This window comes from Nyctereutes procyonoides, unplaced genomic scaffold, assembly GCF_905146905.1.
Source record: "Nyctereutes procyonoides isolate TBG_1078 unplaced genomic scaffold, NYPRO_anot_genome, whole genome shotgun sequence".
Taxonomy (NCBI): domain Eukaryota; kingdom Metazoa; phylum Chordata; class Mammalia; order Carnivora; family Canidae; genus Nyctereutes; species Nyctereutes procyonoides.
Window position 1 is genome coordinate 54519120 of NW_026575131.1, and position 69998 is coordinate 54589117.

Sequence of the window (69998 nt, forward strand, 5' to 3'; positions counted from 1 at the left end):
TCAGAGGCCTTCCGTGAATTTCCTGTTTAAAATTCCAATGCCCTCCGCCACACACACACACTGCTTGGCCCTTCTTGAAGCCCTCCCTGCCCTCACGGTCTTCCTAGCACTTTGTACCCCCTAAAGCCCTGGAGATCCGTTTGCTCATTGTCTGCCTCCCCACTAGACCGGGAGCTCAGGAGCTTGACCAGGGCAGAGGTTTCTGCTGTGTCGTTCACTCGGTGGCGTTCCTAGGGGCTAGGACAGCACCCGGCCCTCGCTGGGGCTCAGGGAATATCCCGAATCAGTACGCTGAGGGAACAAAGCAGGCGCACCCAGTCCCCTTTCAGAGACCTGGCACCTGAGGTCCTGGTGGAAATGTGCTCCACCCAAGGGCACATACTGGTGGGTGGCAAGATCGGGGTGTGTCACCTGCCCAGGTCCCCCTTCCCCGCTGTCGGCTGATCCCCTCTCTCCACCTTTGTCCCCTACCCCGAGAGTCACGTATCAACTTTGGTTTCTGCGTGTGTCTCCTGGAGCACCTTTCTGTTGCCTGCAGCCAAGAGCCTGGGATGATGGAAGAGGCACCATCATGCCGGGCACGGTGCCTGGTTCCACTGGCCGCCAGGTCTCATTTAGTTGCCACCCAAGTATGAAAACCTTTGCAAACTGAAAACCACACCCAAGGGGGACGCCTGGGTGGTTCAGTGGTTGCATGTCTGCCTTCGGCTCAGGGTGTGATCCCAGGGTCCTGGGATCGAGTCCTACAACGGGCTCCCGCGGGGAGCCTGCTTCTCCCTCTGCCTGTGTCTCTGCCTCTCTCTGTGTGTCTTTCATGAATAAATAAATTAAATATTAAAAAAAAAGAAAGAAAACCACACCCGAAGGGCTCCTAGCCCCAGTTTTGGGGGCACGGAATGATGAAGCCTAGTGTGGGAAAGGAATAAATGGTCCTGGTAACACCCAGGACCAACTGTTCCATCCTTGCTCCCCCCCCCGTTCTTAGATGAGGCTCCCTGCCACCCCGGACAGTGCAAAGCTAACAGTCTTGGGTTCGAATCCTGCCTTGAGGGTCAGTGGGGGGCCCATGGGCATCTTCCTCTCCCTCTCCACGCCTCCGTGTTCTATAGAGATGAGGGATCCTAAGCGCTGTCCTGGGCATATGGCACAGAACGCCCCACTGTGCACAGAGCCTGGCATACAGAAGACGCTCCCACGAGGCAGCAAAGTGAGGACACCCGCTGGCTCCCCGAGGCTGCACCCCCCCTCCAGACCCTCCCCACCTTCCCTGCCTCGCTCCATATTCCCCCTGGCCGTCCCGTGCCCGGTTTCTGTTTAGTTTAATAATCTCCCGAAAGTTTAATTGTTGTTTTATTCATCCGTGACCTTTTTCTCTCATCTGGAGACGTATTATTGCTAATCTACAAATTTCAAGAACCAGATTTATTTGCAAAACCAATTACCTGCCTATGCAAATGACCTCTTTCAGCGCCCGCCTCCCAGGCCAGCTGGCTGGTGGGGGGAGAGGGGGGAGCCGCTGCCCGCCCCCTTAGAGCCGCTGCTCAAACACTTGGATGCAAACTTATCTATAATTCCTCCGAGCGGGACAGCCCTCTCGGCCCAGGAGTTAATTAGAATCGCAGTAATCAAGGGAGGCCCTGACCCCACATCTCTCAGCTCTGACCTCCTGGAGGGGCCTCTTGGAGTGGCCGGAGCCTCTGATTGCCTTCCTACCTGGCCCTTCAGATGGGAACGATGCCTGTTCACTCGTTCGTTCGTTCAATCATCCATTCACTAATTCAAAATCACTTGTGAGTGTGTACTGTGTGCCAGGCTGTGTACTGTGTTCTAAGCCCTGGAGGCCAACGTGGGGAACTAAGAGGCCAGCCAGAAAGAAGGAAGCTTCCATCTTTGAGAAGCTGACCATGGAGAGAAAGCAAACAAGGCAAATAAGGCAAAAGTGGAGCCTGGACCAGGGTTTGGCAAAAAAGTGCTGATTTTTGAAACGCCCAACTTGGTCCTGCCTCAGGGCCTTTGCATTTGCTGTTTCCCCCTGCCTGGAGTGCTTTCCCCAACGTCTTGGCCGAGCTGATGCCTCTTTGCACTGTCTCAGCTCATGTGTCACCTCCTCAGGGAAGCCTTCCCTGATTACCCCAGCTACCAGGCATCTTCACCAAACCATTGTGTTCCCCTTTTCCTGCCTTATAATTCATCCTGCTTCTTGAAATTAGAGTAGGCGTTGGTGTGTTATTCTCGGTCTCCCGCTCCTTAAATATCAGCTCCTCGAGGAGAGAGGAGCTGTGATTGTTTTGTTTACGGCTGTATCCTCAGCACCTGGGCACTCAAGAATTCTTTGTTGGATGGATGGACGGACGGACGGATGGATGGATGGATGGACGGATGGATGGGTGGATGGATAAATGGTGCAGGGGCCAGGAGGCCATGCTAGTCACCGTGCAGGGGACACGATAGCTTCTCGCTGTGGTCACCTCGCCCTTGGTGCTTCCCCACTGCCTCCAGAGCGGCTGAAATGTTACCATTTCACAGTGAGCACGTGGAGGCTGTGGATCAACAGCTGAGGGGGTCTCCCTCCGTGGTCCTCGGGGCCCCAGCAGGTGTCCAACAGGAGGAAGGGACAGAGGGGTCACTGGTCAGAGCCCAGGCTGGAGGCAGGGCCTTAGTTCTCAGTCTGATGGTCTCAGCGTGGGGAAGGGATGGTTGGCCAGGCCCAGGTCTCCTCCCCGCTGGCTTCCCTCCCACGTCTCTGACCCCCTCATGTCCTGTGTCTCCCTGTCCCTTCCTTGGACTGATTCCTGCCCATCCCCCTGGAGACTCCAGCGGGACCCAGTCTGGGCGCGGCAACTTCCCCTCAAACCCACTCCTTGTCCAGGGGCCTCGCCTCCCGTCCACGGCCCACTTCACGAGCCCTGCCCACGAGCCGAGGGGCATCTGTCTCTTCTTTCGTGTGCTGTTCCCTCTGCGGGTGACACGGTTCCCCTTTGGAGGAACCAGCCCTGGAGGCCTGCCCGACCTAACGATGCCCCCTCCCCGTGTCAGGTACCCCAAGCACATCTCACAAAACCGGCACAGTTTCAACGATGGCGCCGTTTGTCCAATTGTTGGCTTAACCTTTATCTTCCCCACACTAGCTGCTAAGCTCCAGGGGAGCGGGGGCCTCAGCTGTCCCAGCAGCTTGAGCACCCAGCACAGAAAGGGGCACTCAGCAGGGGCTTAATAAGTGTTCGTTGAGTGTTTGACCAGGGTGGGTGGGAGGGAGGATGGGGGGACGAGAGGGGGCAGGATAGTGGGGGGCTGGGTGGAAGACGGATGGATGGAAGGGGAGGGGAGGAGGGGGAGGTGGGTGGGGGATGAGGGAACCGGTGGCGGGGTGACAGGTAACGGAGCCTCTGGTTGCTGAGCTGGGCTGCCCCTGGCAATGGGCTCCAGCCAAGCCCCCATCCCTGGCCCCGCCAGCCCACCACTCTGAGGCTCTGAGGGCTCCGCAGGCCGTGCGTGGGGTGGGCAGAGATGGTGCTGCAGCCCTCTGGCTCCTTCCGCAGGGCTCAGACGTCTCACGTGGAGCCGGGGGAGCCAGGGGAGACAGGCCCGCCTTTGAGATTTATTTCACAGCCCCCCCAATGCCCCACGCCTGTAGCTAAGCACATCCTCCTGTCGCCTGGCGGCTCTTAGCCTGAAAGCAATCCCCCCCACCCCCCTGGGCCCAGTCCACCCGCCTTTACCCTCTCACTTGATTCAATCCTGGGCCGCCCGCGGATTCAATTATTCTGCTGCTGGGGTGGCCGGCAATTTTCTTCTGGGGCCGGGAGGCTGCTTTGGTATCTGTGTGACTTTGAACAGCACAGCGACCCAGAGACAGAAACACAGAGACAAAAAGACGAAAGGAGAGAGACAAATGGAGAGACAGACAGACAGAAGCACAGAGAGAGGGAGAAGGGCGGCTCACCTCACTCTGAAGGCCTCAGGCTTTCAACTGGTTCAAAACGGGGGCCACTGTGCAACGATTCCAGAATTTCCCTCATGACCTCGTTTCACTCCCCTGTCCTTCAACACACACAGAGACACACACACACACTCTTCAGGACACAAAAATCAAGCCAGTCTTTGTTGAGGACACTGTTAATGGTCAGAACAGCTCTGAGATGGAACCGGAGCTTGTTGGAAGGTAGTGAGCTCCTCATCCGGAGCGGAATCCAAGCAGAGGCTGTGCACAACAAGTTCCTTTCGGATTCCAAGTGTGTTCAGGGTGCCTGCCCACTTCTGCATTGAGGCCTTTAGTTTTTTCTGAGCACCCGTTAAGTACTGAGACCTGGGATGGAGGGAGCGAGGAGGCAGAGAAGGGACAGGGACATGGCAGGTCATTCAGAGCCTAGTGGGGCCACGGGGTTGAGCTTCTCCCCCAGGGAGGTGAGAGCCCTGGAGGACTGTGGGCAGAGGGAAGGGACCTGAGTCGGGTTCCCCTCAGTGGCTGCCTGGGAGCATCTCGGTCCCCCTCTGACTTTGGCTGCGTGACCTTGGGTTTGTCCCCGCCCTGCCCTGGCTCTGGGGGTTGGGCAGGGCCCTCTGTGCGCACCCCCTCGTCCCCACCATCAGAGCCTCCTCGGGGGACCGTCAGTGACTCCGGTGCCCTGCATCTCGGGTGATTATCTGTGCGCCAGCCCTCCCGGGAGCTTGCACACAATAATGAAATCACCGAATCTCGTGATCGGAGACTTAAGGGGGGGCGTCCTCGGCAGCCGTCGCCTGTCCCCGGAGAGACGTTCCCAAGGCTCCCGCAAGGAGAGAAGACACTTCCTCCTCATTCTGCCTCCCCTGCCAGGAGCTTGAGCAAAATCAGCCGCTCCCTGGAGAGGGATCTTGTGGGACTTTCTTATTCATTCGGGCTGTGTCTTCGGAGTCTCTCGGGTCCTGGCCACGCGCCCTCCTTGCTGCGCGGCTCCGGGCGGCTCCCCTCCTGTCTGGGTCTCGGTTTCTCCAACCTGGTTCCTGACCGTGGCTTCTAAGCTTCCTGCAAGGGGCTGCATAAGGTGGGGTCACTCCCCGAGAGGCACAACCTTTCCCTGTACCCCCCTACCCCAGGCTTTTAAATTGTGGTCAGATACCTATAATGTAAAATCCACCATCTGAATGATTTTTGAGTGTCTGGCCCAGTGGCATTAGGTGTCACCCCATCCAGCCACAGAATTTTTTTTTTTGATCATCCCAAACAGAAACTATATCCATGACTTTTGCTTTGTTGCAAAACTGAGTATCTTGGCAATGCTGAGGTCCTCCATTGTTTTACGGGGTCGCACAGGACGCGGTGAAATGGGTGGATCATCCTTCGAGTTCTTTTTTTTTTATTTTAAAGATTGTATATATTTATTCATGAGAGACACACACACACAGAGGCAGAGACAGAGGACAGGGAGAAGCAGGCTCCCAGAGGAGACCCCAACGCAGGACTCGATCCCAGGCCCTGAACCCAAGGGAGAGGCTCAACCACTGAGCCACCCAGGCATTCCCATCCTTCAAGTTCTAATCTTCCCTCATTCCTCCCGGGTTTTCTTTCTTTCTTTCTTTCTTTTTTTTTTCCTCCCGGGTTTTCTAAGCTTCCTACACTCTGCAGTTTATGCTCGTGATCACTGAGCGGTGGTGGGGCCGAGAGCTTGTTTTCTGGGGTGACATCAAGCATCCTTAGCTGCAGGTAGGGCAGCGGCACCCACCAATGAGACTGGATGTGCGGGGGCAGGTCCCGGCAGCTCTGTTCCGGGCTACACCTTGAAGGAGGTCGGCAGGGGTGGGGGGCTCAGGGATGGGCCTGGGCAGTGGGCAGGAGACATCCTCTCTTTACCAAGCGTTGCTGGCCAGTGACAAGCCCAAGGTGCCTCGGCCTGAGGCCTCCTGATGTCCGTCTGCTGTTCTCAGCGGGGCTTCTTCCTTTGCCTTAAGAGGGCCTCCGGTTGTCGGAAAGGAAAGGCCAGCAGATCCTCAGCGAGCCTCCCTAGCAAGGGGCCAGGAATAGGATGGCAGGGAGGGGGTGCTGTTCTGAGGGCCCCCGCCGGTCCCCCTCCAGCCTGCAAGGCCGGAGGAACATCCCCTGGCTCTGAAGCCCTCCCGAGAAGGTGGACGGAAAAGGAGGTTAATGGGATGCCTGGTGAGGTGGAACTCAACAGTTTTTAATCAGGAGAGGCTGGCAGCCACCTTTCGTTGGTCGAGGGGAGGCAGCTAAAGTCTGTGAAGCAGAACTTCTTTCTTTTGGGGACAGCCAGGGGAGCGATTCCTCCTACTTTTATTCATATTTAAGTGCGAGCATTGTGGTGTGGCGAGAGGTGGTGACGGTGCCCGTGGGGTAGCAGATCGCATCTGTCAAGCCTGCCCCGAATCCAACCGCCGGAAGCACGGGGTGCTGGTTTTTGTTCACAGGGCTGCACATGAGCTGGGCGATCCTGCTCGTCTCAATCGGCCGCAGACCCGCCTCTGCGGTCCACTTGGGGCGGAGAAGGCAGCTGCGCGGGGCTTGGTGGAGCTCTCTTGTTCGGGGGGTGGGGGGGCAGCTGGCCATTGGCTGGGACAACTGGATTTCCTTCCATGAGCATCTTCTGTGAAGGGCAAGGATGACCTTCTGGCAGACTAGCCTGGGGCTGCTCGCACAGGAGGGTGACCAGAGATACGCAAGGCCTCTTGAACTTGGAAGCAGATTCTGTGCCTGTGGAACCTGGCGACGACTGGGGCCTCCGCTGACACTTGGGTTGCAGGCTTTTGAGAAATCCTGAAGCAGAGAAGCAGCTAAGAGACTGTGAGATGATAAACAGGTTTTGCTGTAAGCTGCTAGGTCTTTGCGCATTTGTTACGCAGCACTAACTAGCTGACACACCTCTCCCCAGACTCCTGGATGTGCAGAGCTCCTTCCCAGGTCCCTCTGACGGGTTGAGGTGGCCCTGATGGAGATCTAAGGGCAGGAAAGGGCACTCGGTGGTGTCCCGGTGGGGACCCACTCCTAAGGAAAGAGGGAGGAGGCTGGATTCTTTTTTTTTTTTTTTGGTAAAGATTTATTTATTTATTTATTTATTTATTTATTATTTATTATTTATTTATTTATTTATGATAGACAGAGAGAGAGGCAGAGATACAGGAGGAGGGAGAAGCAGGCTCCATGCACGGGGAGTCTGATGTGGGACTTGATCCCGGGACTCCAGGATCGCGCCCTGGGCCAAAGGGAGGCGCTAAACCGCTGAGCCACCCAGGGATCCCCAGGGGGCTGGATTCTAACACAGGGCTCAGTGGGGATGGAAGTCCTACCTCACTCACTTTGCCTGTCTTGCTGTCTAGCTTGGTGATGGGGACCTGAACTCATTTGTGAGCAGAAACCAGGTGAGTGTCACCTTGAAGCCCCGCTGGGGTGTGCACAAGGATCGGACTTAGGACAAGATCCTTGTCCCTGAAAGGAAGCAGGACTGCACAGAGCAGTTGTTCAACATCGCCGCCTTGGGGCCGCCACAGAAGCAACAGCAGGAATGGCCCATCCATCCCACCACCCCGCCCTCTCTCCGTCAGATGTTGGAGAAAGCATGGCTGAGCCGTGGATGCAGAAGGGTCTTGGGGGTCCTGGACAACTTGAGGGAAATATCAAGAGGCAGCCAGTGGGAACCCGTGAGATTTGTGGGAAGAATGATGGAGGACGGACTGTATCTTGACCATCTTCGTTTTAGCCTGTCCCGCATCCTTTCTTCTTTCGGGACGGCACCTTGGGCTTTCCTTGGTGGGGAGGGGAACCTCCCTTGTCTTGCTTTTGGTTCACGAGGTTCAGGCAGGCTTGGCTTCAGCCTGGGCACCAGGCTGGGAAGCTATGGCCCAGGGAGCAGTCACACTCGTATCCTCTTGAGCTCACCTTCGCGTGCAAAGCCATTTATTTATTTATTTATTTATTTATTTATTTATTTATTTTTGTGCCTTAAGACACTTATTTATTGGGGACACAACTCTGCGACAGGGTTTTTTATTTTTATTTTATTTTTAATTTTTTTTTCAGAAGGCAAAATTTTTCTTTTTTCTTTTTTTCCAGAAAGCAGAATTAACGCAAGACTCAACCTTTACACATGGGGACTTGGTGAGTAAATATGCAGCCGCCTGGCCCTACATTGGGCTAACTCCGAGGCGTGTCCTCCTCCGCAGTATCCTAGAGCCCCCTCCTCTCCGCCGCCACCCACTCATCCACGCCCCTGTGTTGGCCAATTTTCTTCCCCGGTTCACTTTTCTCTCAGCCTCCATGCCTCCTGGGATCAACCAATACACTATCTTCCCCGCCCCACCCCCAGATCCTTGCCATCGGGTCCCTTTTTGGGGAAGCCCAGTAAAGTTAACGCAGGGCTGGCCCATCAGAGGATGCTGAACCTCTCTGGCTTCAGTGATTGGCTCAGGGTCACCCATCATGACCCAAACTGGCCCCAATCAGAGTGAGCTTCTGAACATTTGCTGGGTTAAGGGGGGGAGGGGGAAGTTCTGCTATGGGGGAGGGGTGGGGAAGACACTTGTTTTCCTCGAGGTTGCTGGGCTGATGGGTCCCTAGTCTTCCTAGCACCTATCTGATCACCAAGAGGGAAACACTTCCCTGAGAATGGAGCGAATAGAAAGGAAAATATGGTCTGGGCGTGATTCGAGCACCTGGATCAAACCATGCCTGCCGCTCTACAGTTTGTTATAAAAGCCGTCTTCTTGCTTAAGAAGAATCTGAATTGATTCATTTTTTTTTCTTTGTTTGTCACTTGCAGACCAAACAGTCCCGGCTATGGAAGATCTGGAGCTGGTAAAGCTGTTCTCCCGGGCACCATATGAGTTTGCTGGGGCTGCCATCACAAAGTACTAGGGACTGGGCAACTTCCACACCAGATATTTATTTTCTCACAATTCTGGAGGCTAGAAGTTTGAACTAAAGTCTTGGCAGGATTGTTTTTTTCTTTTTTCTTTCTTTTTTTTTTTTTCCGGAGGCCTCTCTCTTTGCCTTGTAGATGGCTGTCCTTTCCGTGTCCTCGCGTGATCCTCCCTCTGTCTCTGTCCTAATCTCCTCTTCTTCTAAGGACACCAGTCCTATTGAATCAGGGTCCCCCCTAATGACCTCCTTTAACTCAATTAGCTCTTTAAAGACCTATTTCCAAATACAGTCACATTCTGAGGTCCTGGGGGTTAGTTAGGGCTCCCACGTGTGAATTCAGGAGTGGGGGGAACAAGTCAGCCCATCACGGGCACCAGGCGGGTGATCTCTATCATGGAATGAACAGAACCCGTCTCTCTGAACAACTGTCTTGACTGGTCCCAGAGGTGGAAGGTCCAGGGACTGCTGGGGTGATGGGCAGGGGGCGGGGGGCGGGGGGAATCACTAAGCCTCAGAGCACCAAATGCTTCTCTTATTCCTCCAGCCCAAGTGCCTCACTGGGTCACTGCCCAGCCCCAGGCACCCCAGAATTTTTCAAGGCTCCTCATTACCTACAGCAGAGCCCTGACTCTCTCCACCTGGTGTTCAGGTCTTTTGGTGGTTTATTCCCCCTCTCCTCTTGATGCCCTAACACCCTTGTGTAGCGTCCAGCCCCCATGCTTTTTGTGCAAGTCCTTCACCCACCAGGTCTTTTGCCTCCCCCCTCAGTTCCTCCAAATTCTCCCAGTATTTTAAGCCCCAGGTCAAATGTTATCTCTTCCAGGAAGCCTTCCTGGGCTACCCTTGAAATCTCGTAGGGCCTAATAGAGGATTTATCCACTGCCAATATCTAGAGGGCTTGGCATAGTTAACATAACCCTCCCGTCAGCCCTACAGTGCAGATTCCTTTTTCCCAAACCCATCTTGCTATGGAGGCATAGCAAGATTAATCCCTGACCTGGCATTACAGGAGAGGCTGAGCAGAGGACCTGCCCCGCGAACCCCACGATCTGTGCTCCTACCCCCTACTCTCTGGTTGGTGAGTGTCTCCGTGATGGATGGGCTGACCTTCCTTGCCTGGGTGGCCCTGGCACGATGCCTCCTCCAGGGTGCAGGAAGCTGGGCAGACATGGGGAGAGGGAGGGATGAAGGGCGCCAGTGCGGAGGAAGGAGGGTGGTGGGCAGCAAGAGACTAGGGCGAGATTGATCATCTGCAGAGCCCTGGGTCCGTGTGGCCACGTGGCCGGTGGCTTTTGTGGAGATACGTCGTGTTGCAGACTCAGCACTTGGCCGGCTTCCTGTCACTGCCGCTGCCCCAGCCTCTGCCAGGAAAAGGGCTTAGTGGGGGCCTGATGCTGCAGGGTAACCCGGGCCGGGTCCTCTGGAGCCTCTGTCGGGCAGCGTGGCTTTCTCCTCTGCGGCGGGGAGGGCGGTGATCTGTGGCTCAATGGACTTGGGTTCAAGTTCTGGCTCTGCTACCTGCTGGGTGCCCTTGGAGTGCCCTTTGACCTCCCTGTGCCCCTCCATGCTCTCCTTTGTCACACATTTCTCCGGGCTGGGGGCTGTGTCAGCTCATGCGGGCATCCTGGAGGCCGGTGCCAACGTCTTAAGTGGCCACTGAGTGAGACCCAGAGTAATAGTAATGATGGTGGCAAGGGGGGCACAGGCTTTGCTATCACGCTTGCATGGGTTCGCCTTCCAGCTTTGGGAATTCCAGACTGCGGGCAAGTTATTCTGTGTCTGTGAGCCTCAATGTTCTGATCTGGGCAATGGGTACAGTGGAGGTGTTTCCCTTTTCAGAGGCCCGAGAAGGTGAAGGCTGTGATGCCCAGAGTGCGTCCGATGACATGGCCAGCAGCAGTGGCGCAGATGGCGTGAGGGTAACTAGCCCGTTGACTTTCAGAGAGAGAGTGTCCCTGTGGGCTCAGTGTAACCCACGGGGTCCTGAGACTCGGAAAGGGGGGGCCAGAGAGGGAGAGATGGAGAGAAGGCAGTGGGAGGGCTCCGCCTGCCTTCGCTGCCTGTGAAGATGGAGGGAGGGGCCGGGGCTCAAGGAACCTGGGCGCCCCCGGAAGCTGGACGGGTGTCCCCTGGGGCCCCCAGCGAGCTGGAGTCTCGCTTCCGACCTCCCAGAAGCGTAGGGTAGTAAATTTTACTGCTGTTCTTTTATTAAGAGCGTCGTACGTTGTGGTAGTTTGTTACAGGAGCCGCATTGAGGGCCCGGCAGTGTCCACTGTGCTCTGCCCCCTTCCGTCCCCCCTGTCCTTCCTCACCTGCGCCCGGCTGCCCCAGAGCAGGTGGAGGGCTGGCGCTCTGTCAAAGACTACATCTCCCAGGCTCCTTTGCAGCTAGCTCTCCAGGTGTGGCTGTGTGATGGGGTGGAGTGGAGGCGGGGTGGGGGTTCCTGGGAAGGTCCCTTGAAGGAGACAGTCCTCTCTGGAGAGAGCCTTTGTCCTTCCACCCTTCTTCCTTCCTGGGGCTGGAGCAAGGGTGTGATGGTCACTTCTGGCAATCATTTGGCAGTAGCTGAATATATCATCCCTGAATTAATAGAAGTAAGCCATACATATATAGTAGAGAAGAATGGGGAGGGGTGATAGGAGAGGGGGAGAGAGAGAGAGAATCTTAAGCAGGCTCCACGCTCAGCACAGAGCCCAACGCAGGGCTCGATCCCACACCCCTGAGATCATGACCTGAGTCGAAATCAAGAGTCAGATGCTTAATGGACTGAGCCACCCAGGCGCCCCAAGCCATCCGTTTACTTAACAAGCATCGAATGAGCACTTGTTGTGCGCTGCTGAGAGCATGTGAACAAAACAGATAAAAATTTCTGCTCTTGGGGAGCTGATACTTGGAGCAGGTGATGAACAAATACAGAGTCAGGATGTATTAAGAGCTAGGGAGAGAAAAAGGGAAAGGGTATCAGAGAGAGAGCGCAGAAGCATCAATCAGCCTGGTTCTTGGGAGAGGTGCTTTTTGGGGACGCCTGGGTGGCTCAGCGGTTGGGCGTCTGCCTTCGGCTCAGGGTGTGGTCTCGGGATCCGAGATCGGGTCCCGCATCGGGCCTGCTTCTCCCTCTGCCTGTGTCTCTGCCTCTCTCTCTCTCTCTCTGTCTGTCTCTCATGAATAAGTAAATTAAATCTTTTTTTTTAAAGGTGCTTTTGAGTAAAGACCTCAGTGATTTGTTGTACAACAAGAATGCTTTGCAATGTTGAGGCAGAGCCATTTGGGTTTTCCTGTTACTTGCAGCCAAAAGCATCACCGGGAGCGTTTCCTTCTTTGAGTTCTCTCGCCATATCCACAGGTGAGGCAGGACGTAGCCAGCCTACAGATCAGGAGACTGAGGCCGGGCCGGGGGGCGGCGCTGATATGTCCAAGATCCAGCACCAATAAGAGGGAGAGCCAGGACTGGAAGCCTGGAGTGGGTGCTGGGGGCCTCAGGAGGAATAAGGCAGTGACCGGCGTAATCGGGGTGGTGGGGGGCAGGACGATGCAGGAAGACACATGTCCTACCTCCGCACCTTCTGCTTCCTCAGTCTCCACTGGCTGTGATGCCTTCTGCTTCCGAGATCCCAGCTGCAGCCACACCTCCTCCGGGAGGCCCTCCTTTGATCCCCTTTGATCCCCTTTGATCGCAGTGGGATCGTCATGCCCTGTGGCTGAGAGCTCAGGGTGTTGGGGGACAATCGTGGTCCCTCCTCCCTTCCCAGCCTTTGTGCCATCATGTTTATGCATCGCGCTGGAAAAAACTGATTACATTCCAGCCTGACCTTCTCCCTGTCGGCGGGGCCCATTACCTCGTCAATCACACGGCTCAGAGGGGGAAAAATTATTTTATCTTTAACGATACTTAAAACTGCTCGGCAGGGCCATCGCGGGGACTGGGTGCGGGGGGGCCGCTGGGTGTCTGGATCTCTGTGTCCCAGAAACGGCTCGAACGTTCTGATTTGTAGACTTAATTTCCACCCTCGGTGGCCACCCCATCTCCAAAGGGGGTGCCCGCCTCTCTATGGCTCTCTCTTTCTCTCTCCACCTTGACTTGTCTTTCTCTCTCTGACTCCCTCTCTTGCCATCCGTCTCTCTTTCTGTCTCTAACTCTCTGTCTCTTTCTGTCTTTGTCTCTCTCTGACTTTGTTAGTGCTCGAGGAGACCCAAGGGACCTCCCCAGGACTGAGGGCTCAGCCACTGTGGACGCCCACAAATCATCTTACCCTCCCCGCCCCCCCAGTGATGGAGATACCACAATCACGCCAGTTTTATGGTCCTGGAGACTCAAGCGCAGAAGAGAGGCAAGCCTCTTTTGTCAAGGGCACCCAGCAGTAATAAGGCTGAGCAGGTGACAATGGGAACCCATGTCCATTTGTCACCAGACCTGGTCCCTGCGAGCAGTCTAACCTGTCCCTGCATAGAAAGGAAAGCCATAGTCCCTTCCCTCCGAAAGCAGGTAGGACCTTGAAGGCTTTGCAAGGCTCAGACCCCATGGTTGGGTTTGAATCTCAATTTCAGCCACCATGTGGCCTTGGGCAAACATTGAACATCCTCTTGCCTCCACTTCTTTGTCAAGGGGATGGGCTGTCGTGGGGCTGTTGGGAGCTGCGGTCCTGAATATCATGGGAGGACTGTCAGATAAAATACAAAATGCCCAGAAACATCACAAATAACTCTTATGTATAAGTATGTCCCAATATGGATGGGTGGGACATACTTATACTAAGAATTCACTTGTTGTTTATCTGAAACTCAGACTTAACTGAGCCTCTTGTACGTTTGTTGCCCAATTTGGCAACTCTCGCATGGGGCTCTGAAGGAATAGAAGCTTCTGGACACGGTGGGGCGGACTCATTTCCATACACGGTGCCAGACTCTCATGGCTGCTATGGGTGCAAGCAGGAGGTCTCCAAACCCCGAGCAGGCTGAGAGATTTTCCGGCAATATAGCACCCTCGCCTCTCAGTCGTTTGGAAATGGCCATGTCCGTGGGACTTGCCTGTCTCGGGCAAAGCTGACCAGACACCCAACGTCTCGAGAGGTGACAGCAAATGCGGTCGGACTCAGGCCACCGTCTCCCAGGCCTGTCCCCCTGCCCCCCTCCCCGCCAGGGCTGGCCCGCCACCAGCCACCTCGTCGCCGCCCATCCCGAAGGCTGGTGGCACCTTTCTCAAGGTGTCAGTATCTCGTGTTCTAAATTTCGCCCCAGAAATCAATTAGGGCCCCGGGCGACTTGATTATAAATCAGCTATTTTCATAATTGTTATGTCTTTAATAAATCAAAGCCATGCACGTCGCCGGCAAAATGGAACTGATCTCCGGGGGTCATCCATTCCCCGGGGGAGACAGGGCTGCGGCCACGCTGCCCGTCCTCCTCCGGAGCTGGAGCCGCGGCCTGCCAGCCCAGCCAGGGAGTTCCTGGACCCGGGCCGGACTGTTCCATTACAGAATTGCTTAAGCAGCGTTTTAAATAACAAAAAGGGATATCATTTAATTTTTTCGCAACGTGGAGATCAATACACTGTCCTTCAGATGGCATGACGGATCATCTTGGCCCGCTTCTCCGAGTTAATCCAATTTCCCCTGGTCTGGCTGCGACGGGGCAGGCCGGGCCAGGCCTCCCGCCTGCCAGCGCTACCCAGCCCGGGGTGCTCGGGCTCCCCGTCTTCCCATCCCAGCCTCGGGGGCCCGCGCTACATATGGGGGTGTGGGAGGCAGGGAGCTGGGCAGGGACTGCACCCAGGAGATGCTGAGTGATGTCCGGAGACATCTGATTGTCACATGGAGGGGGACTCCTGGCATCGAGGGGGTGGGGGCCAGGGGTGCTGCCGCCTGAGAATGAACGGCCCTGAATGCCAGCAGCGCCGAGATTCATGGAGGGCAGTGTGGGGTACCCCTCCCTGTTGTCCATCTTCACCCCTGAGCCCTGTGTCCTGTTTGTTCCAAAGCTGAGAGGGATGAAGTGGAGAGACCTGGGTTCGAGTCCTGCAGCTGCGGCCGATGGTTCTAATCCAGAGAGAATGGGCTGTTGGCTCTTTCCACCATCATGGGGGCCTCTAGGTCCTCAGAGCCTGGAGTCGGTGATTCAATCCAGCTACTGTATATTGAGCACCTACTGTATACCAAGCACCACTCTAGGTACTAGGAACCCAGCCACTGAAATGGAGAAAATGCCTGTCGTCCTGTGGTTTAGATTCTGGTCAGGGGAGAGGGAGTCTGAGTGTAACTACGGGAAGGAAGAAGGTGATTTCAGAGCTCAGTGGAGGAGATAAAATGGAACATGCGTGGAGGTGAGGCGCCCGGACAGGGAAGCCCTGGGTGGTGTCTCAGTCAGGCCTCTGCAGGGGAAGGAAATAGGATGGATGCAAGTCTAGAGAGAGGAATTTGTTGTAAGGAATTGATTGGCTCCCAAGATTATGAGGCTGGGAAGTCCTAGAAGCTCGAGAGCAGGAAAGCTGATGCTGTAAGTCTCAGTCAGAGGGCAGGAGAAGACAGATGTCCCACTAGTTAGGGAGGGAGGGGAGGAGAGAGGGAGACAGAGGGAGACAGAGCAGGGAAGGGGAAAGAGGAGGGGAGAGAGGGAGGGAGGGAGGATGGGAGAGAGGGAGACAGAGGGGGGAGGGAGGGAGGAGGGGAGAAAAGGAGGGAGTGAGATAGAGGAAGGGAGTGGGGGAGAGAGGGAGGAGGGGAGAGTAGGGGGAGGGAGGAGACATAGGGAGGGAGGGAGGGAGAAGGGAGAGAGAAGTCTCTCTTTTTGTTCTGCTGGGACCCTCAGTGGTTTGGACAAGTCCCACCCACCCTGGGGAGGGCCATCTGCCCTACTGAGTCTACCGATTCCAATTCTAGTCTCTTCTGCAAACCCCCGCTTCCCCCCAAATACACCCAGAAATAATGCTTAACCAACTGTCTGGGCTCCCTGGGGCCCCATCGCCTTGACACCTGAAATGAACCACCCCAGGAGGGCTGCCCTGAGGAGGCGGCAGGGAGCAGGAGCCCTCTGGTGGCGGCCGCAGGGAGGACAGGCTGTGGGCTGTTTGTGGGGGGGAGGGTGGGATGTGGGGGATCAGGGCAGAGGGCCCTGGGCTGTCCCCGGAGGGCAGAGGGCGGAGGGCGGAGGGCGAGGGCGATACTGGGGTTTCAGACCAGAGCAGAGGGAGAGGAGGAGAGAGGAGCCGCCAGGCTCTGGGTGGGTCTGAAGCAGAGGGCTCAGGACTGACTGACAGAGCGGATGTCACATGGGCCGAGGAAAGAGGTCCTAGGGGCACACGACCTGTCACATATGGGAGCCAGGGGGAGTGCCCCTCGCGGGCCCTCAGCGTACCAGTTCAATGGGGCCCAATCTCCTGTCTCACCACAGCCCACGACTGTGTGACTCCAGGCTCAGGTGTCCCCGACACCTGGATGCTCGAACGCCGGGTTTCAAGGTCAGTGTGCGGCCCACAGCAGGGCTGAAGGTTGACACGCATGTGAGTGGCCTCTCCCGGCTGGACGTGGCACCTCAACCTCCCTCTAGTATCCCTGGTGGGGGAGGTGGGGGGGATAGAGGGGCCTGAGTGGGGCGGGGGAGGTGAGATCTGACCTGAAGCCTCCCTGGGTAAGGAGTAGAGAAATTCTATTTTCTGGGCTTTGGGTGGGTTTGGGCAGGGGCAGAGTTAGGGGAATCCTATGTAACAGGCACAAATCCTGGAGTCTGATGGAAACGTCTTCTGGTTTATTCTTGTGGCTGTTGCAACAAACTATCACAGACTGGGAGGTTTTCTTTTTTAATTTTACAAAAATTTTATTTATTTATTTATGAAAGACAGAGATAGAGAGAGAGGCAGAGACACAGGCAGAGGGAGAAGCAGCTTCCTGCAAGGAGCCTGATGCGGGACTTGACCCCAGGACCCCGAGATCATGACCTGAGCCAAAGGCAGATGCTCAAACCCTGAGCCACCCAGGTGCCTACAGACTGGGAGTTTATTTTTTTATTTTTATTTTTTAAAAATACTTTATTTAGGGATCCCTGGGTGGCACAGCGGTTTAGCACCTGCCTTTGGCCTGGGGTGCGATCCTGGAGACTCGGGATCAAATCCCACGTCGGGCTCCCGGTGCATGGAGCCTGCTTCTCCCTCTGCCTGTGTCTCTGCCTCTCTCTCTCTGTGTGTGACTATCATAAATAAATAAAAATTAAAAAAAACTTTATTTATTATTCATGAGACGCGCGCACACACACACACACACACACACAGAGGCAGAGACACAGGCAGAGGGAGAAGCAGGCTCCATGCAGGGAGCCCGACGTGGGACTCGATCCCGGGTCTCCAGGATCACGCCCTGGGCCGAAAGCAGGCACCAAACCACTGAGCCACCCAGGGATCCCCCAGACTAGGAGTTTAAACAACAGAAATGTATTCTCTCACAGGTCTGGAAGCTACAAGTCTGAAATCAGGGTGTTGGCAGGACCTTGTTCCCTCCAAAGTCTCTAGAGGAGAAGCCTTCCTGCCTCTTCCAGCTCCGGTGGCCCCAGGCATCCTTGGTGTGTGGTGACAGGCCTCCCATCCCTGCCCCCTCCCACGGCCATCTTCCCTGTGTGTGTGTGTGTGTGTGTGGCTTCACGTGGCACGTCCTCTCTGGGTGAGCATCCCCATAAGGACACCAGCCACACTGGACTCGGGTCCATCCTAATGACTTCATCTTAATTCAATTTTATTTGTAAAGACTCTATTTCCAAACGAGGTCACGTTCACAGGCGTTGGGTGTTGGGGCTTCAGCGTATCTTTTCTTTTATTAAAGATTTTAATTTATTTATTCATAAGAGACATACAGAGAGAGACAGAGACAGAGAGAGAGACAGAGACACAGGCAGAGGGAGAAGCAGGCTCCACGCAGGGAGCCCGACGTGGGACTCGATCCCGGGGCTCCAGGATCAGGCCCTGGGCTGAAGGCGGCCCTAAACCGCTGAGCCACCCGGGCTGCCCAATTCAGCGCATCTTTTCGGAGGGGACACAATTCAAGGGGTAACACCTGGCCTTGGGACCTCTTGCCTCTACCGGGCAAGCTCCTTGGACCTCTCTGAGCTCCCGCTTCCACATCTGTAAAACGGGGTTGTGAAGAACACCTTGACGCTTGAAATGACACCACTGGGGTAAAGCACACAGCACGGGCCCGGCACGGTCAGTTCCTGGCAAGCGGACTGCAACTTGTGCTGGTGTAGACACCGCCCTCCCTTTCTGCTTGCATTCCCTCGGCTCTTCGGCGATCTGGGGCAGGTGGGAGAAGTTTGGTGAGTGTCTAGGCTCAGCCAGGAGGGAGATGGAGGGCTGGATGACCCCACTAGGACCCAGCTGGCCCACGTGAATTCGAGTTATTTGTGGTGGGTTGAATACAAGTACTATTTCTAAGTAGGCCCCACACCCAGCATGGAGCCCAATGCGGGCCTGAGCTCATGACCCTGAGCTCAAGATGTGAGGTGAGGTCAGGGGTGGATGCTTAACCAATTCGGCCCCCCTAGAGGTACTATTTCTAGAAGGGTGCTGGAGGTGAAGAGAAATCCCTCAGGGGTGGTTCAGCACCCTGGCTAGCGGCAGCGGTGCGGCCTTCCCGCCTAGAGCCCAGCAGGCGAGGGCACGCGGGTCCCGGACCCCAGGGAGAGCTGTGTGGGGAGGGCCACCCGGCCACTGGAGCCTCTGGGAAGATGGAGCAGCCCTGCGGGGAGAGAGCCGGGGGTCGTACCTCCCCAGCCCCCTGCAGCCCGTCTCACACGCCTGCCAGGTTGCTTGGTCCATCATGTGCTTTGGGGGAAGCTGACTCAACCCTCGGTCCCAAGAGAGAAGCACCTTCTGGCCTCTAGGACTGTGAGGAAACAAATTTCCAGGACGGTCTGAGCCTCTCGGTTGGTGGTACTCCGTCTACTGCAGCCCTTGCAAACCACCACACCTGCCTTTGGGGGAAATTTTTCTTTTCTTTTCTTTTTTTTCTTTTTTTTTGAGAGAGAGAGAGAGAGAACATGCATGAGTGGGAGGAGGGGTAGAGAGAGAGCGACTTCAAGCACATTTCCGGCTGAGCGTGGAGCCCGATCTGGGGATCGAGCTCACGACCCACGAGCTCACACCCTGAGCCGACACCAAGAGTCGGAGGCTTCACCGACGGCACCACTCAGGCGCCCCATACACCCGCCTTTGGAAGTGAGGTGTGGCTTCGTGAGTTGCTCTGGCTGATAAGATAGAAGCAGAGGTGGTGTGGGTTCCCTCCAGGTGGGAGCTTTCAAAAGCCGGGCGGGCAGCTCCCCACCCCACCCCTCTGCCTCAGGGACCGCAGGCGCTTTATCCATCCGCCCCGACAACCTGCACATGTGGCGCGAGTCATAAATAAGCCCGGGCTGTTTTAAAGCCACTAAGATCTGCGGACTTGCTCTAGTTACTACGGTTGTGTAGATGCCTGAGAACGTAGTGGCTTCAAATCACAATTTATTGCTGCTCACGGTTTTGTGGGTGAGGAATTTGGGGGCTGCGTAGCTGGGCAGTTCTGGCTTGGGATCTCTTGCGAGGTCACAGCCAAGCTGCTGGCTGGGGCGGCCTCATCCGAAGGCTGGAGCGGGGCTGGAGGAGCTGCTGCTTGGGAGCGGGCTTCCTCGCTCGGCCGCAGGCAGGAGGCCTCGGCTACTTGCCGCGTGCATCTCCGTTGCTCTGCTTGAGCTTCCGCTCCCCATGGTGGCCGGCTCCCCCTGGGGCGGCCGATGCAAGACACAGCAATGAGGACGCTGAAGCTGATGCTTCCACTATATTCCACGGGATGACACGAGTCAGCCATGATTCAGCACCGGAGAGTCTCCACGAGGTCACAGATACGGGGTGGGGGTGTGTGTGACTCTATAGGGTCGCTTCTCACAGAGCCACCAGCCCGTCCTGAGTGACAGAGACACCGGCAGCACCGGCTGGCTGCTGAGCTTCCAGAGATCACCTCCGCCTCATGAACTCGAGTTTTCCCATCTTTGAGAGAGGGAGGTCGGTAACGTGGGCGGGCCTGCCGGGCAAGGGGGACTCCCCAGGGGGTAAACCGAGTCCGCAGACTCCATCGCAAACCTGGAGATAGGTTCACGGGGGGAAATCTTCTCCCCCTTCAGCCCCTATCCTGGTTGCCTAAGTTGAAGATTTGAACCCAGGAATCTTGGCCGGGAGACCCAGCGGTGCTGAAGCGTGGGCGCCAAGTTTGTAGGGTCTGGAATGAAATCCGATGTCTCGTCCCGGCTCTAACCACCCACCAGCTATGCCGTCTTTGGCAAGAGGCTGCATGTCTCCAGTCTCCGTTTTTCTTAAATCGTGAAGCGGTGCCGACGCTAGTACCCACCTCATGCGGGAGCTGGGGACTGACACTCACCTCATCACAGGCCCAAGGAGCTTGGTCCTTGCCAGGCTGGCCGACAGGAAGATCGCTAATGTCCACTGTGAGGACCGTGGCCAAAAGGGTCATTGGGGGAACTGATCCCCACTCCCCGTGGGGGCCCAGACTCACCGAACCCTAGAGCTGCAAGAGGTTCTAAGGATCCTGCACTCACGTCCTCTAATTTTCTAGGCGGGGACCCTGAGGCCCGCGAGGAGGAGCAGACAAGACTGGGCTTGGGTAGCAGACAACTCCCTGACCTCTCTTTCCAGGGACCCCACAGCTGTGCTATCTTTGGACATGACATTTGAGCCAAGGAATTAGAGGGACGGGACATGGGTGGTTAGAAGAGTGGAACAGGCCTGCCAGGTGTGGGCGAAAACCCGGGGGTGGGGTGGGGTGGAAAAACTTGGAGAGTCTGGAGAAGGGGCTGGAATTCGATCCCAGAAGAGAGAGCGCAAACTTGGACTCTCAATGAACAGCTAGAATGCTGGATCAAGCCACTCTTGAAGTCCACCCCGCTTCTGAATTAAATGCAAACCGAGTCCCCGTTTGCCCCACAGGTTGCTGTGGCTGGAGGACATTCAGGAAACCCACAAACTCTGTGGGAAGAGAGCTGGCGAGCTGGCGAGGCGAGCTTCCTCTCTGGGCTGTTGCTTGCCAGGTTGCCCGGTTTGGACTGAAGTCTTTGGTGGCCAGGAGCCATGGAAGGTGCTGGAGCAGAGCACTAACTCCCTGAAGCCCTTCAGTGATTTTACTTTTCTTTCCGTGACTGGCTTGGAGAGGGCCTCAGGCCGGGAGCCGGCCGGCTGGGACCCCCCCAGTCCCCCCCCAAGACTGGCTGCTGGGCTGTCATCCCTGCGGGAGAGCCTGGGAACCGGAGGAGAATGACCCTTGATTGTCACAGAGGCCTCTGCTCTAATTTCCCAGAATGGGTTTTGAGCGGCTAATGCGGCCCCCGCTGGGCAGGAGATGGAGCTCCCGGCAGGGCCTCCAAGCCTAGAGCTGGAGGCTCAGCCACTGCTGGGGCCTTACCCCCAACCCGCTCTCTCGCTCGCTCAGTGCCCCTTGGGCCCCTGGAAACCTCCAGTCCTGGGAGCTCTGTGGAGCCGAGCGGGACCCCTGCTCCTTTGGACTCAGCTGAGCCAGCGGTGGGGGCGGGTGGAGAGTGTGTTGCCCCAGGCCCTGCGGTGGGACTTAGGTCTGGGTTTAGGATTTAGAGGTGGTGGGTCTGGGAGCAGCCCAGTATCTCCCGGGGCTGGATGTGGAAACTGAGGCCCCGAGTGGGGCAGCATCCAGCATCCCAGTCTGGACCAGGGCTCAGCTGGAGCTGGAGCTTTCTGTCTGGGTCAGACTTACTCAAAGCGGGCAGCAGGCCAGTGTTTGTTGAATGAATAAAGGAACTTCCCGATGGCCTCCACGAGGCCCACGACAGTCACCGTGGTTCTTGGCACGCTCCACCTCTGGCAGGACCCATGTGGCCGCAACCTTCTCCTACCAGGTGCCCAGAAACTAGGTGGGGGCACTGGGGCTATGAGGCTTCTCTCCCAGTCCCCCCAATACTGCCCTGGCAGGTGGAGGCTGGTGTGGGGGCAGAGGGGGAGGGAAGGGCTCTGTGTGTGGGGTCTGAGCCAGGTTGAAGGTGGGGGGACAGTGTGGGGGCTCAGCCAGGCCAGCTTGGGGTCTGGGGTAGGGCAGGGCCTTGGTCAGGAAGGGGATGCCGGGGACACTTGGGAGGTGAGGGTCATCTTGTCTTCCCAGAAGGTTCTTTCCATATGAGGTTGTGGCTGTGACAGTCACAAAGACCGAAGAGGGACAGATGTTTGTGGAGACCCCCAGGGACGCCCGTCTCCCTTGGGGTAAAAGCCCAAAGCCTCCCGGTGGCTCACAAGGCCCTGTACAACCTGCTCCCCTTACCTCCCCGCCTCCCCCACCCCAACTCTACTCCAGCCACATGCACCTCCTCTCCCTGGTTCCAACACACCACACAAGATGCTGCCCCAGGACCTTTGCATGCGTTGTGCCCTCTGCCCAGATGTCCACGTAGCTGGCTCCATCACAACTTTCAACTCTCTTAGTGCAAATATCACCTCTTCCAGGAGGCCCTCCCCGACTTCCCTGACTTAACTAGCATTCCTGGATTCCTCGACTTCATCGTTCTATGTGTTTTGGCCCTGAACTTATCATCGCCTGACATCCTGTTGTTTGTTTATTCACTTGGCGTTCCTTCTCTGTCTCTCTGCTGCACGGGACGAGGGCTGGGGGTGAGACTGTCTTGGCCACCCCCCACCCACAGCGCCGGGCAGAGTCCCTGGTACACAGTGGGTGCTCGGTGCATACCCGCAAGTGGAAGGTGGGTCCTGCCTTTGGCGCACCTTCAATTAATCATTGAGAATAAAGCGGCGCCCGAGCGAGGAGCACACTTGGTGCCGGTGCGGGGCGCAGCCGAAGCCGCACCTGTGAGCCACCCTCTGTCCAAAGACACCGGTGCTCCCGACGTTTGTTCACTTTTTGCTTTTCTTCCGGGGCCTTGGTGGCTGGAAACAGTGGGGGTCTTGCTGGTCCGAGATGCTGGCCCGGGCACGGCCTCTGGGCACCGGGCTCTCGGAGAACCGCGTGGGATTGGACGCCTGGCCGGGGGGGGGGGGGTCGCCCAGAGGGCCGCGCTGGCGGCCGGGGGCACTGCTGGGCGCTGGCGCTGGAAGCCAGGCACAGGGTTCCCGCAGCGGACGGGCCTGGGGTGCTGCGCAGGGGGGCCGGGTGGGGGTCGGGCTGGGGCAGGCGGGCCCCACCCTCACCCCCACCCTCACCCCCACCCTCCCCGGTTCCCTAGGAGCAGGTGGGTACTGGCCACAGGCACGCGGGCACCCAGAGGGGCTTCCCAGTGGAGGTGTCCCCCAGGCATGGAGGGAGAAGGGCGTGTAGGGTGGGTGGAGGCTTTGGGGGAAGGAAGTGTGTTCCAGGTGGAGGGAATGGCAGCACTGCCCCGAAGCAGGGTTCCGACCAGCCCAGGCACCCCCCCCTTCTCCTGAGATGCCCCCCCAACCCGTGGCTCCACCCTGGCCCCCCTCCATCCTCAGGACCCCAAGTGGGTTCCCATCTCCGAGGGCCCCACGTGCTCTGCCCCGGAGCCCTGGATGTTGGCCTCGCCCTGGCTCTCAGCACGGGCCCCCAGTGTCAGCCTGCCCGCCTCCCAAAGCCTCTTCCGTCAGCCTCCTCCTTTCTGCCTCCCTGGGGCCCCCACCGCTGCCTCCTCCCTGGCCCCCCAGCATCCCTCATGCACCCTCTCCTATTGCCCAAGAGGGTCACAGTCCCCCCTCCAGCTGCACCCCCTCAAATCCCGTCCCTTGCTCCTTCCCACACATCCTTCAGGTCTTTGCTCCCAGTCGCCTCCTCCAGGAAGATTTCCGCGGTGCCTTCCCTCCCTGGGTTCAGGCCCCCTTACCCGAGCGCCTCCCTCCCACATCGGCCCCACCACCCCGTTTCTCAGGCTGTCCCTGTCCTTACACAAGGGCAAGCGTTTTTTTTTTTTTTTTTTTAATCTGTTTCTGTCTCTTCTGTGTCCCGTGGGCTCAGGCACACAGCAGGTGCTCAATAAATATCTACTGAAGGAAGAAATATCCGCAGGAGTGAGAGCGCGGGGTCGGATCCCTGCCTCCAGGCGCTGCCTGGCCCCTTGCACGGCTCATTTCCTCGGGACCCGGGACCAGCGGGACCAGTGCACTTGTGTCCCAACAGGACAGGACAGGACAGGTCGCCGCGGGGCAGACCTAGAGGGGGGGTTAGAGCGACCCGAGCGCATGGGCAGGACGGAGGGGCAGGGGAGCTCGGGACAGCCCAGCCCTGGGTGGGGCGCCTCGCCCTCTGGCTTGAGCCCAGAAAGGGGGGGGGCCCACACCACAGCCTCCGATTCTGCCCTTTCTTTTGTTTTTTTAAGATTTTATTTATTTATTTATATTTTATTATTTTTAATATGTATATATTTATTGAAGTTCGATTTGCCAACATATAGTGTAACAGCCAGTACTCATCCCATCAAGTACCCCCCTCTGTGCCCGTCACCCAGTCACCCCATCCCCCTGCCCACCTCCCGGATTTTATTTACTTATTCATGAGAGACACAGAGAGAGAGGCAGAGACACAGGCAGAGAGAGAAGCAGGTCCCTGCGGGGGAGCCTGATGCGGGACTCGATCCCAGGACCCCGGGGTCATGCCCTGAGCCAAAGGCAGACACTCGACGCCTGAGCACCCCCGGACGCCCCATGATTCCTCACTGTCTTAAGGGGAAGAAATGACATCTGCGCAAACCGCCTCCTTTCATTGCCTCCGGGCGACAGAACGGTTTGGGGCGTGTTATTAAATGGTTTGCAAACACAGGGGCACCCCCCGGGAGCAGAGCTGTCATGAGTCCTGCCCCCCCACTGAGGCTTCTGTGCTCCACCCCCTGTGAGCAGATGGGGGGGTGGCACAGGGGTGGCTGTGTTGAGCTCAGGCCCTAGAGGCTCATCTCCTGATGACACAGACTCCCCACCCCGGGAACATGGGCTCTCAGAGTCATCAAAAAGGATAAAAACCAGGGGGCGGGACAGGAGGGGGCGCGGGAGCCTCAGGGGTGCATTTTGCCTCGAAGGGAACGACCCTTTGGCATCTGCCGTCTTGCGCCCCAAGCCCAAAGCTTGGGGTGAATTTGCTCATTTCATCCTCATGCTCCTCGGTGGTGTTGGGGCCGCCGTTGTCCCCGTTTTACAGATGCAGGAAATGGGGGCCCAGGGAGGGGAGGCGACCTGCCCAGGGCCACACAGCATGACGGTGGCAGATCTGGGATCCAGAGGTGGGCAGGCTGGCATCTACCGCTGGAGGACCCTTCCTGCTCACAGCCCTCCTGGCCACCCCCCCGCCCCCGGGGCCACTGGCAAAGTTGAGGCTCTGAATGCTGAAGCTCCGTGAGCTTGCCTCCGGCACCCCCCATTCTGTCCACCAGCTGCCCTTGGGCTGCTGCACCGCTTTGTTCCAGGCTGGTCAAGCTCCCGGTCTTTGCCCAGGCTGCAACCCTACATCTTTCATGAATCCTTGAGCTATTCCTCCCTGGAACAATCTCTCCTGTCTCCTATTTGGTCCTTAAACCCGCTAGGCAGTGAGCTGCCTCAGGGCCTTTGCACTTACCGTCTCCACTTCCTGGCACACCTTTCCTCCACGTCTTTATATGGCTGTTCCATCCCAGGTTTCCCCTTTCAGAGAGGCCCTCTCTGACCCCACTCTGCTCCACCCCACCAGCGGTCGCTCATATCCCCCCATGTCCATTGTCCTGCCCGTGGGCACAGAGGCCGTGCGCGTGTCTTGGTCACGGCTGAATATCTGGTGTTACATGGTTGAGCGCGACTTCTTGACGACCCCAAGGGTCAAGGTGTACCACTGATGCCCATTGACAGATGGGGAAACTGGTCCCCATCAGAGGTCCCCTGATGCCAAGGCTTTGCCCGAACCCCCTCTTCTGACCCCATCTGGGCCGAGCCCCCTCAGAGGGTGGATGGACTGTGCTCCCTTCCAAGGCCCAAGGGACTTCGCAGGTGGGATCAGGCTAAGGCTCTTCAGATGGGGGTTATCCTGGGTTCCCGGGGCGCCCGATGTCAGCACCAGAGTGCTTATCAGGGGGAGTCGGGGGTCGGAGTCACAGGAAACGGGAGGCTGGAAGCAGAGGCTGGAGGGAGGGGTCAGGAGTGCCGCCTCTGGAAGCCGGGAAGGGGCGGGAGAGGGTCTCCCTGGGGCCCCGGAGGAAGCAGCCCTGCCCGCACCGGGGTCCAGCCCCGGGACACTCAGGTCGGACCTCTCACCTGTGTGGCCCCCACCTGCCCTGCGACCTTGGCCCCTGCCTCGCTGGCCACTGAGCTGCCTCTGTTTTCCCATCTGAGACATGGGAGTGGACGCGACTGCTATCCTCCCCCCCACCTCTCCCGGCGGTGGAGAGCCCCAAAGAGAAGCCGGCACGGTGACAACATGCTCCGAGGCAGCCAAGGCGGCATCAGGGCTGGGCTCCCCTCATCTTCGTCTCCACTTGCCCAGGTTGGCTGTGGCCTCTGTTCTGTGCCCTGAGCGCCTCGGCCACCATGTCCTAGGGACTTCCTTCCTTCCTTCCTTCCTTCCTTTCTTCTTCCCCTCCCTCCCTCTCTCCTTCCTTCCTTCCTTCCTTCCTTCCTTCCTTCCTTCCTTCCTTCCTTCCTTCCTTCCTTCCTTCCCTCCTTGGCTTTTTCTTGCTCACAACCGAAGACCAGGAAGACCAGTCATTTCCCCCCCCCGCCCCCGCCCCGGGGGACAGTTCCTGATGACTCAGGTTACTCCAGATGTGCCTGTGTGTCCCCAGGAAAGCCCCCATCACCCTGGAGCTGGAAGGCTGGGCCCTTCTGCCCTGGTCTCTGTCCCTAGTGTCCAGCATGCAGCCTGGTACGCAGTAGGAGCTCAGTCACTTTGTGGCCTGAATAACTGAACTAATCGACACCCAGTGGAAGCATTATTATTATTATTTTTTATTTTTTGGATGCATTTTTATTACAGAGGGGGAGGGGAGGCTCCAGAGGCCATCTAGGAACCATCCTTGTGATGATGCTGGAAAGGTGGCTTTTGTCCTCAGTGGGGACGCCCTGCCCAGCCAACGTGGCCTCTCCTCTCGTCCTTACCCTAAGGAGCCCTGAACAAAGGGCTTACCTCCGGGTGGCTGGCTGAACTTGGGCAAGCACCTTCCACTCTCTGCTTGCTCCCAGATAGCACCTCCCTCCAAGGTGGGGACATCAGGGGTTGATTATTAGCAAGGCACAGAGACCGCAGGCAGATTCTTCAAGGTCACACAGCAAGCCAAGGGGAGAGAGGACACTGGCCCCCAGGGGGTCTCTGCTTCCCAAACCTCTGATCCAACCTCGGGCTGGTGCCCACCCCGTGCAGCCTGCCTGCCTTCTCCAGGCCTCGGGGGTGGGGGGGTGGGGGGCTGACGGTGGGTGTCCCTGGCACGCATTAACGAACGTCTGGTGGCCAGATCTTGCGGAGACAGGCCCGATGAATTTGTTTTTGTGACTGTCTGGCTGCAGCTGCCAGGCCCGGTGCGCCCGCCCGCCCGCCCGCGCGGCGCCCCGACCCCCACCCACCCCCGCCTGCGCCGCACCCTGCACCCGCCTTTGTCGGTATCTCAAAGTGCCAGGCGAAAATCCCCTTCCGTGCAACCTGGGCCCGAAGCTCGGAGCATCTCTTTTATTTTACCCTCCACATTTATTTATTCTCGCCAACCCCCCCCGCCCCCCTCCTCCCACAGCTCCCGGAGGAAGCGATGAACGCAGACAAGGCCAAGAAAAGCTGAACAAAGGCGCCCGCGTTCTGGGCTGGCCGCGCAGAATGGGGGATTTTGAGGCAAGAATGTGGCAGCAAAGGTGGAACTGGCCTGAAAGGAGGCCGCGCGAGCAGAGCAGAGGATTCCACCGGCTTCGGGCACAAAGGCAGCCCTGCAGCCTCCTGGCAAAGCCGCCGGCACCTGCTCCCCTTTCAGAGGCCACAATAGGGCAGTTAAGCTTTAGCCCCGGCGGAAGGCTGGAATCCAAAGGCCTCTATCTAGCCCATGGGGCTCAGCTGTCCCCAGAGCTGCAGGGACACCAGGGGAACGAGCCGAAGGGTCGCTCAGCTGGGTGGGAGGCTTGGGGTCACAACAACCTGGATGCCAGAATGTCACCTGGCTTGGAAGCCCAGCTCCGTTCTCATGCACCTGTTGTGTGTGTGTGTGTGTGTGTGTGTGTGTGTGTGTGTGTGTGGTGGGGGTGGGGTGGGGTGGGGGACAGGTCCCCGGGGCGGGAATGAGAGGGAGGCCACATTCCTTGTCCTCGTGTGGCTGACCTTCTCACAGACTGTGTGACCTTGGGGACCTGACTTTGCAGCTCCGGGCCTTGGATTTCCCGCATCTGGAAAATGGGTTGGGATTTCTGCCCTCCTCGCCGGAAGTTCAACTAGAAAAGCCCCCGGAGAAGCCTGGAGCAGGTGAGCGTCCCTAAACGTTAGCTGACATCAGGGACCTGTCACCTCCCCTTGACCCTGCAGGGGGCTGTCGCCCTGGGGTAACGGAGCAGCATCCCTGACCCCCCCAACCCCATGACACACTTGATGCCAGGAGCACCCTCAACCCAGTTGTGACAACTACAGAAGCCTCCAGATACTGGCCACTGTGCCCGGGGTGGGGTGGCATAGTCAATCCTCCCCGCACTGCCCCGTCAACCCCCTGTGAGAACCACTGCTTTACATTATTATTAATTCTTAGAAATGTCTTGGTCGGGCCACAGTCGTTATGCCTGTGGTTTAAACACTCGTAGATGTTGTCAGCTGGTCCCTTTGCATTTTCCACCCCGAATGGCAACGTTGTTAGGTTGTGACTGTGACCCTCGCTGGAACTGGATGGATGCCCAGCAGCAGCTTCCATCTCACCTCTGCTGGAATCCAGCCGCTTCCTCCCCCCACCCCCTGCCCTCAGCCTCCCAGGCACCAGGGCCTGCACCCCCCTGCACGGGGGACTGAGGGGCTGGCTCCGGTGGGGGTCCCTGTCATGGGCTGGGGAACGAGGGGCTCTGCAGGTGGTGAGCCCTAGAGCTGAGCAGGGGCGGCTCTCTGAGAGCCTGATGTCTGGGGTCCCTGGCTCCTCCCACGCCAACACACTTGTTCATTCACTCATTTATTCATTCCTTTTTTTTTTTTATGTCCTCATTGCCATGATCTGTTCTAGGCACTGGGGGCAGCAGCAGTGACCACAACAGACCCAGCCCTGTCCCCCCAGAGCTCCTGATCTGGTGGAGGGAGGGGGACACATGACTGGGCAGTGAGAACATAGATGCTGAGAGACAGAACTGGGGGCGGGGAGCACACCAGCAGCCCAAGAGCCCACAGGAGGGCCCCAGGCCTGGAGATCAGGGGAGCTGCCTCCTTGCAGAGTCTGGAGGCGGAAGGAGGGGCAGCTGGGTGAAGGTGGGCAGCGGGCAGCCCGATCGGATTTGGGGAGCCCTCTGGAAAGGCTCCAGACTGGAGGCTGGGGCCCAGGAAGAGAGGGTAAAGCCCGTGGTGGGTGGCGGGGCCAGGTGGGGGCCAGGCAAACCTACGGGCATGCCCGAGATGGGAGCAGGCTTGGGGCGACGGCTGGACAGGGGTCCCTCCGGGTCTGGGCGCCGCGTGGTCGGCGGCGGTAAACAGCAGTGGGGGAGCCGAGCAAGCGGGGCCTGAGCAGGCCGACAGCCGAGTGACGGGCCTTTATTAGCTCGAGAGCCTCGTGCGTTTAAAATAGCATCGTGAAGGCAACAAAAGCAATTTGCCTTCTGAATTTTCATTCTGAACGGATGATCTGCTTTTAATCAAGCAAGGCGTTCCAAAATGCTCTTAATTACCCGGAGTCAAGGGCTCGGCAGTAATTTCGATGTCGACTTTCAGGCGGGCGTGATTTGGTTTCCACGAGACAGGTTCTGGGGAAGCGTGGCTGGCGGAGCAGGGTGTTGGGGCGAGGCTGGAACCAGCAGGTGGGAGGCCGGCCTCAGCGGGGAGGTCAGTCTCAGGCGTGATTGCGTGACCTTGGACGAGTCACTGTCCCTTTAGAAGCCTGTTTCCCCTCGGAAAATGCAGAGCCCCCGGTCTGTGCGGCGAGGATGACGTGAGACCGTGCTTGAAACTCCTTGGCATCAGGCCAGACACTTCGCTCATTCATTCAGCCAGCATGTATTGAGCGCCTGCTGTGTGCCAGGCCCTGTGTTTGGTGCTCAGCGACCATGACAAGCAACGTCCTGCCTCTCGGGTCTAGCAGGAGAGACAGTCACGAAACAATGAACACACCATGTTTCACTGAATTGATGGTAAGCAATTTTCCCGTTTTAACGTCTCTGCAATCAGGATGCGTCTTCTTCGCCGGGGCCGTGATTTAACTGGGCAGGGCTTTGCAGGATATAAAATAAAGGCAGGCTTGCTTGCTTTCTTTTTATTTTTTTAAAGATTTTATTTATTTATTTATTTATTTATTTATTTATTTATTTATTTATTTATTTATTTATTTATTCATGAGGACACACCCAAGAGGCAGAGACACAGGCCAAGGGAGAAGCAGGCTCCCTGCGGGGACCCCAATGTGGGACTCGATCCCAGGACCCCAGGGTCGCACCCTGAGCCGAAGGCAGATGCTCAATCGCTGAGCCACCCAGGTGCCCCTACTCCATGTTTTTCTGACCTCCCTCGGATTAGTGACTCCTCACGACACTGACACCTTCGTCTCACGGCCAAAGGCAGGAACACAAGAGGGTGTGCGGAAACACGCAGTCCTTCTTGGAGCCTGGGCTCCGCATTGTCACCCTGTCGCTTTTGCTCGCATCGCCTTGGCCAAAGCACATCACAGGGCAGGGCCTGACATGAGTGGCGCCGGGAAATATATGGCTCCCTGTGGCGTTTGTGAAGAAGGCGCATGAAATTTGTTGAATAATGAGGTAACCTTCCATACCCCGGGAGGTGAAGATCAGGAAATACTGCTCGGCGAGAGCATTATTTGTTACCACTCATAAGCCCTAAGGATAAAAACCCAGGTTGCAAGTGAGAAGTCCGGGTGTACGTGAGTTTCAGGCGTGGCTGGATCCAGGAGCCCACGTCTCTCGGTCCCTCCGCTCTGCTTTCTCCGCATTGTTCTGTTCTCAGGCTCCATGTAGACGCCTCCCGAGATGTCCGCAGCGGTGCTGCCTTCACAGCAGCCCGGGTTTGTGCAGAGCAGAAGGGCCTGCACGGTGACATTCCCTTTCCAGGTGTCAGATCTCTCCCACGGCGTACGACAAAGAAACAGCAAACTTCATTACTTGATTGACAGGCAAAATGAGCAAATTATAGCCTTTTCCCCACCGCTCCCCTCACACTGCCAGTCCCAGTGAGCAGTTCATCTTGTGCGGATGAACGGGCTCCCGTCTCCCGGGGTTAACTCACACGGCAGCCGCCCCCCCACCTTCCCCACGGGGGGTTCAGATTAGACGATCCAATATTGAGGCTCCCAGGGGCCTGGGTCTGGGTTCTCTGGATGGAGTCCTGATCCCGCAGCCCCTTCGCAGATCTGCCCACAGATGCGTTTGCTTGAACCCGACCACGTCCGCCAGACCCGGAGCGTGAGCTCCTGGGCTGAGGTCAGAGAAACAGGGCAGCAGCCGCCACCGAGTTTGTTTAATTGATTTGCTCCTAATTGGCCGTCTTCCCGGATGGTCCGGGGGAAGCTTGTCTTGTGCACTTGCTGACCACCCGCTTCCTCCGTGGGCTCCGGGGGTGGGGGGGGGGAGAAAGAGCTGGACCCAGATGCTCCTGGCCCTCAGTGCTGAGGGGAAGGCTGGGGGGCCCGAGCAGGTGGTGGGGTGGGGAGCTGAGAGCACCACACAGGCAGTCCAGCAGCCTGGGGTTCCAGTCCCTGCTTGGCCACTCACTCACTGAGACAGCAGCAGAGCCGCTCAACCCTGCCTGCCTCAGTTTCCCCAAAGAAAGCAATAGCATCTAACTTATAGAGCTGTAATAAAGGAGTGAGTACACGAACCGCAGGGACCCTCGAACCCCTGCAAAGGGCCAGAAAGTCAAAAGTTTGGGCTTTGCAGGCTGTACGATCCGCTCTGGCCTTGTGCAGAAGCTGCCATCAATCACACGTGAGCAAATGGGCATGGCCGTGTGCCAATAAAACTGTATTCGCGGGCCCTGAATCTTGAATTTCATATCATTTTTGTACATCCCAAAATATTATCCTTTGATATTTTTTTCTCCTCCAGCCATTGAAAAATGTACAAAACAGGTGCCGGGCTGCATCTGACCTTGGGCTGACCCTGGTGTGTGTACAGCATCGACAGTAGGACTTGGCACATAAGGCTCCACAGACGTCACGGCTGGCACGATTGCTGCTGCGATTGTTAACCTTGAGGTCATCAAGGGGGTGTCAGAGTGAGGGTAGGAGGGCAAAGCAGGACCTCAAACATCTGTTTCCCAAATGGGGCTGCTCCTCTTCCCAGCCATGTGACCTGGAGAAAGTGACTCCCCTTCCCCGGGCCTCAGTCCCCCCCTCGGTATGATGGGTACACTGTGGCCTCCCTCAGAAGCAATGTGATGCCTCAGGCCCTCGCCCCCTTTGCACGACGACACAACTCTGCAGGTGCATCACTCTCCCTAAAGCTTCCAGCACTTTGTCCTTGTAGGTCCCTCCTCCCAGAACCTGCCACCGCATCTCACTGTTGCCTCCATCCCATCCTTAGGGGGCAGTGCAGGGGCTTCCTCCTCTAGGGAACCCTTGCTGACGCCCACTCCTCTGGGGTGAATCAGACCCTCTGGGGCCTGGGAAAATAGGGACTGAGGAAAAATATGTTGGGATTTAATGTCTTTCTCCTAATTCCCAATCACTCTTACCTTTAGCTCCTCCCGCCTCCTCTTTTTCTTCCTTCCTTCCATCCCCGAAACCCCACTGGGTCCCAGAGCCCTTGCAAGCACTCTGTCCCTTTGTTTCCTGTAGCAGACAGAGCCTCAAGAGGTTCTTAGGATTCCTGTTCCTGGTGTCCACACCTTTGTGTGACCCCTCCCCTTGCATGTGGGTGGGACTTGTGACCTGCTGCTGCTTCTTCTTTTATTTATTTTTAAGGATTTTATTTATTTATTCATGAGGGACACACAGAGAGAGGCAGAGACACAGGCAGAGGGAGAAGCAGGCTCCCTGCGGGGAACCCGATGCGGGACTCGATCCCAGAACCGTGGGATCACGGCCTGAGCCGAAGGCAGAGGCTCAACCGCTGAGCCACCCTCGCACCCTTGTGACCTGCTTCTAATTGGTAAACTACAGCAGAGGGGCCAGGATGCCACATCCCTGATATGTTACCTTATATAAGCCTCTGTCCTGCTAGCCGACCCGCCACCTTTATTCTCTCTTACTGGCAAGCGGTCATGTTGGGAACAGCCCGTGAAGAGGGCCGTGTGGCAAGGAACTGGGTGGCTTCCAGAAGCTGGGGACAACGTCCCGCTGACAGTCAGCAAGAATCCAGGGACTTCAGGCTTATAGCCATAAGGAAATAATTCCTGCCAACAACCTGAGTGAGCTTAGAAGCAGATCCTTTCCTAGTCGAGACTACTGTCCCGGCTGACACCAAAATTGCAGCCTCGTGAGAGACCCTGAAGTGGGGCACCCAGCGAAGTCGGGCCTGGATTCCCCACGCACAGAAACTGAGATGATAAATGTGTTGGTCGCTGTTGCTGTGTTTCGAGTACTTTGTTACGCAGCAGTAGCTCACTGATACATCTCCCCTCAAGCATTTCCTTCAGGGCTCTTTTCAGGTGACATACAAGGAGTGCCGGATTCCCCCACTCAACCTCCCCAGGCACCCAAATGAGGCCCACGGCCACCGGGTGGGGTGTGGCCATGCTGTGGGGTGTGGCTCTTATAGGCAGGGTTGGGTGATAACAGCCGGAGAGGGTTATCAGCCTAAGACACGGTGGCCATCACCCCAGGCCTGTGGGGTCCAGACCTTCCCTGGGGAGGAAAAAGCCATGGGCCCAGGAGGCCTCATGTAGACATGGGCTCTTCCACTGTCTCCAAAGCCCTTGGGCTGTGTCCACCCCAGGCAATAGGTTATTGTGGGGGATGCTAATAAACACGGGTGGCTTGTAAGATGTCATTTTGGCCCAGACGGGGTGTCATATTACACGGAAGAATGAGAACATTTACTCTCAATTCTCTTTCAATCCTTCTAGAGGCGCACTGTCCAATACAGTAGCCAGTAGCTACATGGGGCTATTTAAACTTAATTAAAATTAAATACAATCTGATTGACAGCAGGGACTCAGGCAGGTATTTGGACACCCAGGTTGATGGCAGCCTTGTCCACATTGGCCAAAAGGTGGACACAACTCAAAGGTCCGTTGATAGGTGGCCGGATAAATAAAATGTGGGATATATCCCCACAACGGAGTATGATTCAGCCTCGGGAAGGAAGGCACCCTGACACCTGTCCCTGTGTGGACGGACCCCGAGGACACCGGGCTCAGGGAGGGGACCCAGACCCAGAAGGACACCTCCTGCAGGACCCCACTCCCAGGAGGTCCCCAGAGGAGGCCCGTCCACAGAGACAGAGGAGGTGGTGGGAGCCAGGGGTGGGGGGGGGCAGGGGGTAAGTGCTTCCTGGGGACGGGGTCTCCGTGTGGGGAGATGGAAGGTTCTGGAGACGGATGGTGGAGGTGCACGGCGGGGTGAGTGTGCTTCGTGCCCTGAGCTGCGTGCGTAGAAATGGTCAAAATGGTGAGTTTTTTGTACGTGTTATCACAATCTTAAAAAATTAATTAAAAAATGAAATAAATTAGAAATGCAATTCCGTAGGTGCACGAGACACATTCACTGCTCCGAAGCCCTGGCTTCCACGGGGGGCTGAGCACCGACACCCCGTTTCTGCTTTCACAGAGGGTCCGCCCACGGTCTCTTAACACCTCTTCACACCCGCTAATTTTCCTCTTCGGGAGGCAGCAGCGAGGGGGCCCTGGGCTCACAGCTTGGGGAGAATGTAAGATCCGGGTCGTGTTTTCATTGCGGATCCCCCACATGTTCTCCTCACGGCGGCCAGAGGGCGCCCGTGAGCTCCCGAGTCAGGCCCTGGCCTCCCCTGCCCACGGGCCTCCAGAGCTCCCACCTCCCTCAGGAGGGTGGTGCTGGTGGGGGGGAGCCCAAGTCTCCATCGGGGCCCAGAAGCCCCAGCCCGTCCCCTCCCTGCCCTCCCCTCCTCCCTCTCATCCCCTTGTGCCTCCATCCCTCTCCTTGTGGTCTCTCCCACACACCAGCAAGGTCCTGCCCCAGGACCTTTGCACAGGCCGTTCCCTCCGCAGGCAAGCTCTTCCTCCCTTTTTCACTTCCTGTGTGTGTGTGTGTGCGTGTGTGTGTTTTGCTCAAACGGCTCTGCAGTGAAACTCTCGCTTTATCCTAATTACAAACCGCAAACCCCTGCCGCCCTACACTCAGAATGTCGAGCCATCATCTCCTCTTCTACACTCCCGACAAGAGCCCTGGGGCTGGGAATCCGGGACTCCCCGGACAGTGCTCCTCGGATGGGGGGTCCAGAATGCTCCCGCCCGCCCGCGACCTTGTCCTCAGCCTCGCCTGTCCCCAGCTCGCTCTGCCCCCCCCCACCCCCCGCAGGAGCTCAGAAATTCACCCGGCGCACAGATGCCAGACGGGAAAATTAATTGGGCCTTGCTAGGGCTGCTCTCCTCGCTCCCCGTCAATAACAGCCGTAAAGCGGGATTTATGCGGCGGTGCTGGCTCCGGATGGAAACCAGGAGGAGGGGCGACATTCTAGAAAAGTCAATCCCTTGCCATGAGAACAGGCAGCAGCTGGGACTCCAGGACCAGAGCCATCTTCCCGTTGCCTTGCTGGAGGTTCCACCCTTCCCTGCGCGGGGCGGGTGGGCAGCGAGGGCGGTGCGCCCCCGCGGCCCCATCCCTGGTCAGGAATCACCGAGCTGATTAGATTCCACATTTTTCTAAGCACCTGCTGTGTGACAGGCCACGTCCCAAGTGTTTCTGGAACAGTAACTGTCCTAATGGGGTCGGGGGGAGGGAAGGGTAGAGATTGGGTTTTTTTTCTATCTTAACCAACAGGGAGTGTGTGGCACAGAGAGGTGAAGCGACTTGCGTGAGGTTGCACAGCTGCCGCCACGGTTTACCCCTGGCTTTGGGGTTTGTGGGACTCAGATGCGACTGGGACGATGTAGGCCGTCGAAGAAGGTGTGACGGGCCAGCTGGTGGACCCCAAGGACACCCCGTCCCCATTACCTTTGTGGCTGTGGGTGAGGGGGGGTCCTCTCCCCAGATGCGGCTTCTTTCAGGCTCCACATAGTCACAGCCCGATTTAACTGAGGGCTGCTGGATGCAGCGGAAGCTGTTGAATGGAACGTGCTGGAAGCCCCCTGCGTCTGCTGGTCCCTCGGCCTCTCTTGCCTTTCCTCCCTTCTCTGGTCTGGGAGGGAGCCCCTTCGGGGCATCCTTGGGGGAAGCCGGGGAGGGTCTGGGTTTCAAACCTGGACTCTGCTGTGTGACCTTGCGGGGGGGCGGTGGCATGTTTTCCCGTCTCTGGGCTCTGCGTCCTCATCTGGAAAATGGGGATCATAGTCCTCGTGGAGCTGCTGCGGCGCGGGGGAGGCGGCGCGGGGAGCATCTGGCCCTGACCCAGTGCTCAGGGGCAGCCCCTATGTTACTATTATTCTTAGGGCTTTCGTGGCGCCCCCCAACTGCAGCAAGAGGCGAGGCGGCTGCCTCTCCCCTTCCCCAGAGCCCTTCTTGCGATCCCCGGACCAAATCCAGCGGCCTCCTTTTCCTGCAGGCACCGCAGGGACGGTTTTGATGGACATGTTTTTTGCACAGAAAAAAAAGCGGGAGCAATTGTATTTTGCCAAAAGTGTCAGCCGGAGAGAAAATATTTCCCGCATCTCTGGCGAGTGTTGATGTGAGAGAGCTAGCACATTGGTAGGGGGTGGGGGGCCCACACGACTGCGCCCCGCTGTCCCCACCCAGCCCTGGCAGCCTCTTCAGCCTCCCACTCCCTCTCTCTCTACACCCGCGTGCGTGGGGGGCCCGGGACCCCACTTCCCACTGCCTCCTCCCCAGTCTCCGCCTGGCTTCTCCCCTTGGACGGGCTCACATTCTCTCTCAGACACCCTCACCTGTCGCGCTCCCCTCCGTATGTTTGGGATGAGCAAATGGCATGGGAGCTGCGATTTGCAAAATGAGGAGCTGGCTTGGAGAAGCGGGTGGGCAGAGGGTGCAGCTCGTGCAAATGCCCTGGGGCAGGGCCCTGCCAGGCATGAACTGGAGCCCCGAGTGGCTGGAGCAGAGGGAGCCAGGTGGAGGGAGGGTGGGGGAGCCGGGTAGGTCATGTGGGGCCTTTTGGGCTGCAGGGAGGACTTAGGGTTTTAATCCAGGGGCTCTAGGGAACCCTGGGAGGATTTTGAACAGGGGAAGAAGGGAGAGGACATGGAACAAGCACGTTCACACATGTGGGGACAGTGGGACATGCCAGCAGCCCTCCGTGGAACTCAGAATAAACCGAACTGGGCCCCTACCCCCTCCTACAGCGACAGAGACGTGTCCCATCCCCTTTGCTTGGGCTTCGAGGCACAAAGCACCAGAAACCCACCACCACGGGTTGGGCGCCCCCGCCCCCGCGACCTGACCGAAGGAACCCTGGGCAGGCGCGATGATGATCGAGGAGGGGTGGGCCATGTGAGCCCACGTGGATCCATGTCTGGGGCACGCGGCTGGGGCGAGAGGAGGAAGCTGCAGAACAATGACATGGGATGAGAAAGTTCCGGAAGCATTTGCACCGGATTGTCTACGGGGCTCACCCAAGGCAAGCAGGTCGCTGCTGCAGGATTTTAGTTTGTTTTATTTTATTATTATTATTATTATTATTATTTAACTCCAGGGGAAATTAACCATAATACGAAGTTAACCAGTCCAGTGGGGTTCATTCCCAAGGTTGCCCTACTTCTCTCTCGTTCCAAACCATTTCCATCACCCCAGAAGACTGAGTCCCCCTAAATATTAGTTTTATATTTCAAAAGCATTTGTTATTGGGGTGAAATGTGGGTAATTTAAAATGTCCCATTACTGGCAATTAGTATCTTCACAGTGTTGTGCGACGACCACCTGTATCTAGTTCTAGAATATTCCATCACCTAAAGGCAAACCGTGTCCCCGTTAACAATCACGTCCCATCCCCTCCCCCAGCGTCCGTCCCCTACTAGCCCCCTTCCTGACCACGGACGAGCCTGGACGTGTCACACACGTGGACTCACCCCGTGGAGCCTTCTGTGTCTGGTTCCCTCCTCGAGCCTGTCATGGGCTCAGGGTCCGTCCCCGGGGCGGCAGGTGTCGGTGCCTCGATCCTGTTGGGACTGAATAATATTCCAGAGCGTGATCGACCACGTTTTCTGCATTTCTCACCAGCAGGTGGACATCTAGTTTGGTGACCCGACCAAAGTAGTATTAATGCTCTTAAACCAGGGGGAGTCCCCGGGTGGCTCAGCGGTTTAGCGCAGCCTTCGGCCCAGGGCCTGATCCTGGAGACCCGGGGTCAAATCCCACATCAGGCTCCCTGCATGGAGCCTGCTTCTCCCTCTGCCTGTGTCTCTGCCTCTCTCTGTGTCTCTCATGAATAAATAAGTAAAATCCTAAAAACAAAAAAACAAAAAAATAAAATAAAATAAAATAACCCCGTCCGTATGAGCTCCCTGTGGCTGCTGTAACAACTGCTGTAACCACACACTTCATAGCTGAAACAACACAAACATATTATCTTACCCCCTGGCGGCCAGAGATCACAGTGGATTCAGGAGGCTAAAAACGCAGGCATGGGCAGGGCCGGTCCCCCCACCTCCACCCGGGGCCCTAGGGAGACCCGGCTCCAGCCTCCGCCCCCCCCCCAGCACCTTCCAGAAGCCCCTCTTCCATCCTCCCTGTGCAGGGTCTGCCCACCTCCAGGCCTCCCACCCTCTGCCTCCCTCCCGCGAGGACCCAGGTGATCATATTGGGCTCAACTGTTAATCGAAAAGAATTTCCGCGTCTCAAAATCCTTAATCTAGTCACGCTTGCAAATCTCTTTTTTCCTGAGGCTGCTGCGACCAAGAACCCGCAGACTGGGTGGCTTAACACAGCAAAGACTGATTTCTCCAGAAGGCGTGGGTGGGGCCGTGCTCCCCCCCCCCACCGCCCACCGCCCACCGCAGGCTCTAGGGGAGGGTCCCTCCAGCCTCCTCCGGCTCCCCAGGCTTGCGGGGGGAGGGGTGACCCCGGCCATTCCTGGGCTGTGACCGCGTCCCTCCATCTCTGCTGCCCACTTGTGTCCTTGTCCCTGTGTCCTCCCCTCTTCTTATGTGGACGCCAGTCATGGGATTTAGGGCTCGCCCCGGACGCAGGCTGATTTTGTGCCGGGGTCTTTAACTAGTTACATGTGCAGGCCCCTGGGTGGACCCGAGTCTGGGGGGATCCTACTCACCCCACTACGCCATGGAAGGTGTAGTCACAGGTTCCAGGGGTTAGGATGCAGACGTCTTTCGGGGGATGCTGTTCAGCCTCCCACACCCTCCACCACACGCTGTCCCTGCCCTGCTCACAGCCCCCCACTGCTCCCCGGCTCCCCATTGCCCTTGGGGCCATGGGGCTCCGCGTGGCCGGGATCTAAGTCCTCCTCCCATGCCCCCCCCCACCTCACTGCACCTCCGTGCTGCTCTTCACATAGTCCCCGTGTGTGCCTGCCTCAGGGCCTTGGCCCTGACTGTGCCTCTGCCTGGAACGTTCTTTCTTACCCTGGATCTCTCCTCGGTGACTTCTCGCTCCCCGAGCACTCAAAGCTCTAGGCGTCTTCCCAGGACACCTGTGCTAAATCTGCGCCCTCCTCCGCTTTCATTGACTCATGTAACTCTGTCACTCGTGGGGGCACCCGCTCTGACCGACTCCCCACGGCCTCCCTCCCCGCGGTGGCTTCCAGGGGGCGCCTGTGAGCACCCGGGTCAGGTCCTGCCCTCCTCTGCCCTGGGGCTTCCACCTCCCCTGGGGGAAAAGCCCCAAGTCTTCCTCGCTGGTGTCCTCTCTGGTGTCCTCAAGGCACGACCTGCCCTGTCCTCCCTCCGCCCTCCCGGCCTCTCTGGCTCCTCGCTCACTCGCTTACTCGGCTCCAGACACAGGGGCCTCCTCGCTGCTTCTGCGACACACCAGGCCCAGCCCTGCCCCAGGACCTTTGCACGGGCAGACTCTCTGCCACAGTGCCCTTCCTCCGGGTACCCACGTGACCCCTCTCGTGACCACCCTCAGGTGTCACCTCTTCAGTGAGGCCTCCTCCTCTGTTTATAGCGTCCACTCTCCTCTGTCTCTGGCATCCCATACCCCTCTTCCTGCTTTTCCCTGTAGCATTTATTACCAACACGCCCCACAATTATGTATGGTGTTTATTGCTCGTTGCCCGTCCTCCCCGCTGGACAGGGGCCCCAGGAGGGCAGGCCCAGGTCTGTGTCAGGCTGCTGGCCTACAGTCCCCCACCCGGGGCCCGGCATTTGGGGGGACTCAGACAAGTTCTCGTGTGACCCAGGATGGCTTACTTCCTGCCCTAGAGCCTCAGTTTCCAAATCTGCCTAGTGGGGCCCTGATCTGTCCCTCCCCGGGGTCGGTGAGCGGCCCTAGCGGTCCCCTAAGCGTGTGGAAGCACTCGGCCAGCTGGGCCCTGGCAAACGGTAAAAGCCCAGCTCGCGCTCCCTCGGTCCATCACTCAGACCCGGGGCGGGAGGTGACAGGCCTGCAGATGCCACTGTCTCAGGCTGTATCATCAGGGCCAAGACACTGTCACATTTAGTAAATTGCTGGCAGGCGGCTCCTGAGGCCGCAGTGCTGAAGGCAGCCAGGGACGTGACTGGGAAAATGCGGAGTCCCTCTTGAGGCTGAGGCTGGGCTCGGAGGGAGAGGCCCGGGAGCCCTCCCTGCTCCTCACGGGGCCTCAGTTTCCCTATCGGCAAAAAGAAGAGCCATTGAGATTGTCGAGGCCTCTTCGAGTTCTTTCTTCCGCATTCTTCTGCATTGATTCCCCGTGAGCCTCCATATACAAAGTGCGAGGATGAAAGAAGAAGAAAGTAAAGTCTGAGCATGGGGTGGATATAAGAGCAGGGACTGTCTCCTTTGCTGTTCCATCCCCAGCTCCCCGGGTAGGGCCCAGAGCACCACGAACAGTAATAGTGCCTCCCTCCTGGTATGTGGAGCATCAGCTGTGTACCTGTGGATGCACACTGAGAGCTTTATAAGGGATTTTATTTTTAATTTTTCAAAAGAATTTATTTATTCACTCATGAGAGACACAGAGACAGAGAGAGGCAGAGACACAGGCAGAGGGAGAAGCAGGCTCCATGTGGGGAGCCCGATGTGGGACTTGATCCTGGGAACCTGGGATCACACCCTGAGCCAAAGGCAGATGCTCGACCACTGAGCCACCCAGGCGTTCCTATAGGGGATTTTAGATCTTATTTAGGTCTCGTGGCAGTCCCGTGAACTGCCATTATGCCCATCTTGCAGACGGGGCAACCGAGACCCAGACGGGAAGGCACTCACCCCAGGTGACACAGCCCAGGAGTCATGGGGGCTGAACTGGTCCTGGATCCCAGATCCTGTCTGCCCCCTGACCTGCCACCCTCTGAGCCCCAGCAGACTTCTGTCACACGAGTGGGGAGGGGAGGGAAGGGGGCTCTTAGCCACTTGTCCCAAGAGCAAGGGCATGGTCACGACCCCTGCCACCTCTAACATCCTGCCGGCACAGCTGCTGTCTCACACAGAGGCAGCCAGGGGAACCGCTCCCTTCCTTGAACCCCGAGCCAAAGGCTCCCCATCCTCTCCGTGTCCCTCTGGCAGGGGAAGGAATGAAAGACAGGCAGCAGAGGGCAGTGGTGGGGGACTCCCCACATTTACGGCCTGCAGCCTCCTTTACAGACCAGCAGAGTGTATATATATAAAAAAAACCCAAAAAAACCCAGAGTCAGCCCGCTGGCTGCGTGCGAGCGTGTGTGTGCGAGCGTGTGCGAGCACACACACAGATCTATGAAATATTTAGGTGGTGCCCAACGTGTTTGGGGCCGTAATTAATCTTGTGTCTTGTTGGCGGAGGGCGGCACGTTAAGAAATTACTTTCTGCGGCCTCGGGGTACAGCGCAGGCTCCCCGGGCTGGGGGTGTGGGACGAGGAGGGCGGGGGCAAGCTGCCGGCCTGGACCAGCTCCTCGTCCCCACCCCACCCCCATGCCTGTGCCCCGTTACAGCCATGACGTCCCCACCCCACCCGGCCGAGCCCCCTGCGCCCTGGGCTCGCTGGGCCAAGTGAATGTTTTGTGGTCATTTCATTCCGTTTTTATGGCTTTATGAAGGTGTAGCCGGTGTGCAGTCCCCTGCAAGTGTCCGAGGTGTGCAAGTGGGTGCATCTCTCCCTCTCCCTCCCTCCCCCTCCTTCTCCTTTCTCCCTCCCCCTCCCTCCCCTTTCCCTCCCCCTCCCTCCCCTTTCCCTCCCCCTCTCCCTCTCTTTCCCTCCCCCGCTCTCCCTCCCTCTCCCTTTTTCCCTCCCCCTCTCCCTCCTCCCCTCCCTCCCCCTCACTTCCTCTCCGCCTCCCTCCTCCCTCTCCCTCTGTCTCCATTCCTCTCCCACCCCCTTTCTCCCTCCTCCTCCTTCTCCCTCCTCCTCTCCCCTTTCTCCCTCCCCCCCTCCCTCCCTCCCTCTCCCTCCTTCCCCCTCTCCATCCCTCTCCCTCCCTCCCTCCCCCTCTCCCTCTCTCCCCATCTCCCCCTCTCCTCTCCCCCTCCCTCCCCGTCTCCCCCCCTACACCCACACCCACACCCGTAAAGCCATTAGGACAGTGATCAAATCCATCACCCCCAAAGTTCCCTGGGTTTCCTCCCCCCACCGTGGATCCTCCCTGCTGTCCCATGCACCCATGCACCCCCTTTTCAGGCACCCCCAGCCTATGATTTTTTTTATAAATTTATTTTTTATTGGTGTTCAATTTGCCAACATATAGAATAACACCCAGTGCTCATCCCATCAAGTGCCCCCCTCAGTGCCCGGCACCCAGTCACCCCCCCCCCGCCCACCTCCCCTTTCCCCACCCCTACTTCGTTTTCTGTCTCCCTTTTTTTTTCTGTCTCCCTTTCTGATATTTCCCACTCATTTTTTCTCCTTTCCCCTTTATTCCCTTTCACTATTTTTTATATTCCCCAAATGAATGAGACCGTATAATGTTTGTCCTTCTCCGACTGACTTACTTCACTCAGCATAATACCCTCCAGTTCCATCCACGTCAAAGCAAATGGTGGGTATTTGTCGTTTCTAATCAGCCTATGTTTTTGATTATAAACTAGTTTGCATTTTCAGCTGCCCCCGAGCGTGCACCTTTTGCGCCCGGCCCCTCCCGCCCCATGTCAGGACTCTGAGGATGAGGACTCTGACGTTCCCCTGTGCCGTCGCAGGCCGAGCACTCTTGTGTCTTCTCACGAATGTTCCACGGTGCGCATGAACCACCGCTTGTTTCTTCGTTCGCCGCTTGACGGACCCGTGGGCAGCTGCCAGGCGGGGCGATGGCGACCGCTGCCCTGAACACGAGGGCTCAAGCCTTTGTGTGGACGGGGGCGGGGGGCTCTGGTTTCTCTAGTGTAAATCCCTGGGGTGGGGGTGAAACCGCGGGGCCATATGGTTGGCGCCTGGTTCACTGTTGAAGGGATTAGGGCTGAGCGTGCGTGTGAAGGTCTAGGCGTGCACCTTGTCCTGTCCATGAGACAACTCAGAGACAAGAAGGGGAAACTGAGGACAGATCCTATGGTAGGACAGTGGCAGAGTTGGGATTCAACCCCAGGGCTGTCTGTGCCCAGAGCGTCACCAGGGGCTGCTCCATGTCAAACTGGGATGGAAGCACGTGAGCGTGCCCAGCGTCTCCCTTTCCCTCAATTTGGCCACGCGTGGGGTCTGTTCCTGCCTATCATCCCCGGAGGCCTAGGTGTCCGGTAGATGCTCAGTAAATGTACACAAACGCCCAGACAAGAGCTATTACGTCTGGCTGCAGATCAGATCTCGCTCCCTGCACCCCCCCACCACCCCGAAACCACCTCCTTTAGTGCCTTTGGGATAAAGCTCAAACCCCCTTAATGCAACTGAAGCCTGGTGCGAATTCTGGTCCTACTCCTGCTGCAGCCACGAATTCTGGTCCTACTCCTGCTGCAACCACGCTGGCCTCCTTGCTATTTGCGCATAGTCCTGCCTCAGGGCCTTTGCACCTGCTCTTCCCCCTGCCTGGAGGGCTCACCTCCCTGACCTCCCTGTGCAAGTCAGCCCCACCCAGTCCCCTCTGTGGGATCTGTCACCCTCTTCTGTCCTCTCCCTAGCCCTCTTTGCTCTTTCAACTTTTATTATATATATATTTACTTAAAAAAACCCAACCCACCCTCATTATGCATTTACATAGCACTTCCTGTTTACCAGGCACCGCGCGTTTAACACTTGGCAGCTCATCTAAACTCCCCCCCCCCCCACTCCCTGCGTGAGGCACTGTCCTCACCTCTGTTGTCAGACAGGGACACTGAGGCGCAGAGTGATTCAGGCCACACAGCCAGGAAGCGTGTGAAGCCCGGGGGTTGTGCTCACGGGCCCATCGCACCCATAATGGGGGGGGGGCCGCCTGACAGCTGCAATCCCGGCGCGGGGTGCTGTTTGGTGAGGCGGGCAAACAGCTCCCTCTGTGCAGAGAAATCCCGGGGGTGGGGGTGGCTGGATTCGAACCTACATCCCAGGCCATGTCTCCCGCCGTCCCGGAGCCGCCACCAGGGCCCCCGAACCGTGAGCTCAGAGGCTCGGAGTGGCCTCGGCGGGTGCTGGCTCAGACGGCGAACAGATGCTCGCTATTTTAAACCCACTGTTTAACTCATTAAGACAGCTGTTTCCCATCCCCAAAGTCGGCGGAATTAGAATTAAATTCATTCCAGAATTAAATACACACATACACACGCGCACACCCCGCCACCATTTGGAGGCAAAACTTGTTAGCATTTAGGCAAGCTGTGCCTCTGAGCCTGGGGACGCGGCTCCGCGGCCGCCTGACAAGTCACACCCCGGCCCGGCGGTCGCCAGCTGGGCCCGAGCGCCCCGCGATCCCAGGGCCGCCCCAGGGCTGCTGCCGTGACCGGCCACCTGCCGACCGGGCGGCCCCCTGGGCTTCCCCTGACCCCCCAGGTCAGCAGGGCCCAGACAGAGCACAGGGTCTGTCCCTGAACTGGCTGCTTCTCTGGAGTCGAGGGCTGTCCTGCCTCCACCTGGGCTCGCGGCAGAGTCCGGGTCCCCCTCTTCCCCCTCAAATGGTCAGGACTCCCTGGTGATGCTGCTTCCAAACAGCTCTGCTCCGCCCCCGCTGGCTACTGCACTAGTCTGGGCCTCTGCTCCCCCAAACCCAGATGCTCCCCCCCTGCATCCTCCCTGCGCTCCCAGATTCCGCCTCCGTGAACCCCAAACTGGCTGCTTTTCCTCAGCGGCGGAGGCCTCTTCCTGGACTCGCCGTCAGATTGCGTCCCTCTCTTTGCTTAAAATTCCCCAGCGCAGGGCCGTCCAATACAATTGTTGGCGATGACGGAATGTTCTAGACCTGTGCCCACCCAACACCGTCCCTCCACCCTTCCCACCCCATGTGGCTACAGGGGACTTGAACTGTAGCAAGCGGGAGTCAGGAACCGAATTGCTAGGGTTCGCCTCATTGAGGAGCACCCGGCTGGCTCGGTGGGAGAAGCGTGTGAGTCTTGATCTCCGGGTTGTGAGTTCAAGCCCCCTGTTGGGTGTAGAGATTCCTTAAAAATAAAATCTTTAAAAAATTTGCCTCATTGAAATAATTTTTTAAAAAATTGTATTTATTCACGAGAGGCAGAGACACAGGCAGAGGGAGAAGCTGGATCGCTGCGGGGAGACCCCGGGATCAGGCAGACGCTCAACCGCTGAGCCCCCCCACTGCACCCCCCAGGCGTCCCTCCAGTCTTGGCTTAAATGCCAACCCACTCAGAGAGGACTCCCTGACCACCCTCCAGCCACCAGCTCCTTCTGAGGCTCTTTCTCCTCCTTCGTCTTCTTGTCCTTAAGGCTGTCTGGGTCTTTTAAAAGCTTTGTTATGAAATAATTTTAGATTTACACGAGGGCTTCATGGAGACCCGCCGCAGGGAATCCAGAATCCCTGCACACCCCGCACCCAGCTCTCCCCAGTGGTGACGTTTTTACATAACTCGGCCTGATGATCAAAACCAGGAAACTGGGACGCTTGGGTGGCTCAGCGGTTGAGCGTCTGCCTTCGGCTCAGGCCGTGGCCCCGGGGTCCCGGGATCGAGTCCCGCATCGGGCTCCCCACAGGGAGTCTGCTTCTCCCTCCACCTGTGTCTCTGCCTCTCTCTGTGTCTCTCATGAATAAATAAATAAAATTTAAAAAAAAAAAAACCAGGAAACTAGTGGGGGCACAGCATTGCTAACAAACCTACAGGCCTCATTCGGGTTTGACGGGTTTCTCTGCAGGGGTCCCCTCCCTGACCCAGGATCCCACCCAGAGCCACTCCCTGTACCTCTGCCCGGTGGCGCCCCACACTCTGGGACAGTGTCCTCATCTTCTATGACCTTGGCACCTAGGAAGAGCACTGGCCACGGGTTTTGTGGGACATCCCTCAGTTCGGGTCCATCTGGAATTGGCTCACGATGAGCCCAGGTTGGGCATCTCCACCTGGATTCCGCGTGTGGCAGGGGGGTGGGGGGGGCAGGCGGGGACGACAATATGTCCCCCGTGCAGGAGGCCAAGCCCCTGGAATCAGATGCGTCTCCTTGATGTTAACCTTGATCCCACGGTGACCACCGTGTCTCTCCCCACCCCCCCAACGCAGGCTCCCCCACTGGAAAATTCCCGTTTTACTTTCCGAATTCCTAAGGATCTCGGGAGCGCTGCTTTGACACCCTGCCAACACCCTGCTTGTCCTCACGCTCTTGCCCACGAATTCTTGTCTCGCAGACACTCGATCGCGTCTCTTCGTTGTCTTACTTCTGTCATGGGACTTGCCACCGCTGTTTGAAATATGCTTGTTCATTTGTTTGGAGGCCCTGCTCCTCCCCTGGACTGAGCCCCGGGTGGGTGGCGACTGGGTCTGTCCTGGTCACTTCAGTGTCCCCAGCGTCCAGGCCCAGAGCCTTGCACGCAGTGGGTCCCCAGCAAACATTTGATGAGCAAATAAAATGAAATGACGCCGATCGGCAAACCCCAGGTCAGTTTGGTGGCGTGTGATTTGGTGGCGCCCCAGGAATGTTCTAGAAGCAAAGTTCTTCCCTCTTCCCATTCAAACGTGCGTGCCTCGGGAAGACCTTCCTTGAGCGCCCCCCCACTCCACCCCCGCAAACACTGCCCCCACTTGATTTCCTTCGCTGCACGCTGCACGTCACACCCTGAAATGATTCGTCTGATGGCTGCTTTATTCATTAAGCTAATTCGTTGTTTGGCTGTCTTCCCTCTTCTCAGCTGGAACAGAAGCTCCGTAAGGTCAGGGGTTTTGTCTTGGTCACCATGGTGCGTCCTCAGGCGCCTCGCGAGTTGTCCCGGGCAGACAGACAGATCCCTCTGCCCAGAAATGCCTTCTGCGGGGCGGGGGGGGGTAGGAAGAGAAAGGGGGGAGTCTGGCCAAACAGCAAGGCCGCTGTTAGTTTGCAGCCGATACCGGGCCTGTGGGGCAGGAGGACCGGGCGCTCTGGGGCCGGGAAGGCAGCCTGGCCCCTCGTCGGCTGCAGCCTTTGGGAGGATTGTCCCCTCTTTGCAGGCTCGCTGGCTCCAGGGGCCACGGGGAAAAGCAGAGTGGCAAGCCCAAAGGGCAGTGGGTGGCCCCTGGGGGACGGTTTTCAGAAGGCCTCTGCCAACCGTGCATCTGTCCCCCAGAAGGTGAGCGGTCCGAGGGGAGGAGCAGCCTTCTGGGCCAGCGAGGGCCACGTCGGGCTCCAAGGGCGCAGCGGGGGGAGACTGAGGCCAACCACATCATCGCGGGGCCGAAGGGACAGACGCGGAGCCACCGAAGGAAACACGACAGGCAGGAGAGAGTAAGTGGGAGAGAAACACAAGGGGAGACGGGAACAGAGATGCCCAGAGAGGAGAGACCAAGAGACAGAGGGGCCCGGGTCCGGCTGCAGGTGGACGGCTTCTCCCTGCCTGACACCTTGCACACCTTGCTCCCCCCGCCCCCCGGGGCATTCCTCGCGGAGGGGGGCCAGTTGGACACTGAGTGCAGCAGGGGATGCGGGGATGTGGGAGGAAGGAGGGAAGGACACGCCACTACATGTGACTCTGAGCTCCGGGACACATCCCGTCACCCCACCTGACATGTGTTTTCTGTCTAACAGCCTGAGGAGCCGGACATCTTCAGCGTGCCCCCGCCAGCACCGCGAAAGGAGGCTCCCCCTGCAAACATTGGGTGGCAGGTAGAGGTGGGTGGAGCAGAAATAGAAAATCAGGCTTACAGTTGTGCCCGGTGTCCCTTCTCGGGTGAGGTTCTGGAAGCCTCACCTCTTCCCTGGGAGGTTAATTGTGTGGGGACAGGAATCTCCTTTCAGCCAAAAAAAAAAAAAAAAAAAAAAAAGGATGTATTATTTCATCTCCCAGGTGGCCTTCAGGCTCAGCTCGATCCAGATGTGCAGACGATGTTTCTAGCACCTGGGCGTCTCTCGGTCTCTTTGTTCTGTTTTCTTATGCACCGGCCCTGTTCTCAGGCGGCCTCCTAGTTTCGGCTCCCCTCAGAAGCAGATCCTGAGACAAGAATTTGAAATGAGATTAGTGATGTTGGCAGTGATTTCAGAAATCCCTGGGAGGGGAGTGGGGTGTGTGTGTATGTGTCAGACACAGGAAAGGGAGGGCAACTTCAAGGAAGCACAGTCAGCATGGGGGCAGCTGGAGCTCAGTCCCACTGGGGTCCTCAAGGAGGTGGTGAGGGACACGCACCCCAAAGCCAATTCATCTGATCGCCTGAGGAGCATGAGAGATGGAGTGTTGGTCCACGGGGTCCCACCGGTCGTGGGTCCGGGGCCGCTCCCAGGGGTGCCCACTGGCTGGCTCATGTGGGCCGAGCAGGTTCCAGCAGCTAGAGGAGCCCCCGAGGGGGTCGGGGGTGGGGGAGGCACACGCTGCCGACACGTTGATCATGGACCTCTGGTCTCCAGAACTTGGAAAAAAATAAATTTCGGATGTTCTCAGCCGCTCAGCCCGCGGTGCTCTGCTACGCAGCCCTAGGAAACCAAGACGCCTCGTTATCAGCTGCCGTCTTTGGAGAACCTTTCTCTGCCTTTTCCCCCATAATCATCCGTCATTCCTCTACTTACCAAACATCCCCTAAATATCCACGCTCCCGTTGTCTTCCCTTAAGGCCGTGGTGAGAATCACAACATAAAACCCCAAGTCTCTCACCACAAAGGGTTGGGACTTGAAAAATGCAAAGACACAGATGTTGTAGGATTCCAGCGGGGCCAGGCCCGTCCCTTAGGGAAATGAGCAGTGGCTTGACAAGACGACAGCCGCCAGCACCAGTGACTTCTGGGAATGATCCCCCGGTGGGTGAGGGGGCAAGCACCTTCAGTCCCCTTCGCTTGCTCCCTCGGGCTGCGGTGTCCCCTCTGAGCCTGTCTCTGCTCTCTGGACTCTCCGGACTCTCCGTCCTCCCCTCCGCAGCTTCCCAGCCTCCCGGTCCCTCTCCAGTCTGCCCTCCAGCAGGAACCGGAACCGTCTCTGGTCAGAAGCACTAATTGCTTTTTATTTCAGGAGCAGTGAGTGACTTGGTTCCCCTTGCAAAAGGGCCAAGCAGTGCAGAGATGTGGAGACTGGGGGTAGGGAAGCACCTGCCCTTGTCCCCCATCCTCTGGGCCTTGCCCGCCCTCTCCAGCCTTTGAGTCAGACCCTCCTTCCAGACGCTCACCTGGTAGGTCCTCCCTCCCCCTCCCTCCCCCTCCCTCCCCTCCCTCCTCTTCCTTTCCCCTCCCTCCCCTCCCTCTGCCTCCCTTCCTTCCCCCGCCTTCCCCTCCCCCATTCTCTCTCCCCCCTCCTTTCCTCTCCCTCCCCTCCCTCCCCTCCCCCCCACCTCAGGACCTTCTCACTCTCCCTTCCCATTCCCAGCACGCTCCTCTCTGCCCTCCCACACCCAGCCCATCCTCACTCACCCTCCACTCTGGGCGGGGTGACACCTTGCCCCTCTGGCTCCCCTGGACGCAGACCTGGGGCAAGGCTCCCAGGGAATGTTCCTTGCCTGCTGCGGCTGCTGTAACAAGGAACCACCACCCCGGGGTGCGGGGCTGGAGCGGGGGTCATGAAACCACCGAACTTTCTTCTCTCCCAGCTCTGGAGGCCAGAAGTCCACAACCCAGGTGTTGGCAGGGGGCGGTTCCTCCTGAGGCTCGGGGGAGACTCTGCCAGTGTCCTGCCGCCTGGGCTCCTGGCGAGGCTGGCCCCCCTTGGGCTCCTTGGCTTTGGCTGCCACCGGCCTCCTCCCCGTGTCCCTGCCTCTCCCCCGTGGCCAGATGAGGGCTGCCCCGGGAGGCATCCGGCCACCGAGGAGACCTGAAGGGTAAGTAGTCAGCCTGGCGAGGTGCCACGGAGGAGCCGCTGCTGCTCCTGGCGCTGGAAGCAGCGTCTGCAAAGCTCTGGAGGTCAAGGACTCGAAATGCATTTGGAGCATCCAAGGGCCTCAGGCGGAAGAGATCGATGGGCAGGGTCTTGACCATCATGGGGGGTGAGGGGCTTGTGGGCCGGTGTGTGGCCTGCATCTGGCTCGCAATGGGGAGCCATGGGAGAGGCTGGAGGACTGGGATTCTAGAAAATTCCCTGACTGGAAAGATTTCAAAGTGGAGGCAGGTCCAGTCCGGCAGAGAGAAACGGTCAGACCCCAGCGCTGGGCGCAGATCACGCGTCATCTCATTCACTTCTCTCCCCGCCCGGCTCCTAAGCTGGGTTCCTCATAGTTATGCCTGCTTTTTCGGATCTGGAGTCGGGGGCCCAGAGAGATTGAGTGATTTACCTGCTGTCACACAGCTTGTGAATGGCAGACCCAGCAATGAAGCTGGGAGCAGGCTGCCTGGCCTGGCCGGGGGCAGACTCCGGGTGGGAGGTGTGGGGGATGAGGAGTCCTGTGGCTGAGGAAGGGCCTGTGGGGGTGGGGGTGGGGGTGGGGACAGCTGGGGACCCAGCTGGAGCAGAGGCACAGAGAATAAAGCTGGTGCAGGACTTGAGGTCTACCAGGTGGTGAAGACAGGGACCACCCAGTCCTGCCCGCTCCACCCTGACCCGGGCACCTCTCTCCCCCCAGATCAAATCTAGTTAGACTCTGAGGACGTACAAACTCAGACCTCAGTTGTGAGAAAGAGCAGGCCCTGGGAGAAAGGGCATTTCAGGCAGAAGGCACAGCCTGTGCTAAGGCCCTGGGGCAGGACCACGCCTGGTGTGTTGTAAGAACCGTGAGGAGGTGCCCGTGGCTGGAGCAGAGTGAATAGAGGGGGAGAGATGGAGGAGCTTTGCAGTTTGGGTTTTGAGACCTGACCTCATGGGGGAAGGGGTACCCTGAACAAGTCTGGGTCCTTCTGTGTATCTCTAAAGGGTGGTAGGGTGACATTGGCACCTAACCTTGGTGGATCTCTGGCGGTCTCGGGGAGATGACACTCTAGAGGATGGGTATAGGCGCAGGATCCACGCCCCTGGGGACCACCAGCCCACTTTGTGGCACCCCGGAGCCTCGTGAGTTCCAGGACCCGGGGGTGCTCTGAGCGTTCCACAAGTTTTCTCAAAGGCTGCTCAGGCCCCCGAGGTCAGAGACCCAGGAATGCTGTCCTGGCCCCAGTCCTAGGCAACTGGGGGCTCCTGGGGACAAGATGTAACAGGACGATGTCACAGAGGCCGGGGGCATCTAGAACCCTGGGGCTTCCTGGCCTCAGCGTCATCCGCCCGCACGGCCGCCTGGGCAGGTCAGCTGCTCCTGAGACCGGCCTTCGGAGACACGACACGATGCGCGCCGGGCTGCCGCCAGGAGCAGCTTCCGCCTAAGGCCGCCCTGGTCCCGGCCGCCCTGCGAACCCGCCTCGGAGCCCCCCCACCCCGGCGCGCTCACCTGCCGCCCGCCCCGGCCACGGGCCCCTGGGAGGCCCTGGAGATGCCCGAGGGCCTCCCATCTGCCGTCCCCAGCGGGACCTAGCTGCCCGCGGTGGCCGGAGGAGGGCGGGGGCCGGGCCGGGGGGCGGCCATGGGGTGGCCGCGGGCAGCCCTGGCCCTGGGGGCCGCCGAGGCCTCGCTGATCCTGCTGGCGCTGCTGGTGCCGTCGGAGGCGCTGGTGCGGGCCGTGCTGGACGGCAACGCGAGCACCGTGGACTTCGCCGACCTGCCGGCGCTGTTCGGGCTGCCGCTGGCCCCCGAGGGCGTGCGGGGCTACCTGATGGAGGCCAAGCCGGCCAACGCCTGCCATCCCATCGAGGGCCCGCGGCCGGGCAACGGCTCGCTGGGCGCCATCGTGCTGATCCGCCGGTACGACTGCACGTTCGATCTCAAGGTGCTGCACGCCCAGAGGGCCGGCTTCGAGGCGGCCATCGTGCACAACGTCCGCTCCGACGAGCTGGTGCGCATGGCCCACGTCTACGAGGACCTGCGGCGCCAGATTGCCATCCCGTCGGTGTTCGTGGGCGAGGCCGCCTCGCAGGACCTGCGGGTCATCGTGCGCTGCGACAAGGCAGCCCACGTCCTCCTGCTGCCCGACTACCCGCCGTGCCCCGACCTGGACTGCCACCCCGTGCTGGCCGTCTCCTGGGTGCTGGGCCGCGCCCTGGCCCTGCTCACGTCCGTCCTCTTCGTCCTCCGACAGCTGTGGAACTGGCTCTGGGCCTGGTGGACCCGAGGGCCGGCGGTGAAGCCCCAGCCCTGCCAGAAAGCCCAGGTCCGGACCTTCACTCGGCGGAACGACCTGTGCGCCATCTGCCTGGACGAGTACGAGGAGGGCGACCAGCTCAAGATCCTGCCCTGCTCCCACACCTACCACTGCAAGTGCATCGACCCCTGGTTCTCCCAGGCCGCGCGGCGCTCCTGCCCCGTGTGCAAGCAGTCCGTGGCCGGCACGGAAGACGGCTCCGACTCCACCGTCGAGAGCTTCGGCGACGAGGACCCCTCGCTGCCCGGCCACCGGCCCCCGATCTGGGCCATCCAGGCCCGGCTGCGCTTGCGAAGGCTGGAGCTGCTGGCCCGGGCCGGAGGCTCCCAGGGCTGCTGCAGCTCCACCTCCGTGGGGGTGGCGGAGGCCGTGGCGTCCTCGGAGAGGTCCTCGGAGAGGCCCCCGGAACCCCGGTGAGGCCGCGGGCCCCTGGCCGGCCAAGATCGGGGTGGGGAGAGTGGAAATACGGAGTGTTTCTAGTCTAGAGAGAATAAAGTGGGTTTGAAAGCGGATTCTTGCCCTGGCTGCTGTGGGGCCGCCGGGCTCCTGGCCCCTCGTGCCGCCCGTGTCGCAAATCCCAGCTGGGCCCTAAGAGTGGCTTCCAGCTTCCCTGGGTGAGTGAGGAGACGGGGTGGGGCGGGGGTGGGTGTCTCCAGAGCCGCTGTGTGGTCACAGCGGCAGCGGTGGCACTGGGACACGCCCCGCACCTTCGTTGCACCCTGGGCACGCGGTCTGCAGATCTCTGATTCGCTTATTCATTCTGCGTTTCAACGTTTATTTTTTTTTTAATAAAATGTTCACTTTGGACTGATTTTATATTCCCAGAAAAGTGGCAGAGGTGGCACAGGGAGCTCCCACGTACCCCCTCACCCGGCTTCCCAGAATGCTCACCTCCCACCCGAGCCCAGCATGCTCGCTCGTCCCCCTCCGAGAAAGCAACGTGGGTGCGGACGGATGTTCGGGTGAACTCACCCCCGGCTTGGATTTGAACTTCCCCAACAGCCAAGGGGACGGGAGAGAATAACGATCCTCCCGCACATGCACCCGTTACTCGGATTCGACAAGTGCCTATCCAGGGCCACTCTCCCTGCCTCCCATCCTCATCGTTCCCACGAAAATGCCAGATGGATTTTAGGGGTAAACATCTGGTGTTTCTAAAGCAGCAGTTCTCACCTGGGTTGGGGATTTTGTCCCCGGGGGACTCCGGGCCGGTGTCTGGGGACACCTTTGGTGATCACACCCGGGGTGGGGGGGCTGGCATCAAGGGGGTGGGGGGCCGCTCGGCCCACCCACCCAGCGCCCCTATGATGAGCGGGCCCCGAGGTCACCAGTGCCAAGGAGGACGGCCCCTGCTCTGAGATAGGACTCTCTCTCTCTCTCTTTCTAACACGGGGCTTTATCTCCTGACCCTGAGATCATGACCTCAGCAGAGACCAAGAGTCAGATGCTTAACTGACTGGGCCACCCAGGGTGCCCCTCAGATCAGACTCTCAAGCCCTCACAGACTTCAGTATCACGTTCAAAATAACGATTCCCTCGTGGCATCAGCTACCCAGCCAGCGGGCGTGCGGCACTGTGCGCGCTCGTGAGGCGCGTTCCCCGGGGTGGTCTGGGCCACAGTCTAGATAAAGTCTGGAGTCGGCGGCGATCTCCTGGGTCTCCATCGACAGCTTCCCTGTCTCCGGCTCTCTTACTCCTGCCTTGCAATTTATTCATTGAAGCCACTGGGTCGTAAGCCCCGAGGCGACATCTCCCACCTGGCTTTGCCCAGCTTGTCCCCTTGGGGCCACATAGCCTGCTCCTCGGTCCCCTGGGTCTCCTGCAAGTTTGCAGCTGGATTCGGAGGCCAGCTCAGATGCGGCTTAATGTTCTGGCGAGCAGATGAGGTGTCCCCTTTGGGACGGTCGGGCCTATCAAGGGGTCTTCCGGGAGATGAGGGAGGGGCAGTTGCTTCGGCCTCCTGAGGAGCAAGGTCAGGGAGGGGACACTGGATCTGACGCTGCTGACCCTGGAATGGCGAGAAGGAGGGGCATATGCAGGAAGAGTAGTCCAGGCCGAGGGAATAGCCCATGCAAAGGCCCCGGGGCAGCACCAGGCCTGGCATGTTGGAGGAGCCGCAGCCAGGAGGCCCTTGTGGCTGGAGCAGCGTGAGCGAGGTCGGGGGAGGGGGGGCAGGGAGGAGGTGAGGGCAGGAAGGGGACGGAGGCAGGTTGTACAAGACCTTGTAAATTTGGGGAAGGAATTTGATTTTTATTCTGAGGGCTGAGTAAAACCGCAGGAGGGCTCTCAGTAGCTCAGAGAAAATCCTTCTCAGCGGCACTTCTAGGTCGCTGCTTTCCAGATGAGGCGGTCCTGGCCCAGAGAGGCCAAGTAGTGGCTTGGGGTCATGCAGCATGAGAGCCATGGTAGGATTCGGGGCATGCAGTCTGGTGTCGGGAAGCCCACAGGGGAATACGTGTGTGGTGGGAGGTTTCCCGTGTTACACATGTGAAAGGGTTCTTCACCTGTGCTTTGCTGCCCACACTTCCTGACCAGGCTGGAAAACTTCGAGGTGGTTTAAGGAAAAGAGTCTCCCTTCTTGGATTGATGATGGCGACGGATAGGCCCTTGGTCATGGCTCTGGGGTGCACGTGTGTGTGTGCACACGTGTGCATGCATGTGCGTAGAGGCAGGCTGAGGTCCTTGCATGGGATCCCTGAGGGGCTGCGGCTCTGTGATGAGGACTCACACCCACCTCCTGAGGGACTTGCTCCCAACTCTCTGTAATGTCACAAAGAAATGCCTACATTGTCCAGGGCTCCCTGCTTGGCCATGGGGGATGCCCATTGGCTCTGCCAAGCGAGGACAAGCATTTCCATCTAGCAGGCACGAGGGGGGGTGAGCATGGGGAGATGGAGACCGGGAGGGACAGACGTAGCAGTCAGGACTGGGGTTGGTGATGGGATCCAAGACCCAACCAGAGAAGAGTAAGCACACGGGGCTCATAAATCTGAGCAGTCGGTCGGTGCAGGGATGGCATGGAGGCTCTACGGTGTCCAGGGCCCGGGGTCCTTCTATATTATTGCTCCATATCCTTAGCAAGTGGCCACCTCCTCCTGGGACAAGCCAGATGCTTGAGCTCCAGCTATTGCATCTGCAATTCCAACCAATGAGGAGGAAAGGGTGAGGAAGGGCTTTCCACTTCCTTTTTTTTTTTTTTTTAAAGATTTTATTTATTCATGAGAGAGACACAGAGAGAGGCTGAGACACAGGCAGGCTCTTCGGGGAGGCCGGTATAGGACTTGATCCCAGGACTCCAGGATCATAGCCTGAGCTGAAGGTCGATGCTCAACTGCTGAGCCACCCAGGCGCCCCTCCCCACTTCCTTTTAGGGATGTGTGCCTAGGAATCCCCTATACCACCTCGGCTCACACCCCATTGGCCAGAACTGATTCATGTGGCTGCACTTGCCTAAAACGACATTGGGAAATGTAGTCTTTTTTGTGAGTGGCCCACAGTCCCGCTGAAGACCAGAGGTTCCACTGGTGGTGAAGAGGGGGGAGCAGGTAGGAAGGCTGGCCAGCACCACCGGCCACCTGCACGCTGTGGAACCTGGCTCGCGTGTTGGTTGACGGAGTGAATGAACGAATGAAAGAATGAACGAATCCCCTCATCTCGAGCTTGGGCCTCCTTCAAGATCACAGGCACCACAGGGAAGCAGGCACCCCCCCAGGTCACGAGACAGACGACTTTCCTTGCAACCAGGCTGCCAGGTGAGGGAGTGAGCTCCCCGTCACTGGGGATAGAAACCAGCTCTCACTGAGGCCCTGCGGTGCTCCAGGACTCAGGCCACGTGGCTTCCACCAATAACCTGTCCCAAGCCTCAGTTTCCCCATCTGGAAAGTGGGGGCAGCAAGAGCAACGGGCCCCGGAGGGTTCCCACCGCACAGTGCCTGACACGAAGCGCTCCGTTGGTGTTTGTCGATGGACTAAGTGACCTGCCTCCAGCCCCTGGCCTTGACGGAGATCAAGGGGGGAGCTCCGGCACCATTTAACCCAAAGGGAGGTGCTTGCCCCAACCCAGAGAATGTAGGAGGCTTCCTGGAGGTGGCGTCTTCTAGACCAGGAGCAGAGACAGCGGGAATCAGCACCGTGAAAAGGAAAAGTGATCCCGGCAGCTAGAAGGGCAGGGGCAAAGGCTGGGTCCGGCATCCAGTGGGTGCTTAATAAGTGTGCATAGAGCCCTTGCGCCCAGTCAGGACCTGCCCCGTCCGAGAAGGGGCCTCGGCCTCAGCCCAGCCTCCCCAGCGGCTGCTCTGAGCGAGCCCCAGCAGAGGCCTCCTCCTGCCCATCCACCGGTGTCCTCTCTACGGGGCAGGGTGGCCAAATGGGGAAACTAAGGCTTGGGGCTGGGGGATGGGGAGCAGCCTTGGCGCAGGGGTGGAGTATGGGATGGGAGAGGCCACCAGCATGGCACGTTCTTTCCACACGGACTCCTTGCCTCTTGAGCCGGGCTCCCGGGCGATACCCCGCATGTTCCAGATGAAGAAACAGTCTGTGAGAGGACATGGTTTGCCCAGGGCCACACTGCACGCTGTTTAAGTGGCTCTCACTTTTATAAAAAAATAATAAAAAAAAGGGACGCCTGGGTGGCTCAGCGGTTTAGCACCTGCCTTTAGCACCTGCCTCCTGGGGTCCCGGGATCGAGTCCCACCTCGGGCTCCCTGCAGGGAGCCTGCTTCTCCCTCTGCCTGTGTCTCTGCCCCTCTCTGTGTCTCTCATGAATAAATAAATAAAAAATCTTTAAAAAAAAATAAGTGGCTCTCACTTTGAATTCTGCAGTCAGCTGGCCTCCAGGCCCCCTGGGGCGGGGTGGTGAGGACAGTCACAGCTCCGACTGTCCGGACAGCAGTACGCATTGGCCACCTACTCGTCCATCTGGGTCTTTCTGGGTGAAGGACAGAACGGAAGTGGGTGGGCAGGGGTCCGAAGGGTGTTCCAGGGGGAGGGAACAGCACACGTGTTTTTAGTTCTAGCGAGTGAAGACCCTTCCGGGTTACAGCAAGGCTCTCTCCAGGGGCCCCAGAGTGCATGGCCTTGACCGTTCGTGAGAGACCAACAGAAGTAGGTCCTATTATAATCAACCCCATTTTTCAGATAAGGAAATCAAGGCCCAGGGAGGTTTAAGCGGCTCAGAAGGGACAAAGCTGGACTTTGAACCACAGAAGTTCCCCTCGGGAGGCTGTTTGCACCACTTCCATGCCATCCTCAAGAAGGAATGACGAGGGGTCCCTGGGTGGCGCAGCGGTTTGGCGCCTGCCTTTGGCCCAGGGCACGATCCTGGAGACCCGGGATCGAATCCCACGTCGGGCTCCCGGTGCATGGAGCCTGCTTCTCCCTCTGCCTATGTCTCTGCCTCGCTCTCTCTCTCACTGTGTGACTATCATAAATAAATTTCAAAAAAAATTTCAAAAAAAAATAATAAAGTTGTAAGTTTAGACACAGAAATACAATCAAAATATTAAAAAAAAAAAAAAAAAGAAGGAATGACGAGCATTGAGTGCTGGAACGAGCGGCAGAGTGATCCGGTTCTCCCAGGGCAGGTTTCTGGGGCCATGCGGCACCCCTGGCTCTGTCCCAACTACCCCTCCTGACCCCCTTTGGTGGATGCCCAGTACTGTGCGCTCTTCGCCTCCTCTACTCCACACCCAAAGCTCCTTGTGATATGACCAATAAGGAGCAGGATCCAAGGAACTTATGGCCACACCCAGCGGCTGCTGGAGGCAACCGCAAAAACAACAACAAAAATGGTAGAGGCTTGAGGAGGAGGAGGCCGAGCGCCAAGTGCTCACCCCCCCCCCCCCCATCGCCTCTGGAAGAGGAGCGACAAGGCTCCCATGTGTCCCCTGGTCCTGCTTCCTTCCTCCTCCTCTGTCCCCGCCTCTCCTCCACGCCCTGCCCTCTTCGTTGCCCACCCCTCCCCGCCTCCCAGCCGGGGCCCAGGAGGGGAGGACGTTTTTAGGAACAGATGGCTGTCTTCCTCGCCCAGCATTCTGTCAGTTAATTAACGCCGCCTGTAATTAAACTTCCCACAAATTAGCTGTCAGCTACGCTAAAGGGAACCGTCCCTCTCAAATGCCACCTTGACTTGCTGAATTGTGAGCCTTGTCGACAAAATAATTAAAGGCAGAGGGAGGCAACCAAAATTTGGAGCCTTTCTCCCCCCCTAATATCTCTATCTGTGTCCATGGCTACACGCTCCCGTCCAGGAATCTGGGGAATACAACCCGGCTGTTGCCCGAGTTTCCGTGAATTAAATGCCCTCCTCCGTGGTGGGAGGAATGATTATTGAGCACCTGCTTGCTGTGTGCCGGGCACTATGCTGGTAGCTGGGCACCCAACGGTGACCGAGATAAACATTATCACTGCTTTCTCGAAGCTTCCATCCTTGACATACTTTTTGTTTGTTTGTTTGTTTTTAAGCAAATAAGTGATTAGAGCTGTGGGAAGAACACTCAGGGAGCAGGAACAGCCAGTGCAAAGGTCCTGAGGCAGCGCTCGCCACGCCAGAGGCTGGACCAGGGAGAGATTGAGGGGGGGGGGAAGTGGGTGGATGTGGGATTGATTTTGCAGGCGGAGGCCACAGGGGTGGCTGATACATGGAGGGGGAGAGAAGGGGAGAAAAGGGGAGAGAAGGGCGGTGCAGATCTCTGGCTCAGGAAGTAGAAGAAACCCATAGTTGATCCACAAAGTTGCCGGACCTCCACAGGGGGAAGCCTTTTTTCAAAAAGAGAAAGTCTTCAACCTCAGATAGGCCGGTCGTCAAGGCCAGGGGCTGTGTTTGGATGGAGTGAGGGCCCCCCAGCGCCAGCACCCAGCCTCCCCCCCGGGGGGGGGCGTCTCCCTGGCATCAAGGGTGGCGGTGAACATGGCCCACACCTGTTAGAACATGAGGAGGTCCTCACAGCTGCAGAGCTGAGCCCCGAGGAGGCCCCATGGGAGACCAGCGATGCACCTGCCGGTCGTCCACCTGCTGCAGAGGCTCAAGCCCCAGCTCAATGGGGTCAGAGGAGGGTCTGGGGAGCTTGGCCTGGCGGTGTTTCCACATCTGCCTTATTCCCCTATGGGACTGTGAACCCAGGGTGAGGGGCGGGGGGCTGGGACTGCTTCGGTCACTGTAGTGTCCCCGCCCAGAGGAGAGTTGGTGACATGCTATAGGCTCAACATATATTATTTAGGAGATAATGGGCAGCCTGGGTGGCTCAGCGGTTTAGCGCTGCCTTCAGCCCAGGGTGTGACCCCGGGGTCCTGGGATGGAGTCCCGAGTCCCATGTCGGGCTCCCTGGGGGGAGCCTGCTTCACCCTCTGCCTATGTCTCTCTCTCTCTCTCTCTCTCTCTGTCTGTCTCTCATGAATAAATAAATAAAATCTTTTTTAAAAAAGTTAATAATAATAGGGTGCCTGGTAGCTCAGTGGTTGAGCATCTGCCTTTTGGCTCAGGTCAAGATCCCGGAGTCCTGGGATTGAGTCCTGCATCATCAGACTCCTTACAGGGAGCCTGCTTCTCCCTCTGCCTGTGTCTCTGTCTCTCTCTGTGTGCCTCCCATGAATAAATAAAACCTTTTTTTAAAAAAGAGTTAAGGGGATCCCTGGGTGGTTCAGCGGTTTAGCACCTGCCCTTCAGCACAGGGCATGATCCTGGAGTCCCAGGATCAAGTCCCGCACATGGAGCCTGCTTCTCCCTCTGCCTGTGTCTCTGTCTCTCTCTCTCTCTCTCTCTCTCTCTCTCTCTGTCTCTCACAAATAAATAATAAAATCTTAAAAAAATAAAAATAAAAAAATTAAGAGTTAATAAGAGCAGAGCTTATCTGAAACCCTGAGAACCAGATATTTTGGAATTCAGAATATCCTAGATTTTAAGACACTGACAACAGGTGCTCAACATATATACTGTGTCGTACCCCCCAGCAGGGCCTGGGCAGCCCGTTCCCCTTGCTGGTCAAACACAGGACCAATATGATGGGAAAAACCTCAATAAATGGGACAGAGAAAGCTATATAGATGACACCTCGGAAATCCAAAGGCCCCGAAGCCGGGCTCACAGGCACTCTCCCCCGCTGCTGGTGGGAAGGCAAAGATGGTACAGCCACTCGCAAAGACCGCTTGGCAGTTTCTTAAAAAGTTAAACACACACCTACCATTTGACCCAGGCATCCTCCTCCTGAGTGTTTGCCCAAGAGAAATGAAAGCATATGTCCACACGGAGACGTGTGTGACTATGTTCATAGCAGCTTTATTCGGAGCAGCCAAACACAGGAAACAACTCAACTGCCCAGGAGCTGGTGGTTAGAGAAGCAATGACAGCAATGACAAAAAATGAGCTACCCGGACGTGTCACAACTTGGAGGCACCCCGAGAGCATCAGGTGGGGCGAAAGAAGCCAGGTTCCAAAGACCGAGTCCTGTGTGATTCTACTTACATCAATTTTTAAAGTAGGTGGAGTAATCTGTGATGATGGAGCTGAGTTACCTGGGGGAGGTACCTGGCAGGGCAGGGGTGGGGTGGGGGTGGAGAGTATTCCCTGGGAGCCCCTACCCCACCCCAAGCCTTCTGGGTGGTGGAATGTTCTATGCAGGGGTCAGGGTGAGCTGGGGGAGGCCTGGTTCTCAGGGACGAAATTCAAGGAAGCGCCAAATATTTCAGCAATCAGGGTAAGTCATATTTGATGGCCATATTTTAAAAAATCAAATTAATGCCAAAAAAAAATCCAGGATGAACAAAATATCAGACTTCCAAATAAAGGCAGGATTCCACGGTGCACTTGCAAGATGCATCTCCACTCTCCCCCCCCCCTTGCCGCTGGGCGCTGGCCGCCAGAATCTGCACGGGGGTAGAGCTGGCACGCAGCTGTACGCCTCACGTGTGCATCGGTGGCGTGGACGCGGCACCTCAATAAGCCAGAAAAAAAAGCAGATGAGACCCTATCTAGTCTCAGGAACGCCTACAATTAAAAAAAAAAAAAGTGCCCATTAGAACGTTCAGGAGGAAGGAGGACAAAAGAGGAAGAAGTAAATATATAAAAGAACCAGTGGGGTGACTGTGTTGGGGGGGCTGTCAAATGTTTGTTGAGTGAATAAGGCAGGGAACAAAAAGGCACAGCCCCCAAGGTGGGGGGAGCTCCCCGTAAATAAACAAGTGGATGTGATAATTTAGGGGAAGGCCCCCCTTCCCCCCCCCCCCCCGCCTCCCCTCCTGCCTCCCCCTCCCTCCCCCTCCGCGGTCCCTGCCAGCCCCTTGGCAGCCGCAGATGGTGCGGCCTAGCTGCCAGGACACCCCTGCGGCCGCTGCCTGCCCCATCCCCTCGGTCCGCCTCGTGCTGGCTGGCGAGGGGACGGAGGGTGACTGCTGGTGTGTCCCCCCGTCCCCGTTATTCTGGGGAGCCCCTGAGGACAGGGGCCCGGGTGCGATTTCGTCACCTCCCTATCCTCAGGGGGCCCTGGGCTGGCATCCAGCGGATACTCAATGAACGTGCAATTAGGTGCAATTATGCAGAGAGGTCGATCAAAACTCTGGGGTCTCTTGATTGCTGGGGGTTGGGTGGGTGGGGATCATCCATCCATCCTTCCAACCTTCCCGCTCAGGCGCGGGGAGGGGGCGGGGGGTGCCCCTGTGGGCAGGAGGTGGCGCGCAGGGGTCCCTAGGTGCAGCCTGAGCCTCGGGAAGGGCAAGGGCAGGGAGCGGTCCCAGGGTCGGGAGGGGGCAGGTGTCTAGGTGGCCCCCGGGGCAGTAGGGACCCCTTCCCGCGCCTCGCACGGGCGCCGCCTTCCAGGGCCGAGGAGACCCCGGCCTCCAGGCCAGCCAATGGGAGCGCGGAGGGGCCGCATTACCTCATCAGGCGGCGCGGCCATTGGCTGCGGGCTCCCGGGGGGCGGGCGGCGGCCTGGGCTCCCGCGGACCCGCTGGAAGTTGCTGGGGCCTCCGCGGAGGGGGCCCGCGGGGAGGGGCGGAGCGCGGGGGAGGAGTTCGCAGGCTCTGCTGGGCTGGGAGTCTTTATGATGAGCGCCTTGCCCTTTACTCGGGGTCGCCCCTCGCCCGGCCACCCTAAGGCCCATCGCAGGGAGAAAGCAGAAGGGGAGGGACAGCATCCTCTCCACTAAATTAGAGCCCCCGGGTTAGCAGCCCCTCCCCGCACGCACACACAGGGTCCCCCCGACCCCCGCAGCGTGGACTGCCCTGCCCCCCCCACACCCCCCCACCTCCATCTCCCTCAAACAGAAGCTCTGTTCGCTGATCTGTGCCTGAGACACCACCCCTGGCCCCCCAGGGTTCGGGGCGCACCCTCCGGCCCTCTACAGCCTCGGAACACCCGCAGCCCGCCCGCGGCCCCTCTCGGAGCCTCAGGTCCCCCCTGGGTGAAATGGGGTTGCAACAAGCCTCCGCAACCGGGGAGGTGCTGTGAAGATTCATTCAGTGGGTCAAAAATCAAGTATTGACCACTTACTGTGTACCGGGCCCTGTGCTGAGGACTGCGGACCCGGGGGGACCAAGGCAGGCCTCAGCTCAGCATCCTGGGCCGTAGGTGAGGAAAACAAAGGTAAACAGGTGAGCATTCGTTTGAGAGGACTGTAGTGCTGCGAGGAAAATAAAAGCAGGGGAGATGATGGAAGGAGAGAGCCGGATGGCACCTTAGTGGAAGGATCCAGAAGGGCTCACTGAAGAGGTGATGCTCCAGCCGAATAAGAAGAAGCTATGAGAAGATGTGGAGGACTAGCACTCCAGGCGGAGGGGCCAGCATGTGCAAAGGCCCTGAGGCAGGACAGAGCCTGGCATGTGGCCAGAACAGCCCAGAGGCCCTGCGGCTGCGCTGAGTGAGCCAAGGGAGGGAGGGAGGAGGGGAGGGCAGAGAGGGGCCCCGCGTAGGTCTTGCAGGGTCTTGGGGCCGCCGGAGGGGAGGACTTGGGCTTTTCCTTCTAGGGAGGTGGGAGCCCTGGAGGGCTGTGGGCACAGGAGGGTGGCACCTGCCCCCAGTTGCTCCCGGGCGCCCTCCAGTGGCCACTGTGGGGAGGACAGACTGTTGGGGGTTGTGAAGTGGGGAGCCAGGGTGCCAGGATTGGGGGAGGTCAGTGCACTGGGCAGTGATGATGGAGCCGACCAGGGCAGGGGCCACGGAGGCAGTGACAAGTGGAGCAGGGGAAGGTGTCTCTTGGAGTCAAGAGGTTTCGTTCCAGAGGCGTTGGGCCCGGGGCGGGTACTCAGCAGGAGCAGGGAGTGGCAGCGGGGTAATCGGGTGGCCTTCTCCCCCGCGTCCCCTGAGCCTCCACACTCCAGGCCAAATGAATGAGTGAGTCACCCCGGGCTGAGAGCGGCAGGGAGAGGCACACACTGGGCACTGACTCAAGCGTCCCACCCAGGCGTCTTTGACTCATTCACACACCCCCTCCTCACTGTGGGCCCAAGTGTGCCCCCCAAGTGAGATGAGTAACACATTGCACCCCTATCTACAGGGGCCTCCCACCTTCCTGGCAGAGAGCCTCCACCTGATACCAAAAATCCCCACCCGGTCCCTGTGGGTGGCTCCCGGCCTTACCTTGCATACCTTTGGGACTGGGCAGCTCACTCTTTGTAAGTCGGAGATCTCATGACTGACCCCCGAATCTGCCTCCATCTGCAGGGATATCTTTTTAAGATATAAGTCAGGGGGCATCTGGGTGGTTTAATCTTTTGGTTGTCTGCCTTGGGCTCAGGGCGTGATCCCAGGGTCCTGAGATCGAGCCCCGAGTTGGGCTCCCTGCTCAGCGGGGAGTTGGCTTCTCCCTCTCCCTCTGCCCCTGCTCAAGCTCTCTCTCCCTCTCTCTCCAATAAATAAATAAAATCTTAAAAAAAAAAAAAGTAGGTACACCTGGGTGGCTCAGCAGCTGGGTGTCTGCCTTCGGCTCAGGGAGTGATCCTGGAGTCCCAGATCGAGTCCCACATGGAGCTCCCTGCAGGGAGCCTGCTTCTCCCTCTGCCTGTGTCTCTGCCCCTCTCTCTGTGTCTCTCACGAATAAATAAATAAAATCTTAAAAAAAAGAAAAGTAAAATAAAATCTAAATCTGAACTCAACCCCACGACTCTCCGATCCCCAAGGTCTTCTCGGGATCCTTAAAAGGCCCGGTGGGGTCGGCCTTGTGCAGCTCACTCACACGCAGTGTTGTCTGCGTATTTCCTTCCCAACCTTTGCACAAGCTGTTCCCTCTGCTTGGGAGCCCCTTCTCCCTTCCTTCTTCCCTTGCCTGCCTCGTTTTAGCACAGTCTAGGCGGCAGCTGCTCCAGGAAGCCTTCCCCCCACCCCCCGGGGAAGAGTTAAGAGAATCGCAGGGTCCCTCGAGTGGCTACATTGTATCCCCCCCCCACCCTGCGGGCAGATGAGACTTGCTACTCGCCCGGGCAGCCCCCTCTGGGCTGGTGGCTGCCTGCAAGGCTCCGAAGCTCCCCCACCAAGGCTACGGTGGCACCGGCTCCCCCGGGAGCTGCCCCTCGGGCTCTCCCTTCGGGCATCATTAGTTTAAAACCATCTCCTCCGCCAGCCTCCCGCGGGCGACCCCCCACGCAGCCACAGCGGAGCCCCTTTTGAAGACTGATTGACTAACAGCCATTAGATTAATGGGCAAGGCGCGTTCTCATTTCTGCAGCATCTACAAACTAAATGTTCTCGTGTCATTACAATTAAGGACATGTTGGCATGTGACGGCTCCTGGCTTCCCCAGGCCACCCTCCCCGCCTCACTCAGGCCCTCTGCCCGCCCCTTTTCTTGCTCTACCTCAGGGTTTCTTCCCAACTTTCTCCTTCTTCCCACCTTTCTGCCCTGAAAACTTTCTCCTCTCTTCCTTTCTCTCTGTCTCTCTCCCAGGTCTCTCTCTCCATCTCTTCCTCAATTTCTCATACTTTCTGTGTCTATCTCAATTTGTTTCCATCCCTTTCCTTTTTTTTTTTTAAGATTTTATTTATTTATTCATGAGAGGCACACAGAGAGAGGCAGAGACACAGGCAGAGGGAGAAGCAGGCTCCCTATGGGGAGCCCGACGCGGGACTCGATTCCAGGACCCCAGGGCTCACAACCTGAACTGAAGGCAGATCCTCAACCACTGAGCCACCAGACGCCCCATCCCTTTCCTTCGTCGCCTGTCTCGCTGTGTCTGTCTCTCCGTCTCTCACCCTTTTGCTTTCTTTCTCTGTCTTTGCCGATCCCTCAGAGGTCTTTCCCTCCTTTTTATCCATGCCCACCCCAAGTTAGAGAGGGCATCTGGACCCAGTTGCATTAGGACCCAGGCCTTCTGGGGACAGGTCTCTGTTCTGAGGCCTCTAGTTGGCTCCTTGTGTAGTTTCTGTTTCCGGGTCTGTGAAACGGGAGCCAGGGGTGCCGGTCTCCAGGCTGTGGATCCGGAGACCCTGGCCCCTGCCCCACGCAGGTGGGCAACATGGTGGGAACGGCAGGAGGAGCTTTCTTCCTGCCTGTGAGGCCCAGGGTGGGACATGGGCTTCCCAGGACAGAAGCAGGTCATAGCACTGTCTCCTGTCGGGGCCCGAGGGTCATGGATTTGTCAGCACCTTCCCTGGGGAAACAGGATGCAGGCTGGATACCTTTCCTTAGAGTCAAGGCGGGGCCTCGGACCAGGAATCTCATGCTGTTTGATCCCATTTGGAGCCCAGATTCTCCTTCACCTGTCTAGCCTCAATTCCTGTCTGGTGTCCTGTCCCCAGTACATTCCAGTCTGGGTACCACTTCCACTCCTTTGCTTAGGCCAGTACTTCTCTCTCCTTCCCCATCCTACCCAAAGCCTCCAGGCCTTTGAAGTCATGGCTCAAGTCTGACATTTGTTTTTTGCCTCCCCCCGCAGTGACCTAGCACCGGTCTGGGCCTCTAGTTGAAAAGCAATGACAGGGCAGCCCTGGTGGCTTAGCGGTTTAGCGCCGCCTTCAGCCCAGGGTGTGATCCTGGAGACGGGGGATCGAGACCCACATCAGGCTCCCTGCATGGAGCCTGCTTCTCCCTCTGCCCTGTGTCTCTGCCTCTCTCTCTCTCTCTCTCTCTCTCTGTCTCTAATAAATAAACAAAATCTTAAAAAAAAGGAAAGCAATGACAATTAATGACAACCTCCATCGTTGTTGTCGTCATTACCATCATCATCATCATCCTTGCATTTACTGAACATTTGGAATGTGCCAGACCTTGTGCTGAGGGCCCGACCTGAATTGTCTCAGATAATCAATGATTTCATCAGGCTTCTGAGACCAGCACAACCACTGTCCCCATTTCACAGAAGCATACACCGAGGCACAGAGACCGTGGGGGACTTGGCTCAAGGGCACAAAGCCAGTGGGTGGCAATGCTGGGATAGGAACCCAGGGTGACCCCAGATCCACTCTCCCACCCACCCACACACTGGAAGTGAGGGTCAGAACCTAAATTCAGCCTCTCCTCACCCCTCCTTGTGGCTGAAACTGAGTTCGCAGACAACAAACGAACACAGGCTGTCAGCAGCTCCTCTGGCCTCTGATAAATCGAGAGAATTAAAATCCATTTAGAGGGAAATCTCTAAATAGGTCTGTGTTGTGTTTTGTGTGTGTGTTTTTTTCCCTGTCTTTTTTTTCCCCCCTGCTGTCTCCAGCTGGGTAATGTATTCCAAGAGCAGAACTGAATCTGACTTAATTGAATTTAAAAGCAGGTATTACATCTGCACCGTGTATAAGTGAAGGTAGGTGGAGGGATCGCTCGCTGCTGAGACAGTTTCTACCCAGCAGCTCTGATCTGTGCACGGGAACAAGTGCCATCAACACCCCCCCACCCCATCGGGGTTCCTTGCACGGGGGCTCCCCGGGCTGGCCCATGAAGGGTGAGCTTCGCAGGGGAGAGGCTTGGGGGACTTGTGGGTAAGGTGGGTGGCCGGGCTTCCGGAGAATGGGTACAGTGAACCCCACTGCCTGCAAAGGCCACCTTTGGAGGTGGGGCCAAAAGGAAGCTGGCATGGCACCTCCTCCCGGCCGCCTGGCAGCCCCACTTCCAGAACACGCCCCCAGACGCCCACTTCTCACCCTCTCCCCTGTCTCCACTCTGGTCTGGTCTGGCTTGTACTCGCTGCTCCATCCCGGATCTCCGGCAGCAGCCAAAATGCTTCTTCCCCCCCCCCCCCCCGTCGTCTTCTTCTTTTTTAATTGTAGCTCTTTTTAAAAAATGTGGTAAAATATACATAACATAAAACTTACCATCTTCACCATTTTTAAGTGTACAATTCGGTGGCATTAAGTACATTTACAATGTTGTATAACCATCCCCACTATTTCCAAAAAATTTTTGTCACCCCAGACACTCTGTACCCATTAAGCAGTAACTCCACTATGTGAAATCACACGAATTTTTGTCCTTTTGTGGAAAAAAGGCGTATTTCACGAAGCATAATGTTTTCAAGGTTCCCCCACGAAACCTTGTTGTACCATGTACCAGTACTCCGCTCTCTTTTTTAGGCTGAAAAATACTCCACCGTACGGTCGGGCCGTGTTTTGTTTGTCATTCATCCATCAGTGGACACTTGGGTTGTTTCTACCTCTTGGCTCTTGTGAATAGTGCTGCTGTGAATATGGGTTACAAATATTTCTCTGAGTCGTTGCTTCCAATTCTTCTGGGGATACATCTAAGAGCAGAATTGCTAAGTCATGTGATAATTCTATGCCCAAGTGATTTTTACCAAATGTCACTCCCTCTCCTCGTTCTAAATGCTCCCATGGCTTCCTGTTGTTTACGGGAAAGTAGAGACACCCTCCCGTGGCCCTCAACGTGAGGCCAGTGTATCACTCCTCTCTCACTACTCATGCTCGCACCCTCCAACCACAGCAAATCACCCTCACCTGCCCCCGGGCCTTTGCACATGCGGTTCCCTCTCCCTGGAGCCCTCTTCCCCTTCTCATATTTTGGTTTGACATCTAACTCCTCCTCTGCCTTCAGCTGTCAGGTTTTTTTTTTTTCTGACTCCAAGAGGCCCTCCCTGACCTCTCAGGCTGAATGAGGCACCCCCTCTGTGCCCCCAGAGCGGCCTGAGCAACCTCCGTCATGGCCCTGATCATGGGTCACAGGGGACCTGTGTGTCTCCCGCATTGGGAGGGTAGGGTGGGGTCTGTCCTGGTCACCGCTGTGTCCCCAGCACCCAGCAGGAGCCCAATACGTGCTCGCTGAATGTTGCCATGATTTTTTTCTCTTCTCCCGCAGACCCCACGTCCTTGAGAAATGAGACACAGCCACTTCCAACTTCTTCCAACTAATGGCAGATTTCAAACGGTATCTTAGGCTGTCGATTAGAAATAGATCCAATCAATGTGCTTGTTTTTCATTCTGTGGTGCGTCCGTGATGGATGGGCAGGCGGGTGGGAGTGCTATTAAGCTGGGAGAATTTTCTATATGTTCCAGGCTCTGGGCAGACTTTCTTCAAAAAGCTGTCTGGCCCCATCTCAAAATGAGAAAGTCATTAAGCACGCACACACTCACGCACGCGCGCGCACACACACATTGCAGACATTGCAGGAGAGCATCTCATTCTCGGGAAAAAAAAACCACAATTAATACGCAACTGCAAATGTCGCGCTGTGTGTGCAGACAGCAAGGTTCACAGCTGACAGGGAGCAAGAGGCAGTGGTTTTTGTCCCCCCCCCCCCAAAGCACGTCAAAGTTCTCCCTGGAAGTGCTGCCAAGTGAGTTGGGGCTGAGAGATTTTCACTGCAGCTCTGAGGCTGGGTTGCCTGGAAGCGGGCCGAGAGGAGGATTTGGGGGCAAAGAGTACCCGTGGGAGGTGATCCCAGGAAGAGGCAGGAGGGGTGGTGGGGACGGTGGGGACAGGAGCCGAGGAAGGAAGGAGCCGCCACTCATGAGCAAGTGATTGCTGAGGGCAGCCCAGAGGGAAGCGTGCACTGAGCTGTCCCTCCTGAGGGGTATTTAACCCCTGCACCTGTCTGTCTCCAGCCCAGGGCTGCCTCCTGGTGCTAAAGCTCCCCGACACTTCCTGCCTGCCCTGGACCCAGACTGAGCAAGCCTCAGCTAGGGAGTGGCAGGTCGGGACAGAAAGATGCTGCCAGCAGGGACCTGGATGAGGGCGCCGAACCATGTGGATGGGGCACCCACGGCATCTGCCATGCACGGCGGCATTCTCTATTTCCAATCGCCATTCATTCATTCCAGAAGATTTATTAAGCCTCTAGTGGGTTTAACGCGGTGCTGCATTGGTGCTGAGTTGGGGACCAGGGACAGTGGTGAACAGGACAGAGCCAGC

The 69998-nt window shown here is 57.8% G+C and overlaps 1 protein-coding gene across 1 annotated transcript; it reads left to right on the forward strand.

The window, feature by feature from the left end:
- The first annotated feature begins 47354 nt into the window (after nucleotides 1–47354).
- ZNRF4 (zinc and ring finger 4) lies at nucleotides 47355–53142 on the forward strand. Its single transcript, XM_055344365.1, is given in 6 exon segments — nucleotides 47355–47442; nucleotides 47721–47878; nucleotides 48179–48262; nucleotides 51492–51840; nucleotides 51873–52027; nucleotides 52030–53142. Coding segments are annotated over 6 exon segments (1947 nt in total).
- The last annotated feature ends 16856 nt before the right edge of the window (nucleotides 53143–69998 follow it).